This window comes from Mus musculus, chromosome 4, assembly GCF_000001635.26.
Source record: "Mus musculus strain C57BL/6J chromosome 4, GRCm38.p6 C57BL/6J".
In the NCBI taxonomy this organism is placed as follows: Eukaryota; Metazoa; Chordata; class Mammalia; order Rodentia; family Muridae; genus Mus; species Mus musculus.
The window spans coordinates 47,572,356-47,644,444 of record NC_000070.6 but is presented as its reverse complement, the minus strand read 5'-3'; the positions used below and the strand labels follow the sequence as shown (position 1 = coordinate 47,644,444).

Here is a 72,089-nt window from a genome sequence, read left to right as displayed (position 1 = left end):
ATGGTCCTCTGGTCTTTGAGGAAATGGTTTGCTTTGGAATGGAGCCCATACACAGGCAGGCAGTCGAAGATGAGAGAGACAGAGGGGATGGGAGAGCTTCTGGATGCTGTGCGAACTTAAAATCCAGCCACCCTAAAGGAAAACCCCTTCAATCCCATGGCCCTGTGAGCTAACAGGTTCTTTTACTTATGTGTGCAAAACATCTGGAGTTGAGTTGCTATCATGTGCAACCCATATAGATCTGAGGCCTTGTGAATCTTTGGTACCCATAGGCAGTATCCACACTGCCTGCCCAGTCCCTGTGCTTCTCACACTTACATTCATGAAATGATTGAGTCAAGACCCCTTATTCCAAGATGTGAACTGTTCCTTGATGAGATTCCAGGCCTATGGAACTTCACCTCGACTTGATCAGGACAACTACAGAAGCATTGCTAGCAGTAAACCAAGTATTGATACCGTAGGTGAGAGTCACAGGTGATGTCTGTCTCACAGAGAACTGATATCATTTGCTGCTCTGTAACCATTCCTTTCCTTTCTATAAAACAAGCCCTTCCCCTGTCTCTAACCATGTTGATGAAATGGAGACTGCCCGTCTTTGTCATATGTGGCCAAAGTTGTTGGCCTGGGGAGTTACCTGCCTAAGAATAGATGGGGAAATGAGTCTCTAATCCTTTAGCAATGTAGCTATCAGGAGCAACTGGTGAATATATCTCTTGTTCTGTATGAGGAATGGGCTTCAAAGAATAAAGAGACTGCACAGGCAGAATATGGAGCTGGGGCAAGGACTGTGGAGATGGGTAGGTAAGAACAAGTGGTTTTCTACCTCTGAATACTATTCACCCTTGATATTCACTCTATGGAATTTTTTTCAAAGAACCAAGCCAACTTAACTAAATTAAATACCCACCATTTGTGATGCAGAGGGTTTTACACAGTTCCAGAATGTTCCAAGGTCAGGCTTGCTTCCATTTTGCCAACTAGCCACCCATTAAATCAAGGACCTAGCCCTGTTTTACATTAGAATTACAAGACTCACTTCTAGTACTGTTTTGAGGGACAAGCCCCAGCATAGAAGCCCTCAAATGTACATGGAAAACCACTGCAGAGATCATCAGCTCAGACAAGCCACCTCTAGATGGGACACACAGCCACAGGTCGTGGCCACTTGGTGGACTGACCAGCTGAAGGGCTTCATGCAGACCACATTTTGGTCACAAGGTCCATGAAGCTGTAAAAGCCTCTTTATAAAAGCACAGGGTCCCGCATGCAACATGGAAATAACTTCTGTGCTCTTTTCTTCACTGAGCACAAATGTAGAAAAGCCTAGATGTGCAGGAATCCCAAGCCTGTGTCCAAAAAACACACTTTACACGCTCCTCACCTGGGGGACGGGGTACTGAGGCTCCATCCCATAATACCCGGAGTCCAGATTGGAGCTTGATGGGGGAGCTGATGAACACAGCAGTAAATGCCCCCACCCCAATGTTCTCCCGCCCTCACCCTCAAAGTTCCTTGCAGGAATGCCTCCAAGATTCCCGTCAACAGCCAGCCGCCCATCAAGGCTACTTGATGATCAAATCAGCCTTCCAGGCCTTTTCCTAAAGGATTTTAATCTCTGTCCTTGTTCTCTATGGATTTTTTTCCACCACTCTTCGGTTTAATAAACACCTTTCCAGAAAGCTTCAGCGCGGCTGGAAGGGTCCTTGAGCAGCTATTCTAAGTTCTTATTAGCTCTGTAGTCATCAGGTGAAGGAATAATTGATCTCAATCAGGAACACCTGGTTTCATAATTGCACAAATGATTATAATTCAATAATAAAAGTCAATTTAACTAACTTAATTCAGATTGCTTTAACCTCTCCTAGGCAGTTAAGAAATGAACAAGCAAATGGGGAAAGGGGAAAGAGAAAGTAGAGGCCTGTCTAAACCACCTGGTCAAATGGGCCTGAAATGTAATTGGTCTGTTGTTACACTACTTAAGGTAAAGGTGGATTCTCACTTTTGAGCTTCTACTTACCATACTTTATGTGCAGAAAGTCCCTCCCCAATCTGCCCACTTTTCCAAGTTAAGCTCACCTTGTCTAGAGTACTTTGGGGGTGCTAGGAGTTATGGAGACATCCAGTGCTTCCCTGAGATTGAAGGACTTAGGGTTCAAAGGTCAGGAATGTCTATCACTGAGATGTGATGTCATTCTAACATGGCTTCATGTGTTTTGTAATATTCTCATAGAGAAACAGGAAACTGAGGCCCATTGAGCTTAAGGGTTCTTAGCACTGCATGGCTAAAAACCAGGGCTTTGCAGCTTCCAACTCTGAGCTCTTTGCTTCCCACCATAGCAGAGAACCCTACTTTTCCAAGCTCTGAGACCTCAAAGACTTCAGCTGTCCCTGGTGAACTTCAGTTGCTTCCACAACTGAATGAGTCTGCGCTACAGGGATGCGACCAAGGGGCTGCCAGTCCTAGAAGGTATTCTCTGCTGGCTTCCCCTCTTCAAAATTAACTCTTTTCAGTCCCCAACGGCCATTGGTTCATGATAACCAGTCCAAGGAAGAAATGAAATGCTGGTTTGTGGATGCCTTCAACTTCCTAACTGGAGACTGAGAGTCAGGGAATGTGACTAAGAGTATGTCAAGCTGTAGGGAATACCCAGAGACCAGATCCTGCCTCTGCTGTCTGAGTGGGGCAGAAAGAGGAAGATCATCTGGACCCTGCTCCTCCAATATCCTACTCTGAGCACTCTTGGTTAACTGTCACCCAAAACCATTATGAATAATAAAGCCACCTGCCATTTACTATGTGCAGCCCTAGGTAGATCCTGGCAGAACCCCCTGTGCAGATGGGCAGGCTGGACTGAAGAGGGAGGAAGATTGGGGCACACTACCCAGGATTTCAGAATTCAAAGAGTACACAGATTTAAACCTGGGGGCTTGGATTTACTGTCTGAACTCTTAACCATTCCTCTATGTAAGACTTGTTCATTCATGGACCCACCTTCAGGAGCCCATAGCCTATTGGGGGATGTAGATATGCTCATAAATATAAATGATTCAATATGAAGACATCGATAGAGGAACACAAGGGCTGTTAACAGAACTAGGTGGAGATGTGTCTTTCTGCTAGGACTGATTGGAGATGCTGCACCAGGGGAGGAGTCATGTAAGGAGATAATACTTTAGTCTACTCCTGGAGGAGTAGGATTGTTCCAGAAGTAGTAAGTGAAGGGCATTGTGAGTATATTGGACACATATTAGTGCAGACCCAGGCTGGGAGAACATCCATGGGGCCCAAGAACCTTCAAAAGTCTGGCTCACAGTGTGCAGAGCACCGCTGCCTGGACTGGGGTCGGGAGGCAGAGTTAAGCTGGAGAAATGAGTGATATGTTCTTAAGGAATGTTCGAGATTGCCCCACCCCACCTCTCTCCCTCTCTCCCTCTCTCTCTCTCTCTCCCTCTCTCTCTCTCTCTCTCTCTCTCTGTGTGTGTGTGTGTGTGTGTGTGTGTGTGTGTTGTGTGTGTGTGTGTGTGTGTGGTGTGTGGTGTGTGTGTGTCTTGTAGAGAAGCTGGGACAGGCCAGTGGGGAAGAGAACATGTAGTCTAGGGTGGAGTGAGTAAAGCCAGAATAAGAGAGAGAAGCTGAACTGCCCACAGTGAATAGGAGAGGGTCATCCCTGAGCAAGGGGTTTGTCTCTGTCCATTTGTCCCTTCCACAGCCGAGAAGGGTCAAGTCCTCAGACCTTGCCAGACAATTTGGTGCATGTTGATGTAAGCTTCTTGGTAAACTTCAGAACAAAGGCAGCAAGTGTTTCTGCTCAGATGAGAGGGTGTCCTGGGCACCCAGGAGTCACACAGCTCAAAAGGAGAGAGTGTTCCAGTGTAAGGGCATCCTGAGACATGGGCACTTGGGAACCTTACATCTCTGAAATAGAGCAGTGTCTCAGTGGAAGGACATCCTGAGACACGGGAGCCAAGGAACCACATACTTCTGAAAGGAAGTCTCCTGGGGTTTGTGTATTTTGTTTGTTCCTTGCATTATAAGATTCATTTCCATGGTGATTAAGATAAAGGCTTATGTAAGGAACTCAACTGTGAACTCTTCCTATGATAACTAATATGCAAAACCCTAACACTTGAAAGGTTTTTTAACGTGGGGAGACTGGGGTTTATGGGCTATGGGTAGCTCTCCTGCTTTCCCATCCAGTGGTCTCCTGTTGCTGGCACAAGGCAGGGAGCTTATTGTTGGTTGAAGTCAGGAGTGGCGTTAGAAGCCTAAAAAGATGAGAGGAATTGTCTGACCTTCTGCAGATCTCAGGCCCAGGTCCTGGTATAGGGTGTGGGCTGAGGGTCAGGATCAGGCTGGTCCCTTCCCCTCGTCTGTTTAGAGGGACACAAGTTTCAACTCTCTTCACCTGGGGGGACAAGTACCCCAAGTAGGAGAGGCTTATGGAGGAAGAATTTGAGAGGAAACTGAGATTAAAGTTATAAGCCCACATACTATAGAACATACAAGGGGGCCATGAGGATAAATTTAAAAAGCTAAAGAAAGGAAAAGTTCTTTGAGCACTTCTGGTTATCTCTGCAGTCCCAAAAGCCTGTAAGACTCTGATATTGATGTCAGTGGGCCTTGAGATGTGTCTCCAAACTGCTAAGACTTGTATCTGAACTACAAGATACCCTGAGGGATGTAAATACAGCCTCATGTTTCAGAGAATGAAAAACACTGAATTTACATTATTGGAAGTACAAAATAAATTGAAGGTGCCCAACCTTAAAACTAAGGGGAAAAGAATAAAGACGGAAGCGCGGTGGTGAAGTCATTACTACGCAAGTTGATCATCTATTAAACTGATTCTACAAAAAGTAGGTTTAGGAAAAGCCAAGCGGGTGCTGGTTACTCCAGTGGTGGGCCAGAGGCTTCCATACGCCTCTGTGGAAAGACCCTCTGTTGAGCTTTGTGCACAGACAGGATGAGAGACCCGGGAAACAGTGCCGGGACAGCTGCTTCTCTCTGATCTCCATGTTGTTAGTGAGAGGAGACCTAGCTGTCCTGGCAACCCTCTGGTCCAGAAGAGCACGAGCCTACGGCAGGGTAGCCTTCCCTATGATGTCAGAAAGAAACAAAGGTAGCCAGGCTGGGACTGGAACACAAAGGCTCTGTTCCCAATATGGCTCCTGGACACCTCCCAGCTCTCCCTGTCCACTGGGATTCAGCACAGAGACCCACATAGCAGACCGGGAGAAATCCTCTCTGCTGCTAAGAACTTTACCCTGGTAGCTGTCTAAACCTTGAGCAACAAAGGCTCTTAGGAATTATCTAGTCCAACCCCCTCATTTCCCAGACCAAGTTGCCGGGTTCCAGAGAGTGGAAGGAATTTGGTCTCTATCACTGGGAATGTCAGTGACGCAAACTGCCGCAGCTGGGTTCAATGTACCACACTGAACCCTGACAGGGGACCCTGGCTTTCCAGTGGCTTCGTGAGGAAAATGAAAAATAGTTACATCACACAGTATTTTCTGGTGGGTGGGAACATCTAATGTTTTTAAATCCGTGAAGCAGAAACATTTGCCAACCAGAGAGCTTACTCAAGTGATCCTGGATTAGAGCAACGGTAAATGGAAATGCAATGTGTACACGCCACTGCCCACCTACTCGGGGTTTCTATCACATTCCCTACAGCGTGTCAAGTCAACGACAATTTTCACTGGCTGGGATTTAAACAGCGGGGAATTAGAAGAAGCCTTTGGGAGGATTTTACAAGCTGCAGGAGAGACTCGGGATGAGGAGCCTGGAGACCTGCCCCCTCCCCTTCCGCTCTGCCACCTAGGATGAGTCTCCCAGCCTCACTAAGCCTTGGCAAGTTCATCCCTGAAAGAGAGATGGTGTGTCCCACCATGCCCACTCCAGAGTTGTTTCAGAAATGACAAGAGGTGCCCTCCTTTGTGAACATATCACAGTGAGTATTTTCCAGGTGCTCCATTCATGGGATCTCATGGCCACCTGCAGAAAGGCAAACAGCTAAACCTGGTAGGTTCAGTGACAGCCAAGGGTAGGGACCATGACTAAAGCATGACCAGAGACCAGGTGTCCAGGGGACAATTGCTATCACTGGGAATGCTAACTGATGGGATTGTCTGCAGGTGGAAGGTCTGTAGAATCAGGTAGTCTAGGTGCCCAGGTCTTTCTGGTCACACAGCTTTGGGAAGTCCAGGTTAGTTCTCTGACTATAAAAATAAATAAAACACCCACCTGCAGGGTTATCATAAATATCAATAGCAACTAAACTGCCATAATCAATCTCATTATTACTAGAGGTACTATCAAACAGCTGCGTTCACTCACTCAGCCCCTAGCAACCTATGGGCCAGAGGTCAGCACTATTCCTAAATCACCGTGAGGGCTTCCTGAAAGTCACATGACCACTATAGCTTACAGGGTGGGCGGGCTCTGTGCTCGTGTACCTGACAGGGAATCTATAGATTTGTCTACTTAACCTGTGCTAGTGCCCTGTTGTCACAAACGACTACGCCTTAGTTAGTGCTTGATGAAGCATGGATTTGCTATCTTGCAATTCTGGAGATTAGAAGTCTCCAAGTCTGCTGGCCTGCACTGCTTCTGAAGGTTCTACGGAAGAATCTGATCCCTTGCCCTGTCCTGTTTTCATTCCTTGACCGTTGACCTCCTTCTCAACACCATTCAGAGTCCTGCTCCTGTGGCCATACTTTCTTCCTCTCTTTATCTGTGTGCCCGGTCTCTCTCTTCTAAGACCTTGGTATTCCACTGGGATGCTTATTTATTGAGGACAGGCTCTGTACACTCATACCTCAGAAGATACGTGTATGGATTTTAAGGGTTGGGATGTAAACATCATTGGAGAGCGCGTTATTGCAGCTACTGCCCAGGGTCTTGAATAAACACTTTTACATGAGAAACTGTAAAGCGCCTTGGAAAGTTCATCTTAGATCTCTAACTATAAAAATAAATAAAGATGGCAGGTGCAGATGTTGTTACTGATGCTAGTGAGCAGATAGGTAGCTGACAAGATTTCCAGAACACTTCCTTGTTTGCCGGAAGCTGCTCTGTAGGACCATAAGGAGCTTTGCCACATGCAGGGTCAGATAGCCCTCTGCCTTAGTCTGTGTTGTCCTGGAAGTTGACACTGAATGAAGGATCCTGGTGCAAGAAGCTCATGTAGGAGTTGAGCCCAGGAAAATAAAAAGGTAGGGCTGGAAAGAAAGTCACCAGAGGATCTGAGGAAGTTAGTCCCCATCACTGGAGGCAACTGCTTAATCCAGCTGGAGGCAGAATTGGGGCCTGAGGGTTGTCTTCTGGGTATGAATACACCAACCTCTTCAGCCCTTGTTGACAGCTTTTCCAGGAGTAAGGCAGCAGGCTGAAGTCACCCGCACCTCATTTGCCCCATACAAATGCAACAGGCCCCACGGGTCAGAGAAGGCCATATACAGATACCCGCCACTGCTGGAGGTTGGCAGTCAGGCTGTGTGCTGAAATGACAGGTGTTGGAGGGGTGGCTTCCATCCAGTAGAGATTTGTGATTCCATCTCTTTATGTGGACATTTGAGTGTCTGCTCTCAGAGGGTGGCCTGGAACTCACACAGGCTACCAAAGCTGTAGAGTGAGTGGACCTTGAAGTTATTATGCAGGGGCTGTAGTCATGTGGATAGACACTAGGCAGGGCAGTGGCAACGGTAGCCATCCTCGAATTCCTGGGCCATATATTGCCACTCTCCTTAGAAGCTCCTGTCCACAATTTTTTTCAGCTACCACAAGCTTTGAGGAATTTTGTCATTTTATATTAGAGAATTGTGTTTTTGGTTGTTGTTGTTGTTTTCTGTTTTTACCATTGCTTGGAAAGGTTCCTAGATGTCTTTGGTGTCTTGGCATGGTTTATATTGCATCTCCTAGTGAAATAAACACATGTCCTTGTAGCTCGCCATCCGAGCACCCTTACCTCGAGTTCCCTCCTTAGCCTAATACAATCTGGCTTTCCCCTGCCTCTCCATGGAAACGACTCTCCCAGGAGTCATTGATGGATTCTGAACTCCCAAACCTAATAGCAAGTCTTTCTGAAGCTGCAGTCAGCTTTCTGGGCTAGCCAACTCTCATTGTCATCTTTCACCGGCCTTCTCTTCCACACAGTTTCCATGGTGCGACTGAGTGCCGGTTGCCTGCTGCCTGCCTATTGATTTGTGTCCTGCACTGCATTCTCTTCCTTCAGTGGACTCTTAGATACTTCCCTGGGGTTTTATCCTCAGCATCCTTCCCTTACCCACTCCCTCTTTCTCAGCTAGATCCACAGATGTTCCCCAAAAGCCTTGCTTAGATAATCTTTCCTTCTGTAGAGGTCAGATCCACATAAACAACATAGTGAGCAACATAGAACCCAACCTCATCTTTACCACAAACCTGGCTCTTCCTCCAGGGTGGACTGTCTAGGTTAAGTGATACTTCCCATTTCAAGCCGGATGTGAGTTTATTGCCGGGGCCCTTCCTTTCCCTTGCCTGGTACCCCTGATGAACACCGAGTCCTTCCTCTGCCTTTCCCCCTCCGCCAGCTTCCCTTCACTGCTGCCTAGCTATTTTATCTGCCTTATCTGTTGCTTGGGTCTCCATCAGGCCATTGCTGGTGAAGTACATCTGTGTCTGCAGCTAGACAGTCTAGGTACAATGCTGTCATTTTACAGAAGAGCAGCTACAGGGGCAGTGACAGACCTAGCGTGCTGGCCTGTGTGGATGAGCAGATACCAAAGGCGGAGGAGCCTGATGTACCAAGGCCTCCCTCAGCTTCTTGCTGAGCAGTGTTGGTTTTCAGCTACATTTTAACACATTGCCACCAAATTAGCTTTAAACAATACACGCTTATTTTCTTATGTTAATGAGATAGTAAGTATTAGGTCAGAAATCCAAAATGGGTCTTATGGGACACCCCGTCTCTCATGGAGGCTCCAGGGAAGAATGTTTTGTCAGTCTCCTAGCCTATTAGCTGCCTGCATTCTTCAGCTAGTGACTCCTTTCTGAATGATATTACTGTCACTGTCACTGTCATAGCTCTCTCCAACTCTGACCCCAACACCTCCCTCTTTGAAAGTCCCTTTGAATCACACTGAGTCTGCCTAGATCATCCGAGATAAATTCCCTACCTGGAGGTCCTTAACTGAATCATAGCCACAAAGGCCCTCTTGCTGTACAAAGTGACACGTAATTCTGAAAATCAGGGTGTGTGGGGGTTGCATTAGTTACCTTTTCTGGTTGCTGTGAGCAAATGTCTGACAAGAAGCAACTTTTAAAAAGAGGGGTTCATTAGCTTGAAAGGGGCAGTCTATTGAGGTGGGGAAGTTCATGGCTGTAGGATCGTGTGACTGAAATGCTTCAGGTCTCAATTGACCAGGAAGCATAGAGCTCAGGTAGCAACAAGGGCTAGGCTATAGCTCAGAAGTCCTAGCCCACCCCTAGCAACCCACTTGCTTCAGGGAGACTCTACCTCCCGGAGGTTCCATGGCCTGCTTGGGCAACACTACTATCTTAGCTAGGGTTTCCATTGCTGTGAAGAGACACCGTGACCAAGGCAATTTGCATAAATGTAAACATTTAGTTGGGATATGCTTACACTTTCAGAGGTTCAGTCCATTATCATCAAGGCAGGAAGCATGACAGTGTGCTGGCAGACATGGTGCTAGAAAAGGAACTGAGAGTTCTCCATCTTGATCTGACTGCAGCCAGAACAGAAGACTGACTTCCAGGCAGCTAGGAGGAGGGTCTCAAAGCCCACCCCAACAGTGACACACTTCCTCCAACAAGGCCACACCTACTCCAACAAGGCTACACCTCCTAATAGTGCTACTCCTTGGGCCAAGCATATTCAAACTTCCACAACCATCACCAGGATACTAAGTATTTGAACACATGTACCTGTGTGTAGCATTTTATACTCAAGCAATAATGCTCTGCCCCTGGCCTCCAGGGGCGAATAGTCATTTCATTGTGCAAAACCCAATCAATATAACCTCAAAATCCCCATAGTCTTGACGATCTCAACATCATTCATAATTCCAACATTTTCTGAAACTAAAGGCAAATTCTTAACTGTAAATCCCTATAAAATGCGAAACCATATTATTTATATCCAATATCCAATGGCACAGAGTAAACATACCCATTTCAAAAAGGGGGGAGTGAAAGGTATAACAACAACAAAAAGACCAGCTCAAAGCAAGTTCAAAACTCAGTAAAGCAAACAAACTCCAGATCCTGAAGCTTCGTGTCTGGCATCTGGCACTCACGTGCCATCATCTGGGCTTTGCCTGCAGCTCTGTTGTGTGTAGCACACATGGCCTCTTTAGGGGCAGCTCCATAAGAAAACCTGCAGTTTTCTCACACTGTTCTCATTCTCAGAATCTCCAACATCCCAAGGTCTCCTTTCCATCTTAGGCTTCATGCAATGGCATCTGAGGGCTTCTGGGGGTAAGGAACATGACCGCCCAACATTGCCTGGCTTCATCGGATTTTTCCATGAGGCCTTGGTGCAAACCTGCTTGATTCCAGAACTCTTGTGTACTACATGCCTGGAAAGTCAACACCACATGGGCACTGCTTCCTGGCTCTACTGCAAGCTCCAGGTGGGTCTGCCCGCCTTTCACCATAGCTGCTGTGGCCTTTGGTGTGTGGAGGTGAAACACAGGGAAAATTTCCCTAGGTGGCTTTGTAAGAGCAACTACTAGTAAAACTCTACTCCGGTACTCTTCATGGGTCTTCTCTTTTTAAATAAGGTTTTCAAGTGAGTTTATATTGTTGCATCCTAGAACTTTTCATAGAGAGGATCTTAAGTCTGAGGAATCATTTCTACTGTCCCGATGCAGGGGATGTGCTTGGTCTTCAAAAGCACTAAACTCTTTAACGGCTACTACTACTTTGTCCATAGACATGTTGCCCTCAACTTTTTAACCCATGGCTTTGCCTTGCCACCTGCAAACCTCCATCCTTCAGCTGCATTTCCTGCTCTTATAAACGTGGCTAAGGCCGTAAGCAGTCTTGCCCTAGCCTGAAATCTGTGCTGTCATAATATCCCTCCACCAACCAACCCAGTCTGTTAGTTACTATTACATTTAGACTGACTCAGAATTTCAAAACATGGACAGAATACAACCCTACTCTTTGGCAGAGCATGACATAAATGACTCAGTCCAGTTACTGATACAGAGCTGTTGCTCCTGAGACCTCATGAGCCTGGCCTTCACAGTCTGCCTTTTAGCTCTGGTCTTTCTTCCCATAAAAACAACCCATTAAGCTTCGCTTACAGTGTTACTGTGTTCTCATGCCTTCAGCTCCAAACTCTTCCACATTCCTCCCCAAAACCACTTCTAAAGACCTAAGAGCCACAGCCAGGTTTATTATGTCAATAACTCAACTTTCAGACAGATTTCTTATGTTACTTTTCTTATCACTGTGATTAGTCAATATTTGTCAAGAAGCAAGTTAAAGGAGAAAAGAGTTTGGGGGAAAATAATGTTTAAGAGAGCACACTATGCTATAATAAGGAAGGCCTGACACAGCTCATGGGAGCAGAAGTGTGTGGCATGAGCATAGTCCTCACATCTTGACAAACCAAGAAGCAGAGAGCACTTGTATCTGGCTGGGTTTAAATCTGTATATCCTGCACCCTGATAATACATTTCCTCAGCTAGGATTATCTAATAAAGGTTCCATAACCTCCGAAAGTAGTGCTACAAACTATAACCAATTGTTTAAACACATGCACTTGTGTAATGGGGAAGTGGGGCAATTTCCTTTCAAACTATAGCAAGGATCTATGATCCCTAAGAAAAATGTTTGCTTTTATTGTCTCTCACTGGTAAAACAGGGGTGTATCTTTGCTGCTAGGGGATACGATGGGAAGCAAGGATGAGACTCTACTGGTATAAAGTACAGCTGGAAAGGACCCAGTTGCCTAGGGGATGTTCCTGTGTGGCCCATCTCTTCTTCAGGGATGCTGAAGGTAGGTTTTTGCGCAACTTCCTGTCCACCTCCTCTTCCAGGTTCTCATCTGGGCTGGAGTAGAACCTGTGACATCTGAGTGCCTCTTTCCCCCTTAGAACTTAAACTATTTATCACAGGCAAGATGTATGTGCTGGCCTCCATGCTCCAGGATAGCTCTGTGCCCATCCTTGGTCTTAAGACAACTAGGATAGCACTTTCATTTTGAAGGTTGAAAACGTTTATCCATTTAAAAAGAACAAGTTCTCTTTATAAGTGAAAAGTTTATAAACTTTAAGCTAAAAAAGAATATTATAAATTACTAGTGAACTTCAAAACCTGGGTGGAATGGATAATTTTCTAAAATACATATATTTTACCAAGAAGTGGGAAACTTAAATAGACTAATTAGCACAGAATAATATTTTTTAAAATGTGCCAGTAGTCTACTGTTCCAATGTGCAACTAGCATTATTATATATAAAAAAAATCACATTTAACCTGGCACTGTATTAATTTCTTTTTTTAAATTGACAAATAAAAATTATGTACATGTATATGGTTATTTAAATATGTATTCATTTGAGGGCTCATTTTAAGGGCTGCACCTAACAGCCTGCCATCTTTACTGTATAATAAGGAAACTCCTGGTGAGGAAGAGCTAGAATTGAGCAGTCCATCTATAGTTCAGTGGGCAGAGCAGATTCCAGTCTCAGTTCTGGGATAGCATGGACACAACCCATCCAATCAGATGCCAAAGTGAAGGGGAGCGCTCCCTGGGCCAGGACCAGGATGATCTGAGATGCCCTCGGTTCCCACCCAGGCAGTGGTTTAGAAATGATTCAGGAGATGCGAAGCATACCTGGCGTCGTGGAACAAGACCGTGCTCTCTGACTAAGGGTCAGCCACCCAGATAGGCACAGTGGGAGAAAACTTCCGTTCTTCCTGCTGTAATTACAGCTGTCGAGGACTCTGGCATTCCTGCAGCTGTCCTGACAGTGGCCAGCCCAGGGATGGCACAGAGGTGGGAAGGACACCGACTCTAAACTCTAATCACCTTTGGGTGCTGAATCAGCCAGCTATGAAGCTGGTTTTACCTTCCTATCCTGATTACACTGAGAGTGAATTTCCTCCATTGCTTCAGCTACTTTCCCACCTGTTTACCAGCCTCTGGGCTTGGTGACAATCTACCCCTGCATAGCTCAGTGGGAACAAATAAGAAAGCATATGAGAAAACATGTTTCAAAACAAAGAGTTCCAGAAAACTTAGGCTACAGTGGTCATAGTTGTTATTATTACTACTATTACTGTATGTTTTGGTAATATGCATTAGCCAAACTGGGTGTAGCCAATAAAACTCTATGCCATGAATTGAGTCACATCTCTAGATGGATGCAGCCTCATTATTCAGGCACCATGGAGCATGGAGACAGTTTGGACCCCTCTGCATTTGCAACATCAAACATATTCCCTACAGGAAACAGAGGTGGCTCAGGTTGTGTCCTGAGAACAGCACAGCAGGAAGGAGAAGCTGACTCTCAAGCAGCCCCTCTGAAGAGCCCTGGATCTCTGAGCTCTCTACATAGTCTAAACCCACTGGCAGTGGCTGAGGTCCCAGATTCTGAGACCTCTACTGCCTTGTGCTTCTGTGCCTCCCACTGGACACATGTCTGCAGAGAAACTGAGGCACTGGGGAGGGGTCCATGGTGGCTGGGCTGTCTGTCCCTTCCAAGTATCTCATCTATTTCCACAGAAGGAAGCAGTAAGCCCGTGTGTTGCTCTCCACCCTGAATCTCTGAGCAGGCAGCCATGGGCAGCCTGCAGCTTCTCCTTTCCTATTCAGTGACACACCCTCCCTCAACCCAAGACAGAAGGTGGTCAGAGGCTTGGAGAGGCACCAGTGGAGACATGCTCTAGAAGGAGGGGTATAAAAAGGGAGACATTGCTGAGAAAAAAATCTGGCATGAGGAGATATTTGGTGCCTTGCAGCCTGGGCCAACCCACTGAGCTGAGGGCCAGCAGCATCCCTCTATGGTAGTTTTTCTCTAGCTCACAGTAAAGGGGAGGAAAATATGGGTTAAAAAATTGGGTAAACATCATTCCTTTGACCAGAAGTTGCCCCTTATCATTTGGATAGTGAAAGGGACTCTTTTCATAAAGCCATTGTCTTCATTGGAACACTGAGAGTTGCAGACCTCTGTCTGCTGTCATCTTCTGTGGGAGGATTTCCTGTCCCGTCTCCTTTTAAGTTAGTTCTGCCCAATGACTTACGTTCACTAGTGGAACGGAAGTAAAACAAACAGGTCACTTCCGGGTAAAAGTCCTGAGAGACAGCTAGGCATAAAGTTCCTTTCCCGATTCAGAGGTCCTAGAAATGAATGCCAAGACGGAGCTGGCTTCAGCTGGCCCCCACTGCCAATGTCGATGAGCGTGTAGCAGGAGTGGAAATCAAACCTTGATTGTATGGAGTTTGGAGATTTGCAGAGCTATTTGTTTGTGCCGTGGAGTGTGGCTAATACCATTCCTGGATGGCCTTCTTTATCTTTTTATTTAGCAAAAAAGAAGGGCCAACTATCTCCTTGATATTGCTATTTTGGGGTTTCTGTTTGTTTTCTTTTCCTTCTGACAGTTAATCACCCTGGGAATACACGTTCTGGACGCTAACACTCTGACAACTGGAGTGTGAGGTGCTCAGTTTAACAAGGGGAACAGCTCTCAGAACAAAGGTCCCTCAACTTTGATTCAAAAAGAGCCATGCCCTTCTCCTCTGCACAATAGATAAATAAATGTGCATATCAGGTTCCTACATAGGTCTTCACACAGTACAGCTGAAAAAAAATGTTTTTTTTTCTTCTTGCTAAAGAAAAAAATCTGTGGCACTGGGCCCAGTGACATGGAGGAAATTCAAAGCCTGTGTGGTCAACTCTAGCGAGACCCTATCTAAAAAAAAAATTAAATTAAATGCAATGGGCTGGGTTTATAGCTCCCTGGAAGAATATCTCACTAGCATGCAAAAGTCCAGGGCTCACTAAAACTCTCGAGGGAAAAAAACTGTAACTAAGAGTATGATGAAGGGTACACTCTTATCCTGGCATATTCCTGGATTTTCAGTTTTGTTGGGGCCTTGGGAGGGTCCAAGAGACAAAGACAAGATGCAAATTATCTTTTTTTAAAAAATCACCCAAGGGCCAGGCACATGAGATGAAGTTTGTGAAGGCTGAGGCAGAGAGAGACATAAGGGGCTTCTTACAGTGGCCCAGACAGGATGCTCCCCCCAATGTCCTAATATTTAAATTTCGATTGGAAGGACGGAGGCAGAAAACCGTGAGTCTACTCAAGAGGCTGGATGCCTGCAGGCAGGAGAGGAGATAATGATTGAGAAAGGGAACTAGAAAGCTGGAAGGGCCACAGGAGCCTGAGCAGGCCACAAGGCAAGTGCAGGAAGGCTGTACCAGACGAAGAGGCCTATTCCACATCTGCATTTCTGAGAGCGAGGGATGATGGTTTTCATCTGCAATCCCAGTATTCAGGAGAAACACTGTTCTAGGCTAACCTGAGCAACTTAATGAGACACTCTAATGTGGGAATAGAAGAGAAGGAGAGAAAGGATTGGGGTGGGGTGAAGGGAGAGACAAGCTTGAACTTGGTACCTTCAGAAAGAAGCCCTGATGTCTATTCCGCGTCCTTGCCATCATACATCATCCTTTCCCCACCTCATAAATGGCAACTTCAAGTTGCTCAAGCCTGAAATCTCAGCATCTCTGTCTCCCCAAGCCTACCCCATCAGGGAATCACACGGCCTCTGCCTTCAACGTGTAACTTCAATGGCTACCCTTGGAGCTGCCTACCTGGTCCAGGATACCAGCCTTCTCTCTCCTGGAGCAGCCTTCTACGTGGCTACTCTGCTTTCACTCTCAGACCCCCAACCCATACCCATACCCCTTTCTCTACCTAGCCAAAAGAGCCTCCAAACACAAGAGCAGCTTGTTCCCCACCAGAACTACAGAGCCTTCCCATCACATTCAACTAAAACCCAAGGTTCTTGCCACAAGCGCCCCATCCACTACAGTCCTCTCACCGGCTCTTGGACCTCATCTGTTTCCCCCTCCCCTTTGCTCACTCCAACCATCCTTTAGTACCTTCTGAATGACTCTGAGCATGCCCAGTGGTGTGGATGCATGGCCTGCACCTTGCTTGCCATCTCCTGTCAGAGCCCCCTTACATAAGTCCTTTGTTCCCCCTCCCTTCCTTTGATAACTCAATCCTCTGAGGCCATGTATCTCTGCCCCTTTTATTATTTCCATCTTCATACCTGAATTAACACTTTGCATTTCTAGCCCACGGGTTGGCAAACTTTCTACAAAGGACCAGATAGGAAATACTTCAGGTTGTGCAGACCATACAGTCTCTATCACAACTGCTCAATTCTTTTGTTATAGTGAGCAATGGCCCCAGTGGGTAAGCAAATGAACATAGATGTGTCTCTATAAAACTTTATTTGCAACACAAATTAAAGCTGACCTATGGGCACAGTTTGCCAAGTACTGTTGGCAGCTTCCTAAGATGTAGACTTCAGGAAACTAAGGGTTTTGTTTTGGGCTCATACTCTCTGTGATACCTACCCACCATGCTTGGTGCATGTCAGGCATCACTAGTTATTGAATTGATTAGTTGATTGGTTGCCGAACGAGTTCTTGGGAGCCTTTGAGTTTAGGGACCTAAGAGTTTGCACTTTCTTCCCAAGACAAGTTTGCAGAGAATTGTTGGCAGTTTTAGCAATATTCGGGACCACTGATTGACAGCTCTTATCTGCAGTCTGCAATTCTCAGAATGGAGACATTTTGAGACAAATGACAGCCGCTTGCTCGGCTCACTGTTTACCGCTCCCATAAGAGCACTCAGTGTGTACTGCACATCACACATCGAGTTGGATGTGTGATGATGCACCCGGCTGCTGCCAACAGAAACACGTTGAAATAAAATCATCAGCTCCACAAACGCCCAGAGATGACACTCCAGATACCCCTGTGGGAATACAGGAGCCTGCTGTGGCTTTTTGCAGCAAAGGCTCGAAGACCCACTATTGGCACTGGATGTTGAGAATGTGCAGAGGCTAAGATGTGGCTAAATGAACCATCAAGACTGAAGTATCTGAGAAAGGACTAACTTAGATCTCAGAAAAGAATGTCTCTCCTGTCTTAAGACAGTTCATGTTACTATAATAGCATCTTCCTTCACAAACATTCCACACGGTTGGCATCTCCAATGTAACTTGGGTTTCTCACCTTCATGCAATGGGAAGAGTGACCCTGGCACTAGCTTTTTTTGTTTTCTGTTGCATTAGTGACAATGTCTGTGATCTCATAATTCTTCCATCCTGCATGCCTGCAAAACCAGCACAATACAGACACAGCTTCCAAGTTCTTCTATCAGCTCAAGGTGCATATGGCATATGCAATACCTGATGTTGAGTATATATTTGACTTATAGATCTGATACCTGGAGGGTTGAAAGAGTATGGTGCCAGTGTCCTGTCAAAGACACACACACATACACACGAGAGAGAGAGAGAGAGAGAGAGAGAGAGAGAGAGAGAGAGAGAGAGAGAGAGAGAGAGAGAGAGACATGAAAAATGAAGAGGGAAGTACCTACATGCAGGAGGCCCCCAAACGTGGGGTGGCATCACCCTATACAACCCATTTTCTCAATAATCAATGTGCTCTGAGAAATCACAGTCTTTTCAAACAGCAATGCCCTTCGTGGCATAACTACCGATCTCTAGACCCCGCCTCTTAATCCTCACTTCCTCCACCCTGCCACACCGACCACCCAAGCTAATCTATACATAGCACTCTCATTTTTATGTGGGGCTGAGCATAAGACGATTGTGTCTGATCATTGTGTCCTCCTTTGTCTGACTAAGTTGGTTGGAGAAGGACCGTTCTTTAGTGAAGGATGGGCACACTATGCAGGTCTGGACCTGTATATGTGTCCATATATCATGGACATCCTTGAAATCCAGTCTGGAAGAGTGCTACCCTCCTGGCAAGAGGAGAACACTTAAGGATTCTTAGGAATCTGTTGTTATGGTGATGAAAGTTATCTGCAGTCAGGTGGATACAGAGAATGAATGAGAGAGTGGATGTGAATGGGCAAGGAAGAGACAGATGCCAGATGTAAGAAGCAGTGCACAGAGGGCATAGTGCAGCCCTGGGAATGTTTTAAGTAGAAAACACCTTCTTTCATCTCTTTCCAGATGAAACAAATGGAGGAGTTGGTAAGAACAGTCTTAAGGATAAGTAAGAGGCTACTCAGACTGCTGTTTCTCAGACCGTCCCTCTTCAGTACATGGAGTCAAATCACTGTGATATGGCTACTACCTGTGTGGGCCTTCACACCAAAGACAAGCAAGCTGAGGTAGCATTCTATGTCTCCCTCGAATCAACCCTACTCAAGTCCAGCCACCTTCCCGGGTATTTTTGCCTGGGGGGAAAAATCATTTTCAACTCAGAGGGCTCACCTCTCTTCAGGTACAACGGTCCTTACCTTAGCACCAGGCAAACTAAATTTGGGCCATGATGCTACTATTTGCTAACTCAAGTAAATTTGAGATTTCTGAAGCCATGGACTATGCAAATTGTAGCACCTCCCTAAGTAAGTGGTATGATGTAGTCATATAGTATGTGATCACTAAATATTCCTGGATGGAATGAATGGGTAGCTCTACAGTCATTCTTCTCCATCTTCCAGTTCCTCACACTCAGATACAATTGATCAAGGAACAAAAATATTGCATTGCTCATTGTCTGTGCTATCTAGTTACTCACACTGATTGCATCTGAACATGGAGAGACATCTTTCTTCCATTATCCTCTAAGCAATACAGATTAAATAGTTATTTACATAATACTTTTACTATTCCATGGACCACAAATAATCTAGAGACTGTTTCAAGTATGTAGGAAGAGTAAAAAATTATTATGTCATGAACACTATACCATTTTATATAAGGGACTTAAATTTTTGCAGATATTGGTATCAATGGAATTTTCTTGAACCAACCCTCAGTAGATACCCAAGTGACAATGCTATTATTAGAATTGAAATGAATTATAATGAGATAAAATAATATTCCTTTAATTAATTAATTAATGTATTTATGTATTATTGCATGTGAACACGATTGTGTGAGGGTATGCATGCCATGGTGCCCATGTAGAGATCAGAGGGCAACTTTGTGGAGTTGGTCTCTCCTTCTACCCTTATGTGAGTTCCAGGGGTCAAGCACAGTTCACCAGGCTATGCGACAAGTGCCTTTACCCACCAAGCCACCTTATGGAGTCCCAACATAATTATATACAAAGACATTTTGATTTTTATGGAGAGAGACAAAGTGTGTGGGTAATGACAGAATCCTTAAAATTTGAATCAGAAAGAATATGGACCAACCCTGCAGGATACGTTTTCAAAACCTGATTCTTTATTTTTTGTTCCCACCTGCGGAAAAAGTTCAATCAAACTACTTTCAAGATCCTGTATAGTGCCAAAGTTCCATTGTTGAGATCAGTAGACTCAAGACTTAAGGTTTATTTGTTCTCGTTTATATGTGTGTGGGTGTTTTGCCTGCGTGAATGTCTGTGCACCAGGTGCATGCCTGATACCCACAGAGGCCAGAAGAGGGTGTCGAATCCTCTGAGACTGGACTTAGAGATGGTTGTGAGGTTCTGTGGGGACTGGGAATAGAACTCCAGTTTTCAAGATGAGCAACCAGTGCTCCTAGCCACCAAGATCTCGCTCCACACCAAGAGTTGATTTTAGTGACTACATGAACTTCCTAGAAAAAAATAAGTGGGAGATTTTTTTTTAATTCAAAAAATTCTTTGAGGGACACTCAGTACTAGGTCATTGAGAAGATCTTATCAAACACAGGGCAGGCTGAGGGAGAAGCAGGTCTACTGCTTCCTTATTTATTTGGAACTCACAAGTCAATAGTCTATGAAGCAGCCACACCTCCCACAAAAGCCAAGGATGCTGGAAAACCTGAATTAACACTGCTCAGAATCCTCTTGGAAAATTGGACAATGAGAGACACAAGGGAACCGCCTCCAGTTCAGTGAGGAACCCTTAACCCTACCAAAGCTGTGGTTTGGCACACCAGCCTGGGGACGGAAAAGCCACCAAAGACGTGAAAATCCTGTGGCTTCCAGAAATGCTATGGCAAAATGGGAGATCTAGACCAGATGGGCCTGTCTCCTAAGCTTCTCTGAGAATCTTTTCTAACTCTTGCCACCATCTGCCATGCGTGGCCATCGTCCGTTTTTTGTTACTGGATGCTACATTCTCTCAAAACTGTGTTTCTTTGTCTCAGGACCCCAATTCCCAATACAGGCTGAACAAACATCCATTGAATGAATGGATGAATGAAGGAATGAATGAAGGAATGAATGAATGAATGAATACTGGCCATTCAAATTCACCTTTAAGGTACACTGATATTCAAGAAAAGGAATCATTAAGTCCTGTGATGTGCCACCAAAAACTCGCTTCTGGGTTAAAATCAATTATACCCATTGATTATTTATTAAGAAAAAACTGGGTCTGCCAGCATATGATCTTCCTTCTTCTCTCTTGATTTCTCAGTCAGCTTGGGCTGAAATTACGGAGACCTTTGGGAAATGAGCCTGTGACTTAACCACCAGCTCTGACTATGTGTCTGATCCTCTGTGAGGTGTTGCAGGTAATACAGCTGGACTTTGGGGGTAACACACACTTGTGTTGCAGCCATGGATGACTTCTGTTGGGGTTCTGCCTCTCCGCACAAACCCTGTAGCATGTGATCTCCCCCAAAAAGAGCCCCGTAGTGGGTTCTGGTGGGGAGGGGGAAGCTAGAGTCCTCTTCAACAGATGTCACCATAATTAGACAACTCATTATATCAAAGAATAAGAGAAGGAGATTGACGCGGACACAAATGTGAACATATTGATAGCTTTTCTGCATGTGAGTTTGTGAAATCTTGGAAACTGATTTCCTGGACAAGCCTCAACGGATGAGTCAGCGCTTGGAGCCTAGGGAGATTTTCCACAATGAAATTCAAGTGCTAGGAAAGTATCCTGAGAGCTTTCCACGCCCACCCCACCCCAGGACCATTCCCAGGACAGCCATGCCTGGAAGCCCGTGTGGCTAGGTACCTGCCTACTGCCCTGTTCTGCCATGCCCTGGGAAGAGTCTAGTAGCAAGCCTGGGGGAAGGAAGCAAGAAGGTAGTAATGTACCCAGGCAGGCAGACACCGTGGGCAAGGGCTGAAGCTGACCCGAAGTACGCCAGCAACCATGGCTGCTCCAGTCTGTCCTGAGAGTCCTGGGAACCAACAAATGGCAGGGGGCTCTCCTGGGTTAAAGATTTCCCCCGGGAGGTCCTCATGAATCTACAGCAAGGATGAAGTAGCCAACACAAGCATTCCCACAGGACCCTGTTCATTTGGCCCTTCCTGTGTCTGAGTTAAGAACTTCCCTGGGAAGGGCCTCCCTGGTTCTCTAGTAAAGACAGAGTGCCCATGAAAAGTGTTCCCACGGGACCTTGTTTTGTTCTGTGGGAGCACCCTGGAATGTGTGAGCCTCTTTGGTGGCAGACCCTTGGTGGTGTTTGGTTTCATGGCCCTTTGCTCAATGTGAACATTCTAAAAATGGGTAAATGTAAAATACAGAAGGAAATGGTGGATTGGCACAGCACACATGTGGTCCTTTGCTGAGCTCGTTGCATCCATGCTTCCTGCCCACATCCTGGGGTGGACTTTGCAGTGATGTTCTAGGTAATCACTCTGCCTTCAGAAGACCCTTTCCCTGGGGTGTTAATCCCTCCTTAGCATGTTTCCCCTCAGGAGATACTTAGGAGGACAGAGGGTGCAAACAGAGTTTCTGGTGCTGTGGTATCACATACCAGGACAGTGTTGTGGACATGTATGAAGTGAGTAGTGGAGTCAGTCTGAAGATACCTCCAGAAGGAGTTGTGAGGCTCAGTCCCCTGCCTCTGTTTCCTGGATTGAATGAGTGGTGATGTCTTCCAAACTCTGTCATAGACCACTCTTATCAGCAGACAAACCAAAAAGGTATCCAGTTTAGATCTGAACCTCAAAACTGAACTGCATAACACTTTGTTCTTTATTAATTAACTAAGCCAGATATTTTGTCCTAGTGATGAAAGGCTGAGAAATGCAGCTTTTCCGCATTTACAAACGTGGGTATTGCATCTGGGCCTGCATCCTTTGTTCTCATCTCCACCCCCATCATTAACACGGCTCCCACCCTCAGCAATGGCTTCTGTCTCACAGATGAACCAGAAGCCATTGAGAGGGATCACTCTCATCTCACGGTCAGAGGACCCATGTCACAGAGAGTCATATAGCCATGTCACGGAGAGTCATATATTCTATCTTCAACCGTTCTTCCTGATCCTCTCTTCTGCTCTGCCTGGCCCAACCCATTAGACTTTTCCCAGTGGTTACAAACCCCAACCATCTGACTTCTCTCTCCTCCCTTCCAGTCTATAGCTCACACACCCTTAGCCTGAACCTATTAAAAGACCCTCCAACTTCCTGAACTTGGCATTCATAGCTCTTTCCAAGAGTCTTGAGAAAAATCCCTTTCTGGAACCTAACATCCCTAGGCGCCGTATCTTTCTTTTCCTGTTCCTCTTACTTCCAGATCTGATCATCTAGGAAGGACTCTCAAATCCCACCTTTCAGGGAGCCTTCTGGGCTCTGCCTCACCCAGCTCTGCAGCAGCCTGGCACCGTCCTGGAAGCACACTCTGCTCCGAATGAAAAGGACTGCTGTGTTTGCCTTGTCCTCTCCCATCCCAGGAAGTTTCCCAGGAAGCACAGCAGTGTGAATCACAGAGCTGGTGCCCCAGGCCCTAACACAATGCAGCCGTCTGATGATTTACCTTAGAAGGGAATATGATTTTCTAGGTACAAGAAGATAGTTCATATTAAGTTTCTTTCCAAAATTAACTTTTCCAAAGCCTTGATAGGCGAACCACACTGTATTTTAGGCATTGATACTGGGGCTTATGGGAGCTATATGCAGTGCTAGGGATGGGTTAGGTATGAAGAGGTAAATGAGGAAGGGGGAGTCCCTTTAGTTTGCAGATTCCTTCAGTGGGGTGGCAGGCCAGGCACTCGCTAGTTGAGGTGCTGTAGGAGCAACTCTGAAGTAAACAGGCAGCTTGGGCGCCTTTGAAACAAAACACCCATGCACATGAGATAAAAATAAATCCTAAAAAAAAAAATATAGCAGTGAGCTCAACGGTCCCTTGTTAGCCCCTTCAGGGAGTTTGGCCTACAGGTTAGGAAAAAGAGACCGTTAAGTAGACAGTGCAGCCACTAAGGTGGGAACAGTTGTGATAGAAGGACAGGCTTGGTCTGCAGGTGAAAGACCTCAGTAAAAATGCAGAGAGATTGTCACTGGCTTCAGATGTCCCTCTGGCACTTCATCTCCAATGACCTACAGAGGAGGAAGCAGGGCTGGGTATCAGCCAGTATACCCAGCCTCCATGCCACCTGTCCTGACTCCATGTGGGAGCCTGGCAGCTGTTGCTAAGGTGCGTGTACCGGTGCACTTCACATGTCTGTCAGCCTGAACTGCTGTAATGAGAGACCAGTGGCCTGACAGCTGACACAAACCAAATGTATCTTCACACAGTCCTGGAAGCTATAAAGACCCTCCTTCTGGTCAGTGGATGAACAGCTTCTCTGTATGACTCAGACAGACAGACAGACAGACAGACAGACAAAGAAGAGGAGGATCTCATGACTCTCCTTATAAGGATGTCACCTCTTTTGCATCAAATCTCCACCCTAGCCCTTCATTTAATTTTAGTGTCTTGACACTAAAGCAATAATTGTGTTATAGCTTCAACATATAAATGAAGAGTGCACAATTCAGTCCATATTAAAAGCAAAGTTCCCCACCCCCAATCCCAGGCCAGCATCCTTTGCCAGGGTCTCTTACATTTGCCCATTATCTTTGGTCTGGACCTTATCCTGTGCCTCCAGTCTGTCTGTGCAGAGCCTTATGGGAAGGATCAGAGGCTCATCTGTCCTCTCTGCTCCAAAATCCTCTCCCTTCTCTCTTGACTCTTGGAGGTTTCCCACTGTTTGGTTCTAGAACCCCAAGACTGACAATTCTGAATGGGTATTATCCAACTGAGATAGAAATATGTCAAAAGTAGATTGTGGTTATGGGGAAAAGACCGTTAGTTTACAGTATGCTACTCGGGCTTATTGAAATCATATCTTGGTGTCACGCTCAGTTAGAGCCCTGGTGTTAGCAGCCACTTGTGTTGAACAGGGGGAGTCGCTGATGACTACAGGAGCTGTGAAAGTGGTAGAAGTCAACGCCCATCTGCAAGGGGGATTTTTATGGTAGAGGGAGTGATGGGACCTTGCTGGCTTGGGTCAGGGAGGCAGTTCAGTTGGGAGTCTAGTGAAGCAATGTTCACTTAGTAAGAAGACCATTGTCGAGGATTTGGACTTCCCAGAGCCAGGATGCATTGTAGCCTTCTCCCCATCCCTGGATATATCCAAGCAGAGACAGAAGGGTGCAGTTGTTGTGGGGAAGGGTCACATTGGCACATAGCCAGCTACTACATACCAGGTGACCTGTGGGATTCTCATGGCAAAAATGCAATCTGCTGTCTTACTTTGCATCTTCAGTCTATTACTCAGAGAAATGAAAGAGCCAGGAGCCTTTTTGGAATATTCAAGGATAGGCAGCCAGCTGTAAATGACCCAGAAAGCAAAGGAGCCCACGGTAAGCAAATTTGCTGTAGCACACATCTTCCCTATGCTGAGCACTCTTCTGGCTCTAAGCAGACTCTCTTTCTGGCTCCAGCTTCAGAAACAATTGTATACCCTTAGGGTTTGCAACTCACACTACAGAGAGCATCCATTGCACAGTACTATATGAGCAATTCACTCGCATCAAAGCAAATCAGCAAAGACCCTCAGAGCACCATAGTCATGCAGGAAAAACTATGGTGGTGAGACCTAGTCTCTGCCACCAGGCAGGAGAGCCCAGGGAGAGCGCAGGCTTGTAAAAAGCTTAGCTACAATGCCACCGCTTCTAGCACCTTCCCAAAGTCTGGCAGTTACTTCTTCAGAGTTGTCAGCTGCCTCCAATCAGCTGTGCCTTCTCCAAGGACAGCATAGCTCACTGACTAAAACAGCATTTACACATGTGATAACCAAGCCAACCCCCCACCCCACCAATCGTGTATTTACTGTGACTTTGGACATGCTACTTTAATGCCCTGAATTTTAATTTCCACATCTGAAAATGAAATTTCTATTAGTATTGATTATTACATGATTAAATTGTGTAACATATTAATATATGGTTCATGGGGCCTAAGACGCAAGTGCTTAATTAATACTTTCTACTATTAGTGATACTGTTGCCAATAATAATAGAGTGAGGCCACTGTTAAGTAAAATTTCATTGCTAAAGTAAGTTCATGAATCAAAATCCACACGAAATGAGTAACACTACACACTCCTGTCTTTCAGGCCCTCGAGAACATAGGCTCTTTATCCCCAACTCTCATATAGGAGTGTTTCACTAAGCTAACAAGTACTTATTACAGGGCAGGAATTGGTCACAATCTCTGCCTACATTAAGCCATTTAGTCTAATTTCATATCAACTCCATAAGCTAAGTACTAGGACTTTCTCCGTGTTTACACACTAGGAAACTGCAGTATAGAAGAGATAAGCAAACAGCAGAGGGAGTTGGACCTACAAGTCAACCAGCCAAGCTCTAAAGGCAGACTATCAACTGTTGGCACAAATGCCTTTCTTGAAGTATAGGACTATGGCCTCGTCCTTATTTCAGTGTGCCCTGCCACATAGACAGAGCCAGGGTACAGTGGGCATTGGGTAGCTGTGAAATGAATGGGTTCTACCTGGTTCTCATTGTAGGAATTCACATCTTTATATCAACACCAAACCTCCATAAACTTACAGATGGTGGAAGAGAAATCAAGGCTGGAGTGAGGCTATCAGAGTGTGTCTCCATTTCAGCAGCCCTTGTTCATGCCTACCCAATTTCTGGTCCATCTCTCCATCCTTGATGCTGAATGTGCCATCCCATTCTCAGTTTACACAATGACCTCATCAGAAGCCTTCGTCCCATGCAGCTGCCATCTTGTTTGGTCTTGGATAGGGGATGAATGGATAAGATGACACAATATCTTCCTCTAGACAGCAGGACAGGTTGGCATGTGTTGCCTCGAGATTTCCTCTCAGATGAAACATTCCACCCAAGAGGAAGATTCCTTAGACTCAGAATAAATGAAACTTACAGGAGTCAAGAAGAAAGCAACTCACAAGAGGTCCCTGAAATGTGCAGTATCCACACCTTCCCCAAGGTTATATAAGCAGAAACAACCAAGGTGTTTGCAGAAAGAACCCCCACTGACCGAGCCACTTGCAAATGACTGCAGTATGCGATAGGGATGTGGCTACCTCAAGTCACCACTTATGATGGAATGAGATTTCATCCATAAAGCCGAATTTGAATCATCTGGCTTCTATAAGGAACCCCCACTCATGCTCCAGTATGTAATACAATAAACTTATTTGTTTGCCAAGATAGTCTTGAGTACAATAGCTTTTTTGGTCTGCTATCAGTGTCCTATATGGGATGGATAAGCGTTTGTTCATGTCTCCCAGGAAAAGTCACAGGATGGGAGCGAGAAAAGGGCTTCACAGCCTTCTGTACACTTTGGAGGAACAGCAATAAAGCAATGTTTCTCTAACTAGGGCAAAGAGGGAGATGGAGACATATTCCAAAGGGTCTGTGAGTTCTCTCTGAACTTTGAGATGATGGATTTTTGTCTCTGTGAAGATGTGGTTAAATTTAGCATTCCTGATTAAATCTTGGAGTGGCATTTATCTATGGGTATAAACATAAATATTTATAAAGCAGCCTAGCATCATGACAATCTAGCTAAGAAACAATATTAACTCAATACCTACAGCCTAAGTTGCCTCAGTCATGGGTGTTTGGCTGAGCTTACAGTGAGATATTAAATCCGGCTTGTGGAAGGGGCCTCATAGCCAATGAAAGAGCTGGTAATCCCCATAATGGCCATACCATTATTGTGCCAGCAGGCACATCTTTCCCAGAAGGTTGGTATTGTAGATCATAGGGTTTATTCTCAGTTGGGTAAGACCACCGATGTCTTTTCTCCCACAGCAGCCTCTATGTGGCTTCCCCCATAGCATCCAGCAAGAAGTAAGCTCCCAGCTCAACGACAACTTGGTTTCTCTTCAGCTTACAATCAAGGTGTCTAGTGTCTTAATCAATAAGGTCTTATCAACTAGTCCCAGTAGTCAATCAAGAAAAGTGTTAAGAGCCTGTATTGTTTTATGAAACCTCTGGTGCCTGTGTGACCAACAACCCATAAGGAGGTGAGGCGTTTCACACCCAACACCAGGGATTGCGTTTAGTAATCCTTGGCTTACAGGGGCAGCCCTATCTAGACATGCAGAATATCTTCTTTCTAACTCTTCTTTTTTCTAACTTACATTTTTAATTAACTTACAAAGTAGCAAGTTTCCATATGGCTTTTTTCATACATCCTTCGTTTTAGTTAACTTTCCCTCCCCCGTCTCCCCCACCTCCCCTAGGCGCATCCCTGCTTAAACTTTCCACCCTCAGAACTCCCCCTCTGTTTTCATATCTGCTGGGTAATGCTATCTTCCCTCCCTCAAGGCTTCCTGCACCTCAGTGGCCCTCTCTTTGCAACAAATGGTGGTGAATGCAGAGACACATGGCTGCTCAAGGTGCAGAGAATGGATGGTGGTTGAACATCATCTCTAAGGCTCAAAAAGCATCCTGGAAAAAAGAAGGATTGAAAAATGTAAGAGCCACAATATAGGGCTGTGAGATGCTGTCTTCTGGGAGTGATACAGCCAATGCAGTTCTAAACCCATGGTCACAGGGATCATCCTTGTTGAACTCAGTGCATCTGGAAATAAAAAAATAAAATAAAATAAAATAAAATATGAAAAAAAAAAAACAAACCAATGAACCCCTGAATGTGGGAAGTGGACCTGTAGAGAATGGTACTAGAGGTAGGGGGGAGACTTGAGGAGGGGGTTAAGAGAACCACAATGCACACAATGCATTTGTGAAATTGTCAGAGAATAAACTCAGTGCAGATCCTGAGGCTGCCACTCAACAGTGTATGTGCTTACAGCTAGGGTCCTGCACAAGATGAAAATGAACCTGGCAAGCTTTCCTGCTGACCTCCCTTCCACCCCATCCTGGCAACTCCCAAACCTACTCAAGCATGTTTCTGCAGTCAACACTTTGCCCTGGTTCAAGACTAACTGAAAGAAGCCACTCTTGGACTGAGTCTCTCTGGACTGATGTAACCCCCACCATAGCCTCAGTTTGTAGAGTCCCTTGTAGCTGACCATTCATGCTCCAGTAAATGTAATCCTGATCAGCCAAATACAACATGAGTTAGCCGTGTATATTTACTGGTAAAGAGATGGTCTTCACAGTTCACAGATTTTGTGTTTATGAACAGACCTGCTCATGCAGATTTATTGTAAACCCCAAATCAACACCCAGGGTGCATTTACAGTTACCTGCAGAGACAGAGCAATTCACACAATCCAATTCACACCACCCCAGCCAGGGTCAATCAAGGCCAGGCCACCTTCCTATTATTGCTCATATATCCTTTGTTGTCTATTTAGAGCATGATTTGTTTTGTTTTGTTTTGTTTTGGTTGGTTTTTTTGTTATTACGTTTTTTGTGCATTTTTGTCGGTGAGCTCACTGTTTAAATAGCCATCAGGAACAGAGCTGAAGTTCCAAGGAGCTGTAATGATCCTTGCAGATGATATGCATATGTAAGGTGAGCCTTGTTCAGGTGTGAGGTCTAGTGTTGTTGGCTGTGAGTTCAATGGCAATGAAATGGCAGAATATCAAACAAATCTTTTTTCAGTAGAAACACACAGTATAACAGAATATATGTTCTTCAATGGACAGAAGTGTACCCACTGGCTGAAGGGTAACCTAGTTTCTCCTGGGAGCCATGGTTTAGTACGGCCAATGCAGTGTTCCTCAAGACTTCATAGACAGTCAGCCATTATGAGTGCAGAGAGAAGACAGCATACACCTGACCTATGTGAATGAATTTGAGATTTTCCTGTGTAGCCTGACTCAGTACTGGCAAATACCTTCTTCTGAGTCAGTATTCTCACTCTCACCTCTAGTTTCATGGCAGACAAGTGGTTCAGACAATGGCAATGTGGAAGTTGGAGTAAGGAGAAACTTCTCCAATTGTTTTATCACCTCCACCACCCTTTAAAAACAAACAAGCAAAAAAAAAAAAAAAAAAAAAAAACCGAAAAACAAAAAACAAAACCCAAGGACTTGTATAATCCAAGCTGGCCTTGGACTTAGTATGTAGCCAAAGTTGATTCTGAACTTCTGATCCTCCTGTCTCTATCTCCTATGTTCTGGAATTACAAATATGTACCACTATACCCAGTTAATCCGGTGCTGGAATTGGTCCTGGAGCTTCAGGCACGCCAGGTAAGCACTCTGCTGATGAGCTGTATCCCCAGCCCCAGGATCCCCCTTGGCTACTACCGTTCTTTTTTTTTTTCCATTTTTTTATTAGGTATTTAGCTCACTTACATTTCCAATGCTATACCAAAAGTCCCCCATACCCCCCCCCACTCCCCTACCCACCCACTCCCCCTTTTTGGCCCTGGCGTTCCCCTGTACTGGGGCATATAAAGTTTGCAAGTCCAATGGGCCTCTCTTTCAAGTGATGGCCTATTAGGCCATCTTTTGATACATATGCCGCTAGAGACAAAAGCTCCGGGGTACTGGTTAGTTCATATTGTTGTTCCACCTATAGGGTTGCAGTTCCCTTTAGTTCCTTGGGTGCTTTCTCTAGCTCCTCCATTGGGGACCCTGTGATCCATTCAATAGCTGACTGTGAGCATCCACTTCTGTGTTTGCTAGGCCCTGGCATAGTCTCACAAGAGACAGCTATATCTGGGTCCTTTCAATAAAATCTTGCTAGTGTATGCAATGGTGTCAGCGTTTGGAAGCTGATCATGGGATGGATCTCTGGATATAGCAATCACTAGATGGTCCATCCTTTCGTCACACTTCTAAATTTTGTCTCTGTAACTCCTTCCATGGGTGTTTTGTTTCCTGTTCTAAGAAGGGGCAAAGTGTCCACACTTTGGTCTTCGTTCTCTTGAGTTTAATGTGTTTAGCAAATTGTATCTTATATCTTGGGTATCCTAAGTTTCTGGGCTAATATCCACTTATCAGTGAGTACATATTGTGAGAGTTCCTTTGTGATTGGGTTACCTCACTCAGGATGATGCCCTCCAGGTCCATCCATTTGCCTAGGAATTTCATAAATTCATTCTTTTTAATAGCTGAGTAGTACTCCATTGTGTAAATGTACCACATTTTCTGTATCCATTCCTCTGTTGAGGGGCATCTGGGTTCTACCGTTCTTTATCTCTTCTTGCATCTCTTGTTTTCTTCCCACCCATTCAGACTGCTTTTGATGGTGTGTGGTCACTTTAATATTGTAATGAAGGTCCTTTGAAGCCAGTGTGCCCCCAGACACTTCCCCATGCCACAGTGGGACAAGGCAGGCAGCCTGTGAGTCAAGACTGTAGAGTTCTAAATTCAAGTGAAAATTCTCTGGCATTGTTCTTATGGATGCTTTAAACTCTAGCAGAAGGAAAGTAGTGGAGGACTGCTAGAAAAACATCTGTACCCCTTTTGCCCCACCCCAGGCAGCAACCACAACTGCTTCAGAGTCTTATTCCTCCTCACCTCAGAACTATAGCCCCATCTTCATGATTTCCTCCAGTCAGCACCATTTTGTAGGGATTCAGACCCAATTCACAAGAGTCAAAGCTGTGATGAGTTTGACCAGGTTGGCACAGAAGCATAGGGAGACACAAATGTCTTCCAGGTGGCATGTACAGTTACAATTTGCGTCCTTTCAAGGGGTGGTGCACGAGTCAGAATTCTTGATATGAATAATAGAATCTATCTTAGCCCATTGTTAGCAGAAAGGCAATTGAGGAAAGAATATTAAGTGGTTCTCAGAATCTTCAGAGCCGCCAAAGAGCCACTCAGAGGTGGCCAGTTACCCTCATGCTTATGGTGACCTTTCTGCTCTCTGTCCCTGCTCCTGAGACTACAGATATGTACACCACACCTGGCTTCGGTGTGGTATCTTTTATAACAACAACAAAGATACGCATGACTTTAGGAGAAAAAACTAAATGACTGGCATTATTTTGTTTTATTATAGCATTGCTCAGAAAAACCAAAGACAGTTAACCTTTCACTCATTATCTACTATATTATGGGTGGATAAAGGCAAGCATGGTGTTAACTGTTGTATGCTTGCAGAAAATTTTCAGTGAACTATAATAGGTGAAAGGGCTTACCTGAATGTCATTTGGAAGAGAAAGCAAAAGGCTAACTTATCTCCTTTAAAATCTCTTAGTCTATAACTTTACTTTTTCTAGAATGTTCTATAATGTAAACTCATTGAGAAAAATTAATTGGGCTACTCACCCAAATGAAATTGAGATGGATCTAAGTACAACTTCTTAAAATAAGCAAAACTACTATCAACCTTTTTTTACCATTAAAGTATATTTTGAAGTAGCTACTTTTTTGTATACTAAAATAAAACCTTTTAGTGTTTTTGAAAAAAAAATAAAAAATTATTTAAATTTTTTAAAGTAGCCAGCTAAAAATAAAGGCCTTCTAAGATCCCTCCTGCATCCACAGTCAGTATTCTCAGGCACAGAACAGCCACTCTGCATTCAAACATCCACTGATGCCGGAGGATGCAGATAGATGTGGGGCTTCCTCACCCACGTCTAAATTAAACTCATCCATAGATGCATATGGCTGGTGAAGAGGTTGGTTTATGTGCCTGTGGGATTAGGAACAATAGAAATTTGTCTTACCCCACTTTTAGAAGGCAGGTGTCCCAAACCAAGACATCAGCAGTACTATGCCACCTCGGACACCTGCAGATGACAGACCATGTTTTGCTGCTCTCCGCTTCTTATGGCTACAAGCATCTCAAAAATGTGGCTCTATCACTCCAAGTCTCTGGTCCCACTGTCACACTGTCTCCTTCTGTCAGTTAACAACCCCATCTCTCTCCCCCAATACCTGAAACACACACACACACACTTAAATGAAGAGGCCATCCAATAATACAGAGTACTTTCTTCCTTGCAAGACCTTCAACTGAATACCTGTAAAGGCTATTTTTCCAAGTAGAGGACTAGCCACAGGCTCTGATTAAGACACGGGGTACATTCTGAGGGAAGGCTGTATATGTTACTCTCCTGATTGTTGTAGCCAAACACCTAACAAGGAGCAAGTTAAGGGAGGGAGGTTGATTTTGGATTATGGTTCAAGGGAACACAGTCTATCGGGACAGGGAAGTCATGGCAGCAAGATCTGAAGGCTGTTGCTCAAATCACTTCCACAGACAGAAGCAGAGGGATGCATGCTGATACTCAGCAAGCTTTCTCCTTTCCAAGCTGAACTGCAGCCCATGGAATGATGCTAACTAGATTCAGGGTGGGTCTTCCCTACCTCCAGTAACTTCATTTAGAAAATTCTGAACAGACAGCCCAGAGATTTGTCTCCTATATGATTCTAGATCCCATGGAGGTGACACTCGAGATTAACCATCAACACCACCTTTCAACTCGCTGGCGCTGATGATAGAGTCAAGTCACTTGTGAAGCCTTTAAATATAATGCATCAGATGCTGTTGCTGATGCAGAACAATGAAGTGACAGCCTCCAGGAAGCAGCTGCTGTGAGAGCTTGAGGGACAGTAAGAACCAGTGTCCATACAAATCACCTCTTCCTACAGGTGAGAATGAAGCCCACAGAGGATCCAAGATCACCCTTGGGTCACATAGCAGAGCTCGGTGTCTGACCTCCACAGGCCTTCCTTGACTGCCCTCCTAAGCTGTGTACAGTGAACCTCACTCAGCACACCCCACGGGGTGTCAGGGCCCCAGCAAAGCCAACACAACATCTTCCTTGGCTTGCCTTTTGATAGGGTCTTCTTGGCCCTTCTCAAAATCAACAGCATCTGCTCTCAAGCCTGCTGGGTTCCCAGAGAGGGACCAGATCAGCTCCCAACTTGCTGCATGGCCTCGAGAAAAGTTCTCTAAGCCTTCTTGTTCTGGTTTCTCTACCTCTCCTCTGGACGCTTCAGCTCAGCGTGTGATGAGGTGACTTTCTGCACAAACATGCTGTAATTTGGTAATTCCAACCATCTGAGCGTGTTTAACTTGGCCCTGGGCCATCCCAGGATGTTTGATAAAATCTGATCACTTGGACAAGTCCCAGGAAGGGAACAGATCAGAGTTTGCGTTCAATGTTGGGAGCCCACCTGATGGGAGAGTGTGTGTATGGGGGGGAGAGGGGGAGGGGCTGGCAGGGAAGAATGTTGAGACTTAAAGCTAGGCAGAAGACGCTGGCCAGGGAAGCAGACGGGTTCCTTACTCAGCCACTGTCAGAGACGCTTTCTCCTGCAGTAGATGGGAATAAATACAGAGAGCCACACCCAGACAATATGCAGAGAGGCAGAGACCGTGGGACACTGAGCGATGAATGGGACATCTTCATCAAATCCTCAGGGCTCGGGGGAACCTCATAGAAGAGGCGGCAGACCAAGAGATGGAGGATGCCAAGGAAACAAGGCCCTCTAAATCAGCATGATCAAAACACATAAACTCACAGAGACAGAAGCAGCAAACATGGGGCCTGCGCAGGTCTGCACCAGATCCTTTGAGTGTATATTATGGCTTCCAGTTTGGTATTTTTGCGGGATTCCTGGGTGTAGAGATGAGCGGGTCTTCGACTCTCGTGCCATCTCTTGGCCTCTTTTCTTTCTGTTTGTTTCATACAATCCCAATGTGTTGCTTTCTGTATTATCTTTTTTTAGTTTATTTTATTATTTCAAAAATACACTAGGAAAAGTAATTCAATGCATTTCAAAGAGAGAAACCGAGCCTTGGAAAGGGACAAGATTCACCCAAGCTCACACAACTAGTTAAAGCCAACACTGCAAGCAGCCTTACCTATTTTGACTTCTATTCCTTGCTCCTTTCCTGTATATCAAGATAAGAGATTTACTTTCCTGTGCTCTGTTCAGTTAGTAGCAGCTGCCTTGGATACTGTCTTCTAGAAGATTCTTAGGCCCTCCAGCCAAGTGAGAAGAAATTGGCTAGCTACACCTGGTCACACAGGAGCGAACAGGAACCTCCATTTTGCCAACCTTGATCTATCACGCTCATGGTAAGGAGAAACTGCTGGTGGGAACTTTGAGCCTTCTTCTCCATAGAGAAGCAACTGGTGGAAGCTAAAAGCCACATAACTAAGTCCGCACACACCTCCTGTTGGCGTCTGTCCCCTGAGTGGTCGGCAGTGCACAACTCAGGAGCTGCCCCCACACCCATAGTCAGAGCTTCCTAGGAAAGGCTAGGAAGTGACAGACGGGAGCGGTGACAGGGTGCCTGACTGCCAGCGTAAGAGCAGTGGGGGAGTAAGTTCCTAGGAAAGCTGAAGAAGACAGCTAACATGGGGGGCACGCTGCACAATGGGCACCCAGGAGTTTCTGTTGTGTTTTCTGTCTTGCTCCAGTCACAATACCACTGCTTAGGCTGACAGCGAAATTGGTTTGTTTTCATAAGCCCAGCTACAAAGCTCTGTGTAAACCGCCGATAAAGTGGCCAGTCCTCCCATGCCGAGGCTGAGGGCTGCTAAGATTGTGCTGAATTTCTGTGGGATAAAGATTAGCATCCCTGCTTTACACATGAGGAAGCAGAGGTGCAGGTGAGACGGGGAAATTGCTAGTCACACAATTGGTAGTGACAGAAGTGAGATTTAAATACAAGCCATGCTTGCCACTCATCTAATTAAAAACACTAGACCCAATCTGAGACCTAGTTTCAGAACCCATGGAACCAATCCTGGTATCCGTGCCTCCCATCCCAACACTTGGGAGGCTCCAGCAAGTCAATTTGCTGAGTTTGAGGCTAGCCTGGGCTATATGGTGAGCTCCAGGTTAGCTCAGGCTTCAATAGAACCTTTTCAGAGCAGAACCTGAAATTCCAACACCCTTTAATAGGAAAGCAAAACCATGGCCTTCGCCTTCTTTTGCTCACCAGACTCCAAACTACCACATTTCTCTGCCTCTGTGGGAAAAAAGTGACCCAGCATGTGAGAAGAATAGGTTCTCCACACAGTTGCCCTCCATCTTCTCCCCCAACACCAACACGAACCATCCAGGTTAAAGGATATTGGCACTGCCACACACTCTCCTCTTTCCCAAATTAATCAAGAAGCAGGAATTTCTGACAAACGCCATCTGCTGATTTTTCAGAGACAAGTTTTGGTGGTGTGACCAGCAGGTGCCTCAGCTTTTTCTAGCATGCAGTACCAAAATAGTCACCATGGCAACCCTTGGAGGGCAGCCTTCCAAAGGGATGCATTGTGAGCACAGAAACTCTAGAGCACTTTCAAGCGAGAAGAAGGAGGCTGGTGTTGGGTTTCCAGTATGGGCGAACGTGGCTTCTCCCCAGCCTCACACTGGGCCCCAGCCCCTGGGTGCTGGGCATAGTCAGGTCCCTCACTGCTCTGAGGTGAGTGTTTCCAGAAAGAGAAGAGAGGTGTGAATTATTGGCAGCAGCATCTTGGGTGTTTTTTGGCAGAGGTTAAGGTAGCACAGCAAAGCTAAACAACATGGGTCTGAGTTGGTTCCTGCCCAGACCTCGGGCAGCTGACTTAGCTCAAGTCTCAGCTTCTCATCTATGAAGCAGGCTGATAAATGGCACCTTCCTGTCCTAGGGAACCTTATAGATATAAGATAGGTGTGAGAGCTACTGAGAAGACATCCAGTGGACAGCACAAGCAGAGAGAGAGAGAGAGAGAGAGAGAGAGAGACAGACAGACAGACAGAGAAACAGAGACAGAGACAGACAGACAGACAGAGACAGACAGAGAAACAGAGACAGAGACAGAGACAGACAGACAGACAGACAGACAGACAGACAGACAGACAGACAGAGACAGACACAGAGACAGACAGAGACAGAGCAACAAAGAGGCAGAGAGATAGAGAGATAGAGAGTGAAGACGACTGGGGTATCAGAAAGCCTTGGGTTCCGAACCAGGCTCTGACTCTGGCTCCAATCTCATGACCTTGGGCAATTCACAGAGCTTGTCCAGCCTGCACCTCCACCTTTCCAGAATGTTCTGGGCCTGACAGCAAGGGCTGAGAAGGTTCCAGCAGTACAACACACATGGTCAGAGGTACACGAGGCTGCCCTTCTTGTCTCTCTGTCCTTTGTGCTCAGGAGACTTCATCCAGGGATCCTTCGGGGAGCTGGAACTTAATGCTTCCTTGTGACACTAAAACAGAAACACAGTATTTCAAGATGTCCCCCTGGGACAGCCCAATGTGAAGAGAGACCTGAGAGGAGCCAGGAGAGGACAAGAGACACATGGCAATACACAAATCTGACCTGGGGTGGGAAGGAAGGAAAATGGGTGGATCCTGGATGCTCAGCAGGCTAGAAAGCTTCAGGATTGCTGTACCAACATGGCCTGTTAGACACATTTTCTGTCTCTTGGAGATAAGTTTAGCTTTGTATCCCTGCCACACTCAGTCACTGATTGGCTGGAAGCAGCTACTAGAAATGTGGCTTTAATAACTGTGGGTGTAAACCTCTAGGGCTCTCAGTCAACTGGGGTCCCCATCTCCAAGGCATCCTCTCATTGGCAAGGTATTTTATCCTCACATCTTTTCCATGGACGACAACCACTTTAGGTATGTGACCACAAGCCCATGCCACCACTTCAGAAACCTGTAACCTATACCCACAATTCCGTGACTGGGAACACTATGGAACTTACACTCAGCAAGACCTCAAAACCCCAACTTGGCAAAACAAGATTTCCCCCAGCTCCATGAAATTACAGAGCTAAGGTGCATGTATAAGCTGCATTTAGATGTGTAGTCAAGCATGTTTATCTGCCTGTGAGACACACATGTCACATGTCATATGTGCCTTAGAGGATAGCATTTCTCTTCGTGTGTACATATGTTGTAATGTTATATAATGATACTATTAACACTATGTTAAGCAATGTACACGCAGCATTCTGACTGCCACCATTGTCACTGAGTTCATGGGTAGGTCGATTGGCTAGTGATGATGGAGGTACCATCCTCTTTCCAGCTCAGTTTTTCTCCTCACCATGCCAATAAGATGACACAGGCAGAGCCATGGTTTGAACCAGGAGTGTCTCCCTTCAAAATCTGAATCCTCCCTCGTCCATGCGACAACTCATTGCACAAAAGCACATATGTGTACCCACAAGGCGAAAATGGGGAAAGGAGCATACACGAAAAGGTGCAAGCTCATGGTTGATTAGTGACTGGCAGCTGGCATTGCCCTCAGAAGTCTCCCCATTCTCCAATGGAAATCACATGGTATATGTCATCTAGAAAACCTTGGTGGGTCCTTGCTGTAAGCGTTCCTAACATAGCATGCTGTGGCTCAAACTTCAGGGACACTCTGATTCTTCTAGTACAAGCTAATGACAATCTGTTCTTTCCCTGAACCCGTGTTCTTGTGACAAATTTTTACTTTGCTTCCTAGAGATTGCTGTGTCCTGGTTGGGGGATATTTTTTGTTTGTTTGTTTTGGTGTTTGGATTTTGTTTTTGTTTTGGTTAGATTTTGGTTTTCTTTTCGTGTGTGTGTGTGTGTGTATTTCCCCCTTGAGATTTGAGTTTTGTAAATCTTTTTTCTCTGCTTGTTTCCTGGCAGCCTGAAAGGCTAGTCTGAAGGAATAGCCTAGATCTGTTTCAGTTCACACTTGTTGGGCACAGGTATACTGCCTAAAATGCCCATATGTGACTGTATTTGATTTAGGGCCTTATCTGAATGATCAGAATGACCAGTTTCTAAGAGATGAGAGTTACTCGAGTTTATTCCATCAACAGGGAGCAGAACATGGTTGGGAGCTGAGCTCTGGACACCTAACCCCCCCCCCCCCACTATGCTCTGCTTCTCTAGACAGAAGATACCATCTGCCCCACAGCCTGCTTTTCAGGCCTTCCATTTGCTGTGCTGAATATCGGGAGCCAGCAGGACCAGCCAAGCTCAGGACAGGGCCACTCGGGGCCAGGACAGGTAGACTTACCTGGATGAGCACCAGCGCGGCTATCTGTATATCTGCTGTCTTCCCATTTCCTTTTGCAGTCTCCTTCCTCACTTCACAATGAAGAGGCCAACTTCTGCCAGTGCCGACTGCCATTCAGGTTCTTGTTTTTCTTTTTAAGAATTTGGGGGAAGAAACCCATCTCGTGCTCACAGGGGACCTGGAAAGCAGAAGCGTCTGGAGATCTGGAGCTGTTAAGGTAGAGAGGTGGCAAGTGTTTTCTAGGACATCCTCGGGGGGCCTGTGTAGCAGGTGGAGGGCAGGGAGCTGCCATCTGGCCAGTCTCCAAGGCTCTACTGTAGTAAAATGGGTGAGAGGGTAGATGGGACATAATGAAGGGACCTGCCTTCAGGGCCAGGCCAGAGTAAAATCACTGTACTTGCCAGGCTGGCTTAACAAGGCAGCACCCAAGTAAAGCCCCTAGGGAAGGACCCACAAGGCCATCTGGAAGAGACAGGTTTTGCTTTAGATCCCAGGGATAAGGCCAAGGCCAAGGATGAGCCACCAGAAAGAGGAGGGCAAATAAAAGATTCTATGGGAGTAAGGTCAGGGTGGACAAATCCAGGGGTGAAGGCAGTAGCTGGAGTGCAAAGTGAGCATGTGTGCGTATGTGCATGTGTGTGTGTGTGTGTGTGTGTGTGTGTGTGTGTGTGTGTGTGTATTATGTATTAGACAATGTGTTACTGGTATGATGCGTGTATGAACATATGCTACATAGGGAAAAGAGGTGGCATTGGATAAAGAATGAGAAATCCTGATGACAATAGGGCCTTTGGAGGTCACATGGGAGACGTACAACCAGGAGCAGCTCCTAGCTTCCAAACAGGCAATAGACCCTTGACTGAATGTCAAGATATGAGAGAGCAAGGAACCTCACTGAACAATTTAATCTCTCTTCAGAATTGTGTGTGTGTGTGTCAACATGCACACTATGGTATGTGTCAAGGTCAGAGGGCAACTTTCAGAAGACAGTTCTCTTATGCCCACTTGGGTTCCTGGGACAGAACTCAAGTTGTCAGGCTTTGGTGGCAAGCATCTTGAGCTACCATGTTGGTCCCAGCTCAGAAACTCTAGCTGTCTAAGTCTGCATCATGTCCTGCACAGAGACTGGAGCCTGGAAGGCTAAACCTCAAGCATTTTGCTTTTGGGGTATGTGTGTGTGTGTCTCTGTGTGTGTGTGTGTGTGTCTGTGTCTGTGTGTGTGTGTGTGTGTGTGTGTGTGTCTGTGTGTGTGTGTGTGTATGTGTCTGTGTGTGTCTGTGTGTATGTATATATGTCTGTGTGTGTCTGTGTCTGTGATATGTACAGGATTGCATGTGCCATGGTATATAAACGGGGGTCAGGGGAGAACTTTTTGGCATTGCTCTCTTTCCACACTTACGTGGGTTCTGAGGGTCACACTCAGGTCATCAGGCTCACACGGCAAGCTCCCTTACCCACCAAACTCTGGATACCTCTGTTACGTTTTGTTTCCCTAGGCTAGCCTCAAGCTCCCTGCATAGCTGAGGCAGAACTTGAACTCCACATCCTACTGTCTCTACCCACCAAGTGCTGAGACTGCAGGCATGAACCACCATGTCCAGCTGAAATCTCAAACTTGTTAACAAGACTTGCGTGAAATTCTGAACAGGGTGTGCTAGCAGTTCCCATAGGCTTTAGGCATTCTGCACGTAAGACAGAAGAAGCTGGCTTGTCTACAGGCTGGTGTCTAAAGGCTGGTATGGAGAGGGAGGGCTGTCCTGAGAAGATGTGCAGCCTTCCATGTCCAGGAGCAAGGGCCTGCTGTCTGGTGAACACAGCCTGGTGAGTCAGGCATGAAAGTAAGCAGGGTGTCCAAGACAATCCTGACCGGAGTCTTTCAGCCTAGCCTGGCTTTGCTGCCTGCCTGCCTTCCCCACTTGGACTGGTTTCCGGCCCCACAGACTCTGAGTGAGCACTTCAGAAGTATCAGCCCATGGGGTCCCTGCACCAGAGCCGTAGCACTGGCTGGCTAACCCAGACCTGCTGCAGGTACTGTACCCCGGCCGGCCGAGCCTGCTGCCCCCCTCGCTCTCTGCCCTCCCTTCCCTTCCCTGCCCTGCCCTCCCCTTGCTGCTGACGCACACATCCTATAATAAGCCTCTGTTACTTGGAGCTGGGGCGGCTCCGTAGTAAGCCGAAACCGCTACTATATTTACACCCTTTCCACATTTAGACAAAGGCTATTTTTAACAGAAGGTCTATTTGTAGGGGTTGCCCACGTCAGACTCTGTTCACATGCGTCTCACCAGCCCCAGTCTGTTATTCCGATTTCACACTTGTCCCGGGTCTCTCTCCTTTCTCTCTTTTTCTTCCCTCCTTCTCCCCATTACTTTCCTTTCCTTTCTTCTTTCTTCCGTTCTCCGATTTCCTTCCTTTCTTTTCTCCAAAGCAAATCGCACTGAAGTCTTTGGCAGGCTGTGTGGCCATAGCCCTTCAGGGAACACCCAGGTTGTGGTCCTCTTGGAACACAGGGGCCAGTGTGGCCATGGTCTCCATCAGTCTGCAGTTTGCCGGAGGCCAGGCATGGGCTCCAGCCTCAGGGAGCTCCTTGGGAGCTCGGCCGGCTGCCTCCATGTCTCCATGCTGAGCCTGGGTCAGTCCAGTGAGCTATAACTGCCTAGGATTTTGTACTATGTTGCTCCAGTGTTCTCTCTCTCTCTCTCTCTCTCTCTCTCTCTCTCTCTCTCTCTCTCTCTCTGTGTGTGTGTGTGTGTGTGTGTGTGTGTGTGTGTGTGTTCATGGAAACCATAGCTAACAAGGTTAGAAGAAAATAAGCAAGTGGGCTCAGCATTCACAGACCCAGGCACCTAGTAGAAGTTCGTTTGATCAGATCTTCCAAGGATAGCAGAGTTCTTCTGGTTGTTTTGATGAGGAAGTATTTCACGCTTTCTAGCACATGAGTCATTTATAGGAAGGGGGAATCAACCTGGATCACTTCCAGTGGTCAAGCACTGAAAGACACTTTGGATATCTGAACCCTCCAATGGTGCTTGTGGTGGTCCAGCCTACCTCCAAGTCTCAGGTGGGCACACTGAGCCCACCCACACAGGGACCCACTAACTCTTCCTGGGTCGTTTAGCTGGCCATGCTGATCCTGAAACCTCTGCATACAAACTGCACGCTGGCCCCAGGTTACCTTCCACCCCCTCCCAGTCAGCACTGTGGTGGTCTGCTCCCCCTCCCGGCCCATGTCCCCAACAAGAAGCCATTTTTCCCACCCAGGTACCCTGGCAGCACTCTTGGGTCAACTTCTCTGGATTCTGAACAGTGATGGATGTAAGAATCCAAAAGCCTGTGTAGGAAGCCTGGCAGACGCCAGGGTCCCAGAGAAAACCCTTGTGGTTGTGGCTTGTTCCCCCTCCTCCCCTCCCGCCCCCAATAATCCATCTGGTCTGTGGCTTCAGTGTAAAATATGCAGATTACATTTCTGAGAGCAAAGTGCACGGTGATGAGTATCTATACCAGGCTGCTTGGGAGACAGAATTCAGGGCCTGGGTTAGGGCTTCCTGCCCCATTTAGCTACGTTCCATAGGTGCCAGAAAACACGTGGAAACCAAATGCCCCCAGAGTGCCCAAAATCAAGACTTTAAAATTGCTGATGCAGGCTCAAACATTTCCTGCAGACGCTGATAATAGATATTATCTACTGGTGTCCTAGCATCCAGAACCCAGCAGCTGTAACCTTAGGACAAGCCACACTGCTTGTATTTCATTTCTTTCCTAAAGTGGAGATATGAGGAGATAAGGGAGGAGCTGGAGGGGAGGGAGAGGGAGTGGATTTGATCAAAAGGCATTATATTCCTGTATGGAATTCTCAAACAAGAAAAAATAAATAAAGATACTAGTATCACTTGCCTGCCCCTTTAAAGATTTGCAGCAATATTGAAATAAAAATATGTGTGGGTGTGTGCAGGGGTGTCTGGGTGTACTCACCCCGATGTATACATGTGAAGAGCAGAAGTCAATATCCTGGGTCCACCTCTACAGTTCTCTCTCTTTTTTTTTTAAGACATTTGCTCTTATTAAACCTGGAGACCATCCTTTCTGCCAGACTGGCTTGGGCAGGACCCCTCTGGAAGCCACTTGTTTATGTGGCCCTACCAAACACTGAGGCTACAGATGTCTGCCACCAAACCCCGCTTTTTATGTGGCTGCTAGGGACAGGAACTTAGACCCTAGTGCTTGCACGGTGAGCAGTTTACTCACTGAGTCATCTTCCCAAGGGAACTGCTTCATACGCAGGCAAAGGCAGCAAGGCCTTTAGTATGTTTCTGTCAGTAGTATGGGTAATGAATGAGGGCTCAAGAAAGCCAAGGGACTTGCCCAAAGTTACGCAGCAAGGAAGAGGTTAAAATGGAGGTGTTAAAGCCTTGACACCTTTAGCAGTGATGAGCTGTATTCAGTCCAGAAATGAGGACACTGATTTGGGATAAGTCCCATCACTCTCCCCAGCTGACCCCACCCCACCCCCTGCCCAGTATCTTTGTCTCAGGCTTCTCAGCAGTGTGGGCAGCCTGCCTCAGCCAGAGCAGAAATCCCAGAGCCCTGAAAGAAGAGCTGGTGTCATAAGGATTCTGTTTTCAGGATATGTTGGAAAGGTGAGAAGGAAGCTTGTCTTCCCATGGCTCGCGGCCAGGAACCAGTGGCAGGCCTGCCCCGGCTGGGAGCTGGGATGCTCCCCAGGTGCCCGGGCATCCCCAGGTCAGTGAGGCTGCCAGCAGTTTTCCAAAGCATTGGCTTCTCTCGGAAAGTAAATCATTGGTGCTTTGCAGGATACCGAGTGCTTTGTAGCTGCAGACAAAACCCACCCTGGAGTTGAGTCCACAGCCAGGCAGAGCTGTGCTGATCCCACATGGGGGCTGGTTGGATGGAGAGGAATCCAAGCTCCATGAAACTGCATCTTGGGGGACTCAAGAGGATCTCCATGGTTTAAACTTGATGCTTTGACCACACACTTTCCACTCCCCCCATCTCTCCTTCTCAGCCCACCTCTTTTTGAGGTCAGTTTCAGATTCTACTCCTTGTGTTTAACCAACTCTAGTTCTCCCTCTGAACAGGGAGTCATCTGCCCCACTCTTGGCTCTAAACACTCCCTGTAAGCATGTAGACAGCCTATGCTGGGCGTGTGTTGCGGATACAGTGCCCCAGCCTGCAACAGACTGGTTCAGAGCAACCACTGGGTTGCTTCCATTTCTTCTTCCAGTGGAGTCGGGTCTCTGGACTGAAAGGACATAAAGGGTGTTATAGATGCTGGGAGGGTGGGGCTCTCCGATAGGGACTCATGCACCCATCCCCAACTGCTGTTCCATCTTCACCTTCTAAGGACTCCTAGCTACCCACTTCCTCCAGAGAACGGCTCCAGAGGCTGGGGCTGCCTCTTTCCACAACTTCGCTCCTATCAGGATCAATGGCTAAGTGTCACAGCTTCCTCTCCTCAGAAAGGGACACCCCTTCATGGAGCTTTAGTCTCCATCGTGTCAACCCCATCGTCATGTTCCCCCAAGCCCCAACCAAGACTAACTCCTCCTAGACACAACTCAAGGTCAATTTTACTTTCTATTTTACCACTGAAAGTTCCATATCCCTAGATCGCCTTCAGTTTTGGCAAAAAGGGTCAATGGGCCAACCTGCGATGGGTCACAGAATTTAGCAGTTAAAAATTACAAAATTCCCAGTAAAAATTGCATGTCATTATACAGTTTTGGTAGAAGTCTATCTTACGCAATACTTGGGTCACAATTGTAATTTTTAAATGATTGTTTATTTGCAGTGAAATTTTATCTGGACATCCCATGTTTTATCCAGTAACCCATATATGAAAACATCTGTTTGCTGCTCCCCACCCCACCCCATCTCTGCTCCACCTTCCTCTCCCTTTGCCGATCTATCTTGAAGCATTCTTCCTCAGTGAACCACAAAGCACCTACATCCCTGCCTCAGGCTCTGCTTCTAGAGAACCTGAGTGGCCAGAGAAATCTCTCCCTATTCACTGGCTTTCTCAGAGCATGTCTCTTTGGCCCAATCCTTTAGACTTAAGCGGGTGGACAGGTCTAGGGACCTTCTGTGGATGTGTTTGAGGGCAAGCTACTAACTTTGCCTGTGTCCATGAAGAACCAGAAACTGCAGGGAAACAAAGGTATCCAATATCCTTGTGAGCATGTCTACCCATATCAGAGCTGACTTGGGGGGCTAGTGTCTGAGCCTTGCTTTAACATGCTGTAACGTGAAACCTGGATATAACAAACTCTAGGGACCTCCCATCCACAGCTCAGTGAGATTTGGACCTTTCCTCAGCCTGGCAGTCTTGTTCAGTTTGTAAAGTACTGGCGCCGGTACTTGGCACAGTAGTAGGTAGTACTCACTAAGCATTTAGTGTTATTAGTATTTGTTGTAAACAGTGACAGCAGATGACATCCGCTGTTCCCAGATGGGGGAAAGTGAAATTAAGATTGCGACCTACAGACCTCTCACTGCGACTGACTGCAGCACAAGGCCAACCAAAGATGGAGTGGGTTGCCTGGCAAGGTGGTGCTCTTTCCATCATTCACAGGGAAGAGAGAAGGAGGCACGACATTTATCTTCCTGCCAGTGACAGATAATTTCCATTCATCATCGTCTTTAATCAAACACAGAGATGTTCTGGCAGAAGCTAGGTGACAATTTGGAAGGGCATGCCAGCCTCTGAGAGTCCTTCCTGGACAGACCTGAGATCCGAGAGTCTTTGAACAAATCAACAGCCCATTCACAAGCTCTGAAGCTACCCTGGTGGCCAGGAACTTGGCAAATGACTCGACAATAGTGTCTCAAACTTCATACCTATGCTTTTCACAACTGTACACATCCAGGTCTTAGACATTCTAGTCATGCCCTGAGAGGGGAACACCAACCCATGGCCACTCGAAGCCTTGCAGAGTCTCAGTTCCTCCACCCTGGGAGGGAATATCAAGACTCTTTTCCTCTACTTATGCCTTCTCCTCCCCATGGGAGGCAGTGTCCCAGATCAGGGGAAAAGCCTGCTCTGTCTCTAGACCGTCAGCTGTCTCATGAAGAAACTAGCTCTTTCTGATCCTTCTCCCACAACTGCCCCTGGACACTAGGCATTCTCATTAAACATAAACGCAGTGGTGTAAACTGCCACATCCATTAAGTCACAGGGCTAAAGGATCCTGGGCAATAGTTCATCCAAACCTTGGCAAGCCCATGTGTCTCCTTAAGTCTCACTGTACCCCTTCCCCAGAGAGTGCTTAACCCTCACCGTTCTCAGGGTAGAATGTGCCTGCTGCTAGAAGGTCCTTCTGCCACACCTAGATGTCTTCTGGTGTGTTATTGTGGCTTCCTCTGGTTGGTCGTGGTTTTCCAGTGATGCTCCAGTTTTTGCTGGGGGTGGGGGTGGGTGATTCAGGATGGCATAGGAGATGCACAGAGAGGCTCAATAAGCAGTGGTGAGAAATACTGGAGAGAATTGTTGGGACCATGCATAGACTGAAAGTGACATGTTATTGAATGCTTGGAATTTCCCATCATGCCTTTTTATACTTTTCTTGCTCAAGGGATCACTCCTCAGCTTTCTGGACAAGTATACATCCCAAATTCTATACTCTGATCGCTGAAGAATACCAGAGTTCTGTGTTACCTCCCGTGCCCACAAGGGGGAACCTGGAAAGAGCAAGGAGAGCAAAACTGAGTCACAAGGAGAGCAAATGAAAGGACCACCTCCTTCACCTTGCAAATGGGTTTGAGGGTGAAATTGTTGCCTTTACAAATGTTTCCTGGAGCAGGAGTTTCCTGGACCCACTCCAGATGGAACTAAGAACCAGATTTAGGACAAAGGGGGAAGATAACCAGAGATACCAAAAGCTTCCCTCTGACCAAATGGCATGCGTGGTAAGACAGAGTAGTCTCCACCAGTGATGTGTGCAGGCTATGTCGGAAGGGAGGGAAGGCTTTGCGAAGCCTTCTAAACACAGGTGGAAGCTGGACATGATGGCTTTTTTATTCTGGACAGGCTATGAATTTTTAGTGTGTGCACATCACACATATCACACACACACACACACACACACACACACACACACACACACACACACACATAGAGAGGTATACCACTGTAGGGTGTGTGACCCTTGCTTAGGTTACCTTTGGTAGCCTCACAATTTTCCTTTGCCGACATGGTTATAAGCAAGAAATAAATGCCTTTCCCCTCTCCTTGGGAGGAGCAGAGCAGATTGCCTGGATCCGCCTCATTCTGCCCTGGCTCTGGTCTCAGCACCAAACGCTTCCTTCTGTGCAGTCTGTTCCCATTGTGACAATGCAGAGGGAGAGCAGGAGAAAGTCCCACAGCCAAGAGTACTCAGAGCGGCAGGCGGGGCTTCGCCATTGACTGGATAGAGCACATTTGCATGGGAGAAGGAGGAGATGGGGTCCTTGGCTCCCCACATCGGCAGAAAGTTTGGCTGGTGAATGCCTCCCCCCTCAAGCATGTATCAGAGAAGAAGTGCTACCAAATGCCCACAGCTCCAGGGTGTTCTCAAAGACAGAGCCTGAGAGAGGTTTCCACAAGAGGAGCCCCTCACACCTCTGCATACTGGAGATGAAAATAATAAGTTAGTTTTCTGTCTAAGAAATGAAATCATGTTCTGCTGCCTGAGACTGGAGAACTGGACCCTCTTTTATTATTATTATCATTATTATTATTATCATTATTATTATTATTATTAAGATCAGACAATTGCCGGGACTGGACCTTCATGCATAAGCAAACATGTTGACTATTACAGTATATATCCTGTGACTAGCTACTGAGGGCTCAACCCCAGAGATCACTGAGTATTCACTATGCCTGGTCCAGGTGGGAACAAAGGGTCAAGAGAGCTGGAACTTGCCCTCAAAGTGTGTGTAGTCCAGGGGAAAAGAAAGATCATCAAAAGCAAAAATTTTAAAAATAAAATAAGATTGATGCATCCAGGCCTCTCAGAGTATATTGGTAGCACTGTAGCCATCTGGAAGGGCCATGGAGAGAGGTGAGCTTGAGAGGAATTTCAAGGATGCCGAGGTTTTTATGAAGTCACAAAGGGTGATGATAGTAAAGGGTATGTGTGTTCACAAAGGTCTGGAGAAGGTATAGCAAATTTGTGCCTCTTAAGGAACAATGAGTTCTACGGTGCGCACAGAGCTGCCCAGCAACAAGACAGAGCAAAGGCTGTGTTTACAAGAATACCTTTAAACCAGGAGCTATTTCATCCCTTGAGGACACTTGATTGTCACAAAGGGAGGCATTTCAGCACTCTTGGTATCCAGTAGACAAAAGTCAGGGGTTCCACCAAACATCTCAGAGTTCTGGGCACTCCCACAACAATGTTCCAATCCACGATGCAATAGTTCAGGGTCGGGAAGCCCCAAGACTACAGAGTGTTTCCCAGAATCCCTGGCCTTTCCTTTCCCTCTAGAGAAGAGCAAGGGGACACTAAGGGACATTTGGGATGTCAGGTCCTACAGTCCAAGGTTCCCCTTCCTGGTATCCCGACTAGCTCTTCCTGATTTCCTATCAGTTCACTTATGAAAAGCCTGAGTCCATTGTCTGTCCTCAAATTGCTGATAAAAATGTTAAACATAAAGCTTTGAGGAGCAAAGGTCACAGCATCCTATACCTGGGGACCACTGTCATCCCTTACTGCATTTGTATTCCCTTTTCAAAGGACAACGTGTCTGAGTTGTTCTGGGGTCTAAGAATTACTCAGTTGTAACAGTCTTAGTGCCAGGCTCTAAGTACTCGCCACAGAGGTTGTTGGGTATATTGTCTATCCTAGAGTCTGAAGAAAAGACTCTGCTGGGTTCCTGGGTTCATATCTGGGCACTGAGGTTCATATCTAAGAGCAGGCTCCCTGACTTCCCTCTGCTTGGAGGCAGGACATTCACATAACCTGTTGACCGCAGGGAACCTCCAGCTCCCTGAGAGCGAGCCTGTTGGTCAGAGAGCTTCTCGCAGCCAGCATGGCAGAGACAGCTGCTCGGCTCGTGTTCTCCGACCAGGAGGTGTTCCCAACCCTGTGATCTGGCCCTTCTTCCAAAGTGGCAGATGGGGCACAGGTGCCTGTCATGAAGCCACCCCCCTCCACCCCACACACACTGGGTATATCTGACCACTCATCACCCGACAGAGGACACACAGTCAGCTGAGCGGTGGGCACCTTCCAAGTGGAAGCCCCCAAAACTGCTGACTGCCGGGCTGCTGCCTTCAGCACAGACAAACGGTGCCAGGTCACGCTCTGCAGAAAACCTCGGAGTCAACCCTGGCTGTCCCAATGGCTTGTTTAAGGCTAATTTGTCTATGGTTTAAAATGTATAACACAACAGTCTTTGACCTCAATGACTCGTTGTGATCTAATTTGCTGGATCCCCAAAGTCATTCCGGAATAAGACCCTTCTTCTCACCCCCTTCATCTCCCAAAGCCTGTTAATTACCCTAGGCGATGAAATGTCTGGCAAGTAATAAAATCCCATTTGGTATTAGGTCTACCTGCGCCATGTCAGAGCAGACCCCAGAAATTTCTATCAAAGTTCCCAGCCCATCACAGGGTCCCAGGATATTGCCTTTCTATAGCTCTTGATCCTACCAACATAGCCCAGAAACCCTCTCCTACTGCTGCAGTTACATCCCGAGCCAGTAATATTGCTCTTTTTTCCTTCAGGGTCCAGCCACATCGAAAAGATCACAGCTGCAGAGAGCACCCCACCTCTGGCTATAGAGTGAAATGAAAACGAGGAGTGAAGCAAGAATAGATGGAAGGCAAGAATGATGGTGAACACCTCCAATCCCAGCACTTAGGAAGGATAAGCAGGCAGATCTCTGAGTTCAAGGCCAGCCAGGTCTCCATAGTAAGTTCCAGGCCAGCAAGGACTCAATAGTGAAAACATGCCTTTTTTTTTTTTTTTAATGCAGACAAGAGAAAGTAATTAAAAGGGCCAGAAAGAGATGATAATGGCTATGGTGATGATTACACCGTTGAGAAAAGGAGGGGTAACCCCTGACTATATGTTATAAATGTAGTCAGGGGTAGGAGGGATCTATCGTTCCCCTTGTCACCATGACCAACGGCCTGACAGGAAGCACTGAAAGGGAGGAAGAACTTATTTGGGTTCATGGCTTTAGGGGATATGGTCCATGATGGTAGGGAAGGCAGGGACGGGGAGGAGACAGTAACTTGACCATATGTACAGGAAGCAGAGCGGGGTTGAGGTCAGAGGTAGAACAAGGTTATAACTCTTAAGGCCCACCCTCCAGTGAATCTCTTCTTCCAGCTAGGCCCTACATGCTAAAGGTTCCCCAACCCCCCCCCCCAAATAAGGAGCTACCAGGCAGGGACCCAGTACTCAAACACATCATTCCACCTTCGAACCTTGTGACCTTAAATGACGGCCTCATATACTCGTATCGGTGCCAAGACTCTGGTCCCATAACATAACAACTCTTTTTTGGGATGCAGTACAAGAGTTCCCATCTCACATAACCTGAAGCGTTTGCACTCTGCGAAGTGTTTTCTGGAAACATCACAGTCCTCCTGCTCTGTGCTGATCATCACCTCTGGCTCCTAAGCGTGCTTCTCACGTGCTTCCTTGGCAGGCCGGCAGGAGGTTAAGGACTGCTTGATCCAGGGTGGAGGCTCAGCATGGAGCTAGGAACCACTAGAGCAGTGAGATGACCACAGTGTCAAGTGGCTACTCTGTGTGATGGGGATTCTAAAAATACACCCCCTGTCCTGCCACTCCTGGGGCACCAGTCCTGCCTGCCCATGTGCCAGGCAGACAGCAGCCTGCTCCCTCCTAACTCTCCCCGATGCCCCTACAGTCCAGGTCATCCTCTATTCTCAGCACTGGCTGTTGTATTAGCCACCTGCCTTCTCTTTCTTCTCCATGTGGCCGATCAGGCGGTTACTGGAAAACACAGTGACCTGTTAAGAGGCCACCACATAAGACAATAAGCAAAGCCCATTCTATTCAAGCAGCTATTCATTCACTCAGTTTAACATACATTAAGACAGCAGGGCAGAGTGCCTTTACTGGGTCAGGGCTGTAGTAAATGCCACACGTTAGGCAACAGAGAAGTTTTGCTCTAGGACTCCATACAACACTCAAGCACAGCCCAGTGCAGACTGGAATGATAGAGGTCAGGAGACTGGTGACATCTTACGAGATGAGGAGGCAAAGGACATGCAGAGTCCATAGGTCGGGAAATACTTTCATTGCCCATCACAGAAGTGATTCTCATGTGAAATGCACTGCATTGGACAATATTACGAGTTGTATTCTTTGATCCATGCCTCTTAAATGGCAGTCCTATTGTAGTTTTAGATGAAATATATTTTGCTTATGCTCTATAGAGCTATATACACACCCATGACTCAATAACAGGTGAGAAATGCTATGCTAACATTTTATCAGGGCTTATATATTTCTGATGTGTGGGATAGTGGTAAAGATTAAACTGACTGCTTTATCCTTTTTCGGGTTTCCCAATTATTCTACACTGAATACATCCTGCTTACATAACGAGATTAGATATGCTAAATGTTATTTTTAAACATTTTAAAAAGTGCGAGCCCTTGAGATGAAACAGTGGGCAAGCACGAGGCAGGTGGCTGTCTTCCCGGGGCAAAGCCCGCTCACAAGCTTTTGTCCTCTTCCACAGCAAGGACACTAGCTCAGGAGTACTGTCCCTGTCTGTGGGATTTCGGAGAGGCTAAATAAAGCTCTTGGCTCTGTGGGGGCTGAGGTAAGTGGAGCCTCTGGGGGAGCCCTCAGGGCTTTCCTGTCCTTGCTGAGGGGCATGCCAAGCCCCTCCTCACAGCCTGAGAATACACCTGACTCAGGCTCCAGCCATGCTAACCTGGGACTGCTCAGGATCCCCCGAGCTTGCCAACCTGGACCTAGGGTCAAAAGAGGTGGGGTCATTTCAGAATCCTCTCCCACAGCCCATCAGCAAGAAGGAATAGCTGGCATGTGAACTTGAAGATATAAAGAAGTCAAAGGGAACCTGGCGTTGGGAATTTAAAACTAAAAAAGAAAATGAAACCCTGAAAGCCCTACGGATGGGAGAAAATGGAACAAGGAGAGAGACTCTGGCCCTTGTTTTTCTCTCTTGGAACAGGGCTACTGTGGGATAAGCAAGTGAAGACGCTTATATTTATTGTACATTGATGTTGGGAGAGGTAGACAGTGGTCCCTAGCTCCCTACTCGGCTACTAGTGGACCCTGCCTTAGACATCCCAGTCTAATCATAACAGACTCAGGCGCAGATTTGTCTGCGTGCCCAAAGCCTGATTTCTGCGCTGGCAAAGCCAGCAATGTCCTGTGAGCATCAACTTGTGATTCAAAGTGTGTTTTATACGTCCAGCACGGATCCTAAAAAATCACTTCACCCTGCTCTCCCACCCGCCTCTCCAGACCCCCAACACAAAACTCCCACAGAGAAAGTCAAGTCGTGTGACAGCTTTTCACATCGAGCCAAGGCAGGAATCAGTAGCCAGTTCTGCCCTGTGACACACACACATACATAGCCTCCAGCAGTCACATGGGTTCCAGCTGCCACCACTTGCCCTCTGTCCCTGACCTGGTACTCTTTCCCTGGCAGACCTCCTGAGCTGACTTGTCCCTCCAAGCAATGGCTTGGCAAACAGTTGGACTGAAGGCCTGAGTGCCAACCTGCTTGGACGGCTCTGTTGAAGCTGATCTCAAGGTGGGAGCCCTTCCAGTAGTCTCTGGACACCATGTAGTGTGCCCCAGAGGGAATTAGGTCCTTTACTGGCCTGAAGTAGAAATAGACAGAGCTGTTTGCTATGGGTTCACTACAGACAACCACAGCCAGAAGCCTCAGGAGCAGAGATCTTGAGCCCTAGGGCTGAGTGAGGCTAGGTAGGCAGTCAAGGGCATGTCCAGTGTAGCTCAAGGGGAGGCTGGAAGTCAGACACTGGGGCCTTGGAGAACAGGAAAAAGGCAAATACAAAAGACGCCATCTTTTGCATTTGTGTATAAGGACACTCCTCAAACACAATTCAACAACAACAATAACAACAAATCCAATTACCACACAATGGCTCTCACCTAGGAATTGTTTATTATGCGGGGACATTTGTTGATGTATAGGAACATCTTGGGTGATCAGAGCTGTGAAAATACCACTGACTCTAGTGGAGAGGACAGGGATGCAGTTGTAAAGTGTCCAGGATTGGCTGGCCCCAATATGGATGGTAGTGTAGTCAAGTCTGGTCTGTGAGAAAGCATTCCTGAAGAGTGCCTGAACTAGGCCCCAGATAATCAACCCAGATGACCAAACCACGGCTATCATTTCCAAAAGTGGGACCCTTCAGAGCCTGCCCAGCATCTCAAATTGAAGGCCAAGGCCTCAGCAGGCACCAGGCTTCTCTTCCACAAGTTGGGCCTGATTTCCCCTCAGCTTCACCTTTCCCTGGGTTTTGTCCAGACCCAAACCACCCACATGCTTTATGCACTCCATGACTCTTTGCTAGGAAGAAAGGATTCTGCTTCCTGCCTAAAATTCTCTCCTCTCATTTATGTCAGACAAATACCCTTCCTGTTGGGTCCAGCTGTGACATTTCCTCTTCCCTTGTAGCTGTCCTACATCCTCCACAAAGCAGCTCTGCTCTAGCCTCATCGAGGGTATGTCCTGGGTTTGTGTCTGTCTCTGCTGCCAATCTGGGCTTCCCCAGCATACAAGCTTCTCTTCCCAGTGCAGAGGAGACTTTAAACAGTGGGAGCCATTGGGTGATCACTGGTCTTTCTGTGGCCATGTGGTGAAGGGACACTCCTGGCCTTCAATGACAGAAGATCCTTGGGGAACTGAAGACAATGTAGAGGAGGAATGTGAAGTCAGCTGTATCACCAAAGAAGGCAAGATGGCTGGGGAGACTGAACAGTGGAGCAAGCACTTACCCTGAAAGTGTGAGGACCAGAGGGCAGCTCCCCAGAACCCTTGGGGAAAACGAGAGAAGGAGAGAGAGAGGCTGGCATCCCCAGGGCAATCTGGCTAACGAGACTAGCTAGAACCAGCAAACTCCAGGTTCAGCAAGGAGTCCTGTCTCAGTCAGTAACAGTGGCAACATTTAGGACCAAAATGACAAAGAACAGGCACTGTGCACCATTTCCTTGACACTTATCCATTAAAAGATTTTTACATTATAATTTTACAACTTCAGTTCTGACTGTTTAGGAGGCTTTATCACTTTCCTGATAAAGAAATAGGCTGCGTATCATCTCTTAAGACACAATCAGAAAAAAAAAGAGTTAAATCTCAACTAAATAAATGATAATAAAGGAGACATACATAAGGCACATGTACTCATTACACATGAATACACACACATATGCAAAGAAGGAAGGAAATGGAGATAGGAAAGAGTACTGAGTGACCAAGGGAGACTCAGAGAGTCATTCAATGTGCAAAACCAAAGGTGAGGAGGTCCCCAGCTCCAGAAGAGGCTCTGTAGGCTTCTGACACACCTCAGGCTGGCCATGAAGCATCGAAGAGGAGGATTTCTGCCAAGTGCTTAGCAGTGATTGGCATGAAGATGGAAAGGTCCGACCATTTGCACATGTAAGAACTCATGTTTTTCTCAAGTCACCTCGTCCAGAAAATGAAATGATAAGATGCCTTTCTACAGTACAGAGATACCTTTGCTCAAGGGGAAGAAGAGATTGTCTCCAGATTCCTAAGTCCTGTCCCTTCCTGCCTTCCCCTTTTGGCTGGACCATTCTGTGTCAGTGTAAAGAACACACGGCCTCAGAAGGCATTTTCCCTGATGCTGCTTATGAATAAATAAAAGCTGATAGAACCTTCCCACCGAGCTCGAGGATTTGCTTTCCACCCCGATCCACGATGATTTGTGACAGTCAGCCAGGACAATATCAAATGGCTTGTTTTTATATCGTTGGCTTTACTTCGACGAACACTCCTAGAAGTCAGGAAATAATGAGCCATTTTCCAATACATCCTGCATCCTTGTTTTGAGGGACATGGGTTGGGATGTAATTGACTAATAGTGAAGCACACGTATTGAAAGTGTATAGCTGGGTTAGAATTGGCTTGTTTACATTCACTGTAATCCCCCAAATTAAAGTGATGTTTTCTCCTGTATTTCCCTTATCTCCTCCTTTCTTCATGATCTTCACAGGCCACAGTCATCTACCTGTTTCCATTGCTATCGGCTAATTTTCTATTCCTTGACATTTACATAAATGTACTCACGAGGTATTCACCATCTTATTTGTCTTGTGCTACACAATATAACTACCCTGAAGTTCAAGTGTCTTATTGCATGTCTCAAGGTTCCATTTCTTTGTATAATCTAGTAGCTTTCCAGTGAACCTTTACATGACAAGTTGTTTATCCATTCTCTTGCTAGTAGATATTTTCAGTTTGGGATAGTTACCAATAAAGCTTCCATGGCCATTTAGAAAATAGTCTCTGTGTGTACACAGGTCCTTATCTTTGTAGAATAAATGTCTGTGTCATGTGATCAGTGTATATGTAACCTTTTAAAAGATTGTCACATTGTTTTCCAAAGTAAGGATACCATTGTACAGTTTCACCAGCAGACAATGAGAGTTCTACTTGCCCCACATCCTCACCAATACTAGGTACGATTAGTCTTTCTAAAGTTTGCTGTTTTCGTGGGTAGTGGCACAACACTCCAACTTAATTTCCATTGAGGATGCTGAACCTCTTTTCATGTGCGTACTTGCCATCCATGCATCCTTACTGGTGAAATGTCTACTCGAAGACAGACATCTAGAATTTCTCTTTTCTTCTAGATGTCAGACACAGTTAAGATAATAATTGTGAACCTGGTCTTTGGAACCCATCAGATCTGGTTTTATTTCCTGGCTTGAGTACCTGTGCAATTTAGGAAGTGTCTTACCTCCCTATACTTTACTCTCTTCTGTATAAAATAAAGAGACTACAGCTAATAAACGTGAAAATCAAATAATGTCTGTGAAAGACTCAACTTAAGGCCCTATATATAACTATTAATAAATAGTATTCAAATTAGCATAACATTTTCCACTGATCTAATCTGAATTATCACCAAAAAAGACCTTTAGTATATCTCAGAAAACAACCCCCATGTGGTACATAATAAGTGGGATTTAGTACAAGTTGTATTAGAGCCAAAGGAGCCCTTGGAGATACTGAATACAAACCATGCTTGGCTCAGGCCCTCCAGAAAGCAAAGCCCAAGGCAAGAACTCCAATTCAGGGATGTCATTGGGATGGTAAAAACACAGTGATTTGGGCAAGGGAAAACACGGAGAAACGAGACAGTTAGCATGCAAAGTACCACTACCCCTAAAAGATGCCAAAGAGACATGGTTGGTCTCATGGGCAGCTTAACGCAGGGAGACTGAAGTCTTGTCATAGGCCAGTGTCTTGGCTCCTTTTTCTGCTCCAGATAACAAAGCACTCAGACAAAAGCAACATAAGAAAGCAAGAGTTTGTTTCAGGTGACAATTGCAGTGCGAAGTCTCATCATGGAGAGGATGGTGAGGCAGCAGGAGCTTGAAGCAGCTGATTGTTTTAACTGCAGTCAGGAGGGAGCATGGATGAGTCCACACCAGTACTCAGCTTCTCTCTCTTTCCAAGGCCCAGCTCAGGAAATGTCACTAGCCGTATTCAGAGTAGGTCTTTCTAACTCAGTTAACCCAGTTGAGAAAACCCCTCACAAGCAGTCTTGGAGCCCCAGTACTCTGGTGATTCTCAATTGTGTCAAGTTAACAATAACATTATGTTAACAATAACACAATGGCCATAAGCATATTCCTGAGTCAAGGTTTTGAGGGTGTGGGGTTTGGGGGGAGTACATCCCAGACAGCACGAATATGTGAAGGTGGGATGGGGATAAGGAAGGAAAAGACAGAATGCTAATCCACAGTGTGGAGAGGAGCAGGTTTCTCTGATGGATGCCAGGGTCTCGGTCCTACTAAAGATCTTTGGGAGACAATAGAGTTTCCTCACTATCCCCCAAGGAAAGAAAAGGGGACCCAATTGCTAGCAGGAAAGAACCTTGGTTTGTCTTGAAATGGCCAGTGCCACATCTTCCCCATAATGAGGGTGGTGATGTCAGTCAGCAAACTTTTCTTTAAAAGGTCAGAGCATGGCTGCTCCAGGTCTTCAGCCTAATTGGTTTCTATTGCAACTGACCAACCCTGAGGCTGCAATTCGACAGAAGCAATGCCCAGACAAATAGGTATGGCTGTGCCATACCACATCTTATTTTCAAAACCAGGCAGGCTGACTGCAGGTCGTAGTCTTCAGATCCATGGGATACTGGTACAATACATCCCATTTAGCAGATGGAGAAACTGAGACCAAATAGAGAAAGAGAGCTAGTTGTGTAAGCAGGCTGAAACACATCTGATATTCTGACCAGTATTCCACTGTACTCAGCAATGTCCATCTTGCAAGTTCTGTGTGGAGGGAACTGGCAGCCAGAATCCTTTTGGGAATTATCCACGTAACCTCTAATTCTTCAACGCATCAGTTTGTTTCCTCTTGGTGGCTAGAGAGGCCCCAGGGATTGAAGCCTTCCAGTCTCCAAGAATGCCACAGAGTAACTTCCTGTCCCACGTCACTGAACGAGGCAGCTTTGGAAGCCTCCCTCGGGGCCAGGCCCTTTGCCATCAGCCTCAGCCTCAGCAGCCTTGGCAGAGCATCTCCCAGGCCTGGCCACAAAGCACAGAGTGAAAAAGCAGTTAGAGCTTTGGATCCTGTAAAAATTCTAAAAATATCCAGGAATGTGTGCACATATGTGGCCCTTCTGTGATCAAAACATCTGGAGAGAAGATCAAATCCTGCTTTAATCAGCTGAAACTTATGCAAAAACTGTGGGCAGGAGCGGAAGTTCAGTCATTCACTTTACTTGAGGGGAGAGAAAGGACATCACAAAATTTGTGCTTGTTGCTGTTCTTCTGTCCAAGACAAAAAATAGGAGAATCCTTCCCTGGGGTGAGACCTGGACCTCTACTTCCATGGGATCCTCGGGACCGTTTCTCCTAAGGGAGAGCATGGGTGGAAAGTTCAGGGCTACAAGCTTGAGTTCCTGATTTGATGTTTTTATTTTTAAATAGAAGGATGATTATAATGCTAAGCCCTTTAGTAAAAACATTAGGCATAGGCATCAAGTGGCCAAGTGACACCTTCAAATGTGAGATTTGAACAAGGTCTATTGTAACCAGGCATTTACCAGATAGAGAGCCTGAGACCTGAGGAGATCTTGCCTGATGGTGGTGGGGGTAGGGAGGTGGAGTAGGAAGAGGCAAGGCTGATGCCGTGGTCATCTGAACTCTCAGCCCACTGATGCACTGGGGAGAAGAGATGCAGTCGGATTTCCATTCTGGTTCTGCTTGCCTCAGTCAGAGGACCACTCCTGCTGAAGACAACTAGCTGTGCCTGGAGAAGCCAGGCTCTGAACCTGAGCAGCCACTTGCTATGAAGGATGGACAGAGGCGGATGGATATGTACCATCTCCATAACTAATTACAGCCCAGACTAGAATAGAGTGTTCTGATTATTTGAGCTAACTGATGGTTGAGCTCATTGGGACCCAGGCTTTCATCCTTGACTGGTAGCAAGTAACTAGTCCCTTTCCTGAGGCAAGGCCCTAACTAGAGGGCAAGGTACAGGCCACTGCATAAAGCTTAGGCTGAGTAGCTATGCCACTTACCTACTCTGTTTTGATCTGAGCCACTCATGGTTCCCATTAGCTTCTGAAGAGTGAGTAGAAGTTGTGCTCCTCACTGTTCCAACAGACAGGAAGACCCAGAGAAGGACCCCAAAAGAGAAGATGCAGAAGGAAAAGGCTCTTGGCTTAGCTTACTACTTGGATATCAGAATTTCTCAGCCTGGCCTTTATGGTGGTCTGTAATCCAAGAATGGTCTTGATTTATTCCCACAACAGTTGTCACCAAGTAGGCTCTCTAGAGGCTTCTATTTCTCTCCAGTAATTCCAAAGACTTGTGTCCAGGGCCATTGGAGCATAACTCTCACCCATAAGAGAGAAAGCCATTCATCTCAGAACAACTCAAGCACTGTCATGGCAATCCCTCCCCTGGGTCCCACATGTGTCCATTGAGATGGGAGCTCCATGCTTCCAAGGTCCTTATGAGTACCCTTTACTGAAGCCTCCCACTCTGTTCTTAGCTAAAAAGCCATGCTCTTTCCTACCAGTCATGTGGCTAACAAGCCCCAGACTTCATACAGGACATCCAAGGACAACAAGCCATGACTGCAGTCAAGCATCCCAGACTTGCCACCACCCTCTCAAGCTGTCATTCTGCAGCCCTTCCCACTCTGATCACTCCACAGAAATATTAAATAAACATGCTCTCTTTGCCACAAAGGAAAAACCCAAATGATATAGAGACCTCCCTCAACTTTTATGTCTTACTGCTCTGATTGATCTCAGTCCTAGACACTTAGAGGACCATGCTGAAGAAACGAGTCTCTTGTTCTAGAGCTGCAAACAGACTGGGCCACCGTCTCCTGCAGCACCACATCCTCAGGTGAACATGCCCAATCTTACAAAGTGAGGAGTCAGTCAGACAAGTGACCATATCAGGACTCAGCTGCCATATCTTGAAAACAAGATAATCTCAAAGTTATACGCCCAGACACACATACCAGCTTCCAGGAGCTAAAGTCCTGGGATTAAGTAATGTTCAAGGACTCCTCTGACAAGCCAGCTTGGCAGACTTGGGATGTCTTATCTTATATGCTGGCTGGTTTGGTTACATGTTTTAAGTATTTATTAAGAAGGATCTCAAAGATCCCCATTTGGGAAATGGGGAAAATAGAGACAGAGAATTTTGATGTGTTTCTGGATAGATATGGTCCAAGACAAGAGATGCAAAGTCATACCGACCCCCGGATATGCTTGATTTTAAGTTCCATACCTGAGAAGCTGCTAAGAAGAAGGTCTCAGAGATACAGCCTCACAGCCACAGTTACTCAGCAAAGTGTTATTTTAGGGGTATTTGGGGCTGCTTATTTCATTTTGACTTGTTCACTGTATAAATCTTCTGGTGAGATTGTTTATACAGAGCAGCTGAACATATTTCCAGGATGAAGCTCCAACAGGTCCAACAGGTATGAAGAAACAAGTTGAGCTGGCAATTTGTTGGCCCCATATCTAGACACAAGGGAAGAGTCAAGAATTAAAGGAAAAGTCCCGTGAAGAATCAGGCAAGATTTTCCTACTCAATGATTGCAGCTACAGCACGTACGTTGGAAAAGACCAAACTTTGGGAGCCTGTTGGCTGCAGACCATCTTCTGGGGAGGTAGATCACCTTCTTTGTGCCTTCTAGAATACTCTACCCACAAAATGCACTCTTCTGACCTGGGTGATGGGGTGCTGCCCTACTGCAATGCTAAGATAACAGTGGCAAAAGAATTGCACACACTCACATGCCTGGCCTAATGGCCTAATACAGATGCCCAAGGCATCCTTCCTGTGGAGAAAGAGTCTAGGTTTGACAAGAATGAGAGCCATCCCTGACCTGGTTCCAGTTCAAGAGTGGAGCTCATCTCCATATATTCCAGGCACTTCCCATCTCTGTACCACAGGAAAAGCTTTCTACAGGAGAGATGAAAAATATTAAAATCTCATTTTCACACAGTAGGCCCTCGCAGGTCCCTCTGCTGCTCTAGACTAATTCTATCTATAACCCTAGTAGTTTAGGAAGAGTCTGAAGCCATGCTGGCTTATTAGACTCTCCCCTCACATACACACTGCTAATTTTAGGGGGTGGAAAGGCTTACCTTACCACTAGTTTAGGAAACACTTGTTTGCATTTTGAGCTACTTCCCTTGAAAATATCCTTCCTTCATTGTGTTCCTGAGAACAGCAACACCCTTCAGTGACCTGGAATGGCTTCTACTCGAGGCCTCTGCTTATGCAGGGGCTCACAGTGAGGCCTTTCTCTTAGGATGTAGTCTAAGTTAGCTCAACGGGTGGGAGAGCTCTCTCTGGAGTAAGAGCTATGTTGCCTGCAGGTGCCCTTATCTATCTATGCTTTGTTACTTTTCTCCTTGCTGTGACCTGACCTGAAGCAGCTTAAGGAAGGAATGGTCTCAGTTGGCTCATAGCTCTTGGGAATACGGTCTATCATGGCAGGGAGCATGTGGCTCAAGAGCTTGGTTCTTCGGGTCACATTGTTTCTGTGGATAGGAACCAGGGAGAGATGAACATGGGCACTTAGTTTGCCTTCACTGTGTTCAGTCTAGGACCCCAGGCACCCAATCCCTTCTTCACTCAGTTTCCTGGAATATCCTCAGAGACACTCCCAAAGATGTGTCATTCAAGATCAGCCATTACACATACCCATTTGTGGAGCTAGCTGGACGGATGCCTGACAGAGTGAGAAGCTGATCAAGGACTTGTGGACTTAAGAGCTTAGCAAACGGGGAAAAGGACAATGGTTAAGAACATGGGTTGCTCATCAAGAGGATGCAGGTTCAATTCCCAGAAACCACATATTATCTGTAACTCCAGTCCCAGGAGATCTGACACCTTCTTTGGGCACATGCAAGGTACACAGACATGTATGCAGTCAAAACACCCAGTACATGAAGTTTAAAAATACCTTGTCACCACTGCCACCAATATTATATATAATTTCCAGGACTATGAACATAAAAAATAATTTATATAAAGTGTTTAGGACTCAGGTCACTGTTACTCAGGTAGGCAGTTATTACAATAAATGGTGTCAGGAAAGACAGAAATCTTTCCTCATCCTCCTTGCTTTTAGAACAAAGCAGCTTGTTCTGTGGTGAACAGGAAGTCATTCTTTTAAGAAAGTAGCCAGGCAACCTCAGGGAGGTCAAGGCTCCCCCAATAACCCATCAGGAAGATCAATACAGATTCTCTCCCATCCTCATTGTTCAAGTGAATATGATGTGTGTAATGAAAAACTTGGTGTCAGCCGCTTTGCTTCCTAGACTTTCTACCTTGTAAGGTTTCCTCTGCCTTTGGGAATCCCAGGATGACCATTCCCAAAGATCTTCAGTGGGCCAGATGGAGATCATTGCACCGACTCCAGATGTGGGGTTTTGGCCACCAGGAAGCCCTGGAGTCCTTCAGTGGACAGTCTTCAGGATGGCTGGGACCTATATGTTTGGTATGAATTTGGAATCTGTCCACATAAAGGGTCCCTGTGTGGCTGCAATGGGACAGTGAGGTTGAAACAGCTCTTGGGAAGTGGTTTCCTCACAGGACTGGTTTGCACTCTGAGCAACGGCGATGAAGATGGCACTTGCATGTCATGGTATCTGAGGTTTAACATTGTTTACTCCTAGTGAAGGAAAAAAGACTCTGTGTTTGGAGTGTGAACTCAGGTCATGCTGACACAGATGCTGAAGACCACGTTCTAGCAGGATTACTTAGGTAGGTAAGAAAGCCATGGTGCTAGCCAGACCATGACTAGGGAAATAAATGTTTGATCAAGGAAATTAAGTGGCCTCTGATTCTCCCAAGGAGTAAGAGAACTCAGAATCTGAAGGCCCAAGACGTGGACAGTGAGGCATCTGGAGCTGTAGAGGATAGCTCAAATGTTAATGTGAATCTAAACATGCACATGTAGTTCAAGAAGGGTGTGAGGATGCCACTGCCAAGATCTACTGCATCAGAGGTCATCAGCTTGAAACGTAACGTGAAAGTGGGTTTGGCCAAGGAAACCAGATAAACCCTACATTCTGCATTGCCCAATTGCTGTCTTCCTTACGAGGAGTCTGAAGAGACATGACCAAAAGTATAAAAGCAAGCAGGAAGGAAGGAAGGAAGGAAGGAAGGAAGGAAGGAAGGAAGGAAGGAAGGAAGGAAGGAAGGAAGAAAGGAAGAAAGGAAAAAAGGAAGAAAGGAAGAAAGGAAGAAAGGAAGAAAGGAAGAAAGGAAGAAAGGAAGGGGAAGGGAGGGGAGGGGAAGAAGAGGGGAGGGGAAAGCAGGGGAAGGGAAGGGAAGGGAAGGACATCCTTAGCTGGGGCTTTTGTACCAAAATCTATCCTGGAATTTCAATAAACTCAGCTAGAGCATGTGGAGGGCTCCTTTTCTTAATCAGAAATCACACGTGTTCTGGTCTACTTTCTATTGCTTACAGCAAAATACCTGATGTGTGCCACAGGCCTAGAACCCCTCACCATGGCTACCTTGGAGACCAAGCCTCAACATGAGTTTGGGTGGAGATAAATCATATTCCAGCCATTAAAACATGAGTAATTACTGCCCCACTGTACCCCCAGGGACCTACTTCCATGCCCAGGGCAAATACATTTTGGGCTTCTAGCCTCTGGGTATGACTTCCACATTCTTCCTCCTTTGACCTCATCCAGAGTTCACCGTCATTGGCTGTCCAGAGGCTGAGAATGCCGTAGGGAAAACTGCAAACCACGCAGAGAAATAAAAAAGTGTTTACTACAGCCCAGAGAAGAATTTCCTCTTGAAAACATATTGTTATCATTGTTATTCTGTGTTCTCTCTTCTCTCTGTGTCTCTCTGTGTTTCTCTATCTCTCTCTGTCTCTCTCTGTCTCGCTCTGTCTCTCTCTCTGTCTCTCTCTGTCTCTCTGACTCTCTCTCTGTCTCTCTGTCTTTCTCTCTCTCTCTCCCTCTCTCTCTCTCTCTCTCTCTGTTTCTCTCCCCCTCTCTCTCTGCATACACATATGTGTGAGTGTGGAAACTATGGGTTAATGTATTCCTCTATTGCTTATTGTTTTTTAGATGAATCTCTCACTGAACCTGAGGTTAACTGGTTTAGTTAGACTGGCTGGTCAATGGGTTCCAGACATCTGTCCATGCCTGCTGGCCCAGTGCTAGAATTACAAGGCACCATGGCCGATTTTGTTTTTTGTTTTGTTTTGTTTTGTTTTGTTTTGTTTTGTTTTGTTTTGTTTTGTTTTGTTTTGTTTTTAATGCAGATGCCGGGATCTGAACTCAGGTCCTCATGCTTGCTCCTCAAGCACTTGAGCAACTGAACAACTTTGATAAGAACCTTCATCAACCTAATGAAGGACTTTGAGACAGCAAAGCCCTCCCTATGGGAAGAGCTGCCCCCAGAGATGGTGAACTCTGTCGTTCAATGTCAGTTTTTACTGGAGATGCTATGGAAGAGTTTAGAGTCTTGGTGTCATTTAAACCTGAATTAACTCCCACAAGCTCAGATTCGGAATGTGTGTTCCTCGGTTGGTTTAAGGAAGCTGTGGAAACTTCTCGAGGTAACGCCTCACTGGTGGAAGCCGATTGCTCACTCCCAGGTTTCTGGGCTTCTGTGGTGTAAACAGACTCTACCACATGCTCCCACCACTGGGCACTCCCCTCCATGAGGAACTGAAACCCTGTGAACCCATCAATCCAAAATCAATCTTTCCTCCTTTAAGTTGCTTCTGTGAGATGTGGATATAGCCACATAAAAGTAGCTAATGGAAGCCTGGGAAAGACACACTGGGGAGGGGGGTTCCCCATCTTAAGAAGTTATCAGTCTGAATTACTACACCATCCACCCCAGCTGCTGACCTCTTGACCACTGAAGTCCCTCCTTCTCCGCGATGGCAAACCTTTAATCAGGATGCCGCATATCCTGGTGTGGCAAAGGGGGGAACCTAGTGTGTAGAGTATCTACACACATTGAACACAGGAGCTGATGGCTTCACTCTAAGTAAAACCACGGATGGGCTAGTGACAGGAACTTGTAGGCACAAATGACATGGGGGCTCTTACATTGCCAGGACAGGAAAAGGATGAGGTCATATGGATTTTAAAAACATACATTTATATCACCCGCTCTTCCTAATGTCCTACCAGTCTATGCTTTTTCCCTTCAGAAATTGTGTGCAGGCACATGGTATACGATCCAGCTTCCCAACGGCTTTAGGAGATGCCAAATATTTAATGACACCCCACCTCGAAACAATAAATACATTTGAGTCAGTTCAGACTCCTGGGGAAAAGGATGCTGAAAATTTGATGAAAAGGAATTAATAAATTATAACCAAGCTATTAAGATGTGAATCGCTAAAGACTCCTGACACTCTTTTCCTTCCTCTAATTAGAATTAGGAAACAAATAAACAGACTTGCCTCCCTGTGCTCAGAGCTCTGCCCCACCCCTCCAAAGCCACTGTCTGTCCAGCTCGTCGACCTTCATTTAGACAGTCAGACGGCTTTCAACAAGATGGGCCGTAAGGTGCTCACAGCCAGTTTAGAGACAGTGTTCTGATTCTCTGAGCCAGATGTTAGGACCTTATTGATGAGGTGCCAATCACACAGCTGGGGAAAGAGAAGGTCCAATTTGTGGGCCGTGGGGTATCTTCCCAATCAAAGTCCTCCTGCTGATGGATTTCAGGGCCTGCTTCAAACTGCATGAGAAGACTCAAGCTTCCCAGAAGGAAACTTAGATTGTTTGCCCACCTTTGCTTTCTGTGTAGCCAGAAGTTGAGTCCAAAGGAGAGGGAGCATGTTGCCCAAAAACATGCAAATTGTGATAATGAAACCCATACCACTTGGCTGGAGATATGGCTCATCATAGAGGGTTTGCCATAAAGGCATGAGAACCTAAGTTTGGATGCCCATGGCCTATATAAAAAGCTAGATGGGGTTACATGCACATATATGTTACCCCAGCAGTGGCAGGGATGGGGGTGGGGGAACAGACAGATTTCTGAAGCTCATTTGCCAGCAATCTAGGCAAATCAATGAGTTTCAGGTTCATTGAGAGACTGCTTTAAAACATAAAAGTTGGGGAACAATCAAGGAAACACACACACACATTTTGCATAGATAAAGCCTGGATGGCTTCTCTTTCTTAATAATTGTCATAGAAGTATGTCACATGCATACTGGGCCCAGAAACTGACTCTTGCTCATGTACCACAGGCCAAGACAAAGACAGCGTAGATGAGTCCAGGGTGGGCATGGAGGGTAAAATGAGGAAATCATGAAAATTTATCTAATCTCAAGACCTTCATTTTGCTTTTATGTGCAGAGTGAGTGACTCAGTGCCAAGAATGGACATGTGGCTCAATGCCAGCAATGCAAAAACTCATTTTCCTCCAAATATTTCATGTGTTCTGCATCAACACAATCTCCAGCAAACATCCACTCAGGTTTGTCATCCCTTCCGTGGTGAAGAAAGAGAAATAAGACACAGCCTCCGGAGGCTCCCTGACTAGGAAGAGACGCAGATGTCCCACGGGTTGCAACCTGAGAGGACGGTGCTACATGACAGATGTATGCAGGGTGGGGATGACAGCTGAGCTAAGTGTTGAAGGATAAGTCAATTGGGAACATGGCAAGGAGACCGAGTTCAGACAGAAGAGACGCTAAATCGTGACATGAGATGGTCCGAGAAATCGTGGCCAGGGGCAATAGTATAGGTACATAAAATAAAATGTAGATTGGTTGTTTTCTTTTTCAAGAAGAGGCTATCACTGGAGAGTGGAAGAAGAATCTGTCTGGAGCAGAATTAAAGTAATAAAAGCCCAGTGTTACCATTTATGGTTGTTGATATGGGTTTCCTGTGCCAGGCTTCTGAGACACCCAGCTACCACACCATGACTAGACCGTGTCATCGCCAGAGAGTGCTGCTGAGGAAGTGTGCCCAGGAGGACAAGTTGGGACTAATGTGGACCATTGCTTCTCAGATTTTCAATCCTACTTGTTGAGACCCAGGGATGCGAAATCACGGGACCCAGCATCATAGATCCAAGTTCAAATCCACACCATGCTATCTCTTGATGGGGGTTTTCTTTTGCCATAATATTTAACAGTCCCAACATCTTCCTATAACTACCTCTGTGGTGGTTCTTGCCAAACACCCAGAACACTCTGTAAAGCTCAAGGGGCGGGGGACACTTCCCCATCCTCTGTGGTACCCCAGATACCTACATATCTTTCCTCTTGGGTGATCTCCAGGGATGTGGGCATGTCTTGCCAGTCCAGTCCATTTTTTGCACGTGGGATAGTATTCATACTGTCCCATGCCTTCCCTTCTTCCCCTTGTGCTTCTGTCCCTACACCCAAGATGAATAGCTATTTGTCAGCCTTAAAGGTCAGCCTTTCCTAAGGTGACCACTCCTCGATCACTACACCCAAAATGAATAGCTATATGTCAGCCTTAAGGGCCAGCCTTTCCTGAGGTGACCACTCCTCGCTCACACACAGTCCCTCTCTCTTCTGTCTTTTCCATGCCCTCGGGGACTTCCCTACTATCTGCCAATGATGTTAACTTATATCCCACAAAGTACTGGATTCCCAGAGCACAAAGTTGCTTGCCAATTCATCCTAGAGTGCTGAACACCAGTTGGGTCAACCAGCCTCCCAGGCAAAGAGATTCCAGGCCTGACTCTGCCATCTACTGGTTGCCAGTCCCAGGCTGCATTAAACACCAGTGACCATGCCAAGGCCTGACACAAAGGCACTCATGACAACTTTCTCACTGTGATGCACATCTGTCATCTTGGTCACCCATTCCCCATTGCTAGACCATGCAGAAGTGAGCAGGTGCTAGCACTGTGTGGCCGAGTGTTCCTGGTCAGTCCCATCATCCCTTACAGTCCAGCCATCTCCTTTCCAACTTCCAGAAAGTCGCCACCATGCATAGTGAGTGAAGCACACCCTGCCCCGTTTCTAGCACATTATTTTTGCCCCTCTTATTATAGCTCTCTGGCTATTTCAATGAGATTTTTGCATGGGAGTGGAATAAAATGCATATATTCATATTTTTGTCTTGGGCATCATCAAAGTATTGAAGCAGATAGGTTATTTTAAGAGGCATTTCTGACTGAAGGATATTCTGACTTCTTTTGGATATTCTGGCTCACTCTTCAATTACTGGATTTGAATCCTGACTCCTCCACCTCATACCAATTACATAACGTCTCTGAGTCAGTTATCTCATCTGTAAAATGGGAATAGTGCCGCCTATTATGACATGTTCCACCAAAGCCTGTTAGGTCCCAGCTGGTGGCACTATTTGGGAAGGTTCTGGAAGGTCTTAGGTTTGGGAGGCAGGCCTCCTTGGAAGTAAAAGATCAACAAACAGGTCTTGGCCACTTCTATAGTCTCCTTGCTCTGCTTCCTGGCCACCAAGACGGGAAATGCTTTGCTCTGCTATGGCCTCCTCACCTATGAAACCAGGAGTCAATATAAATCTTTCCTGCCCATACATCTTTTTATGTCAGGTATTAGGCCACAAAGACACAAAAGTGATGTATCCCTATTTACACAGGGGGTTGTAAACTTGACAATTACCAAGTACTCATCATAGGTATTCAATTACGCACTGTCTTCCTGTGTTTAGGTTTAAGTGTTCTTTACATATATTGGTATTTTCCCCCTTCTATAATATCATCTAAATCTGGGGGAGATAAACTCTGTCAAAACTCCATGTGACCCAGAAATGAACCAAGTAAACTAACACTGAGAAGGCTTTTTTAGACAGAAAACTATGCATTGCATAGAGCTCAGCCTCACTGAGTTATTTGGGGACACATTGTAACAGGTTGTGATGCAAACCTGATACAATCTCCACTTTTCTGGTATCCTTTCCCCTAGAGTGTCTGTACTGAACCTCTTAACTCAAACATCAGCTTGTAGTTTTTTTAGGCAAAAAAATCTCAGGCAGAACTCAAAACTCCCAAGTCCCAGCCACCATGCCCAAAATGATAATCCCTTGAGAATGTTAATTGAATGCTATAATTATAGACTATGCATAATAGGCATTTTGCACTGATGTTGTACACTGCCAAGAAAATATTTACTTGGCTAACTCAAGTCCATGACCAAGTCTATTTTTTTCACAGCAGAAATAATGCTCTCGTTTGGCACCACCAGACGCACCCGTGGGAAGTATCCTGGATGCTGCAAACATAATCAAGATGTCTCATACATGTGCCCCTTATAAGTCATATGCCTCCTTCCTTTGCAAGAATATCCCTAAGTCTTGTGTGGGCTCTTTTTTCTTCCTTCCTCACTTTTCAAGAAATTAGCTGCTTGTTGGAGATCCGTTGAGGACAAACAGGAGAGGCTGGAAGTTGGGGCTCAGGCTTCTTGTCTCAAAGCCACTTTCACCAAATCGATCCTTGCTCTTGCTATTCATTTCCCTGTGGCTTTTGGTCCATGCCATTCAGTGAAGCATTTCAAAAGCATAGGCTGTGTGGCGTTTAGTTTCTTGTTTGTTCGTTCGTTTGTTTGCTTTGACTTGTTGTCGATGTTGCTGTTTATTGACACACACGGGTTATCTGAGAAGAGGACTCTCAATTGAGAAAATGCCTCCATCAGATTGCCTGGATGCAAGTCTGTAGGGGCATTTTCCAGCCAACTATAAGAGTGACACCCTGGGCAGGCAGTCCTGTGTTGTGGAAGAAAGCAGAGTAAACTCTACAGACCTCTCCTCCATGGTTTCTGCTTCAGCTCCTCCCTCAGAGTTTCTGCCTTGAGTTCCTGCCCTGACTTTGCTTCCTGAAGACTATAAGCTGTAAGATCAACCCTTTCCTCTCCAGAACAGGCTGCCTCATCCCAGGCACGTGCCCTCCCTCACCAGTTGGTCCCTGGCAGTGGACATGGTGGATTGATATAATTTCTCCTTCCACGCTGCTGACTTCCCAGGCATTCCTTGGGGTCCATCTGTCTTCTTCAGGGGTAATCTGTCTGCATAGCTGCTACCTAGTCCTAAAATGCATGGATCTACTCACCTTTAGGAAAATCCCGAAGCAGACTCCATCCCTCTGGCTATCCATCAGGTTTCACAGGACTGGGGGGAGAGCTTTAGGCTTTGGGATGTGGACTTGACCCCATAAAAGACAGCATTCTTTCCTTCAGGTGTGTCCCTTGTCAATGTCAGTGGGTTTCTGAGGGACAAGAAGTGTGGCTGCCTTATTCCTGTCTTTAGTCAGAAATTCCAAAGGCCTTTGAAAATCCAAGTCCTTTGGTTTGTTTCTGGTTCTCTGTGTTGTGGATAGCTTTATAGATTTCAAAAAAAAAAAAAAAAAAAAAAGCCAGCTATGGACCGAGATGAGGGCGTGTACACTTCTGACAGTGCAGTGTCTGTCACCATCCACCACGTGTCCCTTCCAGTCCTTTGACTTCTGTTCATCTCCTTGCCAAGTGGCCTCCTTCTTTCTTCTCTATTGAGACTGTCTGTCATCCAATCTGGGAATTACTGTGCTGTCTAAATCTCCCTCAAGAGAAACTCCTCTGGCTCCCCTATCTCTCCTCCAGCCAGAAGAGCAAATTGTGCTTGCAAGATTAGCTCTTTCCTTTCAAGACCAACTCGTAGAGAAGTCTGCAGTGGTGCCTCAAGCTTCAAGTGCCCTGGCAGAGTGGCGTGGCTCCCCAGGGACACTCTCAGCTGGTGCCTTAGAGAGTGCTTCCTTCTAGGCTTGAATGAAAGGGCTCTCAGGCAGGTGCCCCACACTGTACCCCTTCTCTGGAGGCCCACTGACATTACAGGGATGAGCCTCAGTTGGCTGAAGCGTCCCTCATTCCTCCCTCCGCACGCCCCCCTTGGGGACCTCAAGCATTAGAGGCGCGGAAGAAGCAACATCCTGCTCACCAGCGTTCCCACCTGCTTTCTGCACCTGTTTTCTTGGGTTCCCGATCCAAGGGGAGAGGAAAGATGAGTCAACCTTGCCTGTGTGTTTATCCTGCTGGTAGACTATCATTAAATATGGAAAATCATGCAAGTGGGATTCCAAAGACATGCATCAGTAGGCTGACAGCTCCCCTGGACTCATCCAGATTAAAAAAAAATAATAATAATAAAGAAATAAAACTTTCAGGATTCAGAAGAGGAGGGAGGACCTAGCCATGCCCCTCCATGTGAACGGAGCAGCAGGTGAAAGGGTCGGTACCCAACAGCGAATTCTGCTGGCGAGCTCCTATTCACAGCCCCCGTAAACGGGGGGGGGGGGGGGGGCAGTAGTTTTTTTGCCTCGTCTCCCCCATTAGCCCAGCAAGCTGCTACCCTGCTGTAGTGTGAGCAGGGTAGATTTTAAAATAGCGTTTAGTGACTATAAAATCACTAAATGCTATTTTAACTGTATCAATGGTCACAGGACTTTTGAACTACAAACCTCATGGGAGGCTCTAACCGGAGGTTTTTGAAGAGAAAGATGCCTATGCAGGCAAACTAACTCTGTTTCCCTTTTTGAACCGTACAAGGATAAACTACAAGACAATTCCTCTGTAGCATTTGCATCACCTCCTCTAACGCTGACTGGGACAAATAAGTATAGGATTAAAATTCAGCCTCAAGATACTCATCAGCCCCCTGCCTGGAACCTTGTTCTGGGACCTGAGGGTGGGCAAGGAAGGCCCGGAGGGAAGACCATTGGTAAGGATGGTACCTGGGAAGATCACACACAAAGACCAGAACGGTCAACAGAGCCAGAAAGAAAAGGACGGCATCAGCATGTATCTTGGAAACTAAGTTAAAACTGTGCTATAGCCCCATGTGCTAGAAGGGCCCAGAATCTTCCCGGACTCATACAAAAACTATACAAAAGCGCCAAAGGCTTACACAAGGAAAGAAGGTGAGGCATAGAAAGGGTTCTGTATGGTTCACAACTAGGATGAGCCTGACTGTCCCTGCTCCTGTTGTGACGCTCAAATTAGTCCTCAGCCATCTACCCAGAACTCCTATCATACAGCCATTCACCTAGCCAGCTCATGGAGCCCACACACCCACCATCTACACAGCACCCTGCCATCCACCCAACTCGCTCAATACCCATCCAGGGACCTAAAAGAGACAGCATAACTTTAGCACCCCATCCACTCCTGAATGCTCGAATTCCCCATAAGCCTCAATGCAATGCTATAGTTGCTCAGACATCTACCCACTATAGAAGCCGCATCGTTTCCCAGGAGTCCCCTGGGCATCAGGTTACCCACTCTTCACCACCCTGTCCCTGATCTGAGAACATTCCAGTCTTTTCTCCCACTAGCATATCTATGAATCTATCATGGGTGACCCAGAACTCAGAAATAGAAATCCCAACCCATCTGGAAGTTTTCTTTATCTAATTTTGTTTCGTTTTTTAATGGTTTCTTAGATATCTAGAATATTGTTATATGCTAGCCCATCACCAATAATACTTTGGAAGTATAATACTTCAGACACGACTTCACCTAGCTAAGACTGAGAGTCGGGTTTGAAAAGGAAATGCACATCCGGCTTTGCTGCTGCTGACCTTGTTAGAGTTGAAGAGACAGGTTTTCTCTAAACAACTTCCCAGGCAGAGAGATCACAGCTGATTTCTGTCACCATCCAGTGTCACACGGGAAAGTAGAAACTGGTGTTATGGGGACATTACTGTGGGCTGAACTCTGGCAGCCCTGAGGTTTACTGGATTCGCTGCTCTGACCTCAGAGTAATTCTTCTCCCGAGTAATAACATCTCAGGGTTTGGGTGAGAGCTCTCGTGTCTCTTTAATAGCACAGTCACTGGTTTCTTCTGTTCTGGCTGGGCTCCCTCTCTGTTTTCAGGTGTGTAAGAAATATGGACGCCGGACAACGGCATTGCTGGGCTTCAGACAGAAAAGAAACTTAGTCACCATACTCCAGAGACTCAACCAGATGCCAGAAGTGTTTGAAGTCTGAAGATTTAGGAATAGTCTTAAAAGCTGGCCTAATGAGGAAGGAGGTGCTTTCCTGTAATTACCCCCAGAGCAAAGGCTAAGCA

The 72,089-nt window shown here is 46.2% G+C and overlaps 3 long non-coding RNA genes across 3 annotated transcripts; 2 read left to right on the top strand and 1 right to left on the bottom strand.

Moving 5' to 3' along the window:
• The first annotated feature begins 5,567 nt into the window (after positions 1–5,567).
• Gm32544 lies at positions 5,568–18,430 on the top strand. The gene is made up of 3 exons (XR_390553.2): positions 5,568–5,954; positions 11,897–12,011; positions 18,246–18,430. It is a non-coding gene; the product is annotated as a predicted gene, 32544 (long non-coding RNA).
• A 13,379-nt stretch (positions 18,431–31,809) lies between these two features.
• Positions 31,810–41,535, bottom strand: Gm32487. Its single transcript, XR_390552.3, has 3 exons — positions 40,596–41,535; positions 38,311–38,488; positions 31,810–36,511 (listed from the first exon to the last, which is right to left on the bottom strand). It is a non-coding gene; the product is annotated as a predicted gene, 32487 (long non-coding RNA).
• On the top strand, positions 38,368–49,319 carry Gm42284. Its single transcript, XR_881261.2, has 3 exons — positions 38,368–38,428; positions 39,807–40,338; positions 49,038–49,319. It is a non-coding gene; the product is annotated as a predicted gene, 42284 (long non-coding RNA).
• Positions 49,320–72,089: the final 22,770 nt, after the last annotated feature.